Source organism: Quercus robur, chromosome 2, assembly GCF_932294415.1.
Source record: "Quercus robur chromosome 2, dhQueRobu3.1, whole genome shotgun sequence".
NCBI classification, from domain to species: domain Eukaryota; kingdom Viridiplantae; phylum Streptophyta; class Magnoliopsida; order Fagales; family Fagaceae; genus Quercus; species Quercus robur.
Window position 1 is genome coordinate 22447730 of NC_065535.1, and position 72089 is coordinate 22519818.

General features: G+C 34.6%; 5 protein-coding genes and 1 pseudogene across 5 annotated transcripts; 3 read left to right on the plus strand and 3 right to left on the minus strand.

Annotated features, from left to right (window-relative positions):
- Positions 1 to 2819: 2819 nt before the first annotated feature.
- On the minus strand, positions 2820 to 15690 carry LOC126696262 (uncharacterized; annotated as a pseudogene).
- Positions 15691 to 15838: 148 nt separating this feature from the next.
- On the plus strand, positions 15839 to 18874 carry LOC126696270 (uncharacterized). Its single transcript, XM_050393039.1, has 4 exons — positions 15839 to 16297; positions 16389 to 16938; positions 17016 to 17071; positions 17502 to 18874. The coding sequence occupies exons 1-4, from the start codon at positions 15839 to 15841 to the stop codon at positions 18771 to 18773; spliced, it is 2337 nt and encodes a 778-aa protein (XP_050248996.1). The 3' UTR covers positions 18774 to 18874.
- Positions 18875 to 23035: 4161 nt separating this feature from the next.
- LOC126696275 (probable glycosyltransferase At5g11130) lies at positions 23036 to 29330 on the plus strand. Its single transcript, XM_050393043.1, has 4 exons — positions 23036 to 23095; positions 23492 to 23649; positions 28011 to 28365; positions 28668 to 29330. The coding sequence occupies exons 1-4, from the start codon at positions 23036 to 23038 to the stop codon at positions 29328 to 29330; spliced, it is 1236 nt and encodes a 411-aa protein (XP_050249000.1).
- Positions 29331 to 33413: 4083 nt separating this feature from the next.
- LOC126712901 (probable glycosyltransferase At5g25310) lies at positions 33414 to 37776 on the plus strand. Its single transcript, XM_050412433.1, has 4 exons — positions 33414 to 33773; positions 33891 to 34075; positions 35946 to 36303; positions 36953 to 37776. Exons 1-4 carry the CDS (start codon positions 33513 to 33515, stop codon positions 37616 to 37618), a joined length of 1470 nt encoding a protein of 489 aa, XP_050268390.1. The 5' UTR covers positions 33414 to 33512; the 3' UTR covers positions 37619 to 37776.
- An 11693-nt stretch (positions 37777 to 49469) lies between these two features.
- Positions 49470 to 53341, minus strand: LOC126712903 (ACT domain-containing protein ACR2). The gene is given in 10 exon segments (XM_050412434.1): positions 49470 to 49720; positions 49723 to 50014; positions 50108 to 50212; positions 50620 to 51315; positions 51923 to 51990; positions 52131 to 52245; positions 52331 to 52382; positions 52502 to 52573; positions 52833 to 52997; positions 53233 to 53341. Coding segments are annotated over 8 exon segments (1431 nt in total). The 5' UTR covers position 52573; positions 52833 to 52997; positions 53233 to 53341; the 3' UTR covers positions 49470 to 49688.
- Positions 53342 to 55576: 2235 nt separating this feature from the next.
- Positions 55577 to 67577, minus strand: LOC126712904 (uncharacterized). The gene is made up of 10 exons (XM_050412435.1): positions 65989 to 67577; positions 64898 to 65371; positions 64484 to 64785; positions 61695 to 62417; positions 61336 to 61614; positions 60989 to 61150; positions 59942 to 60880; positions 59628 to 59843; positions 56804 to 57064; positions 55577 to 56231 (listed from the first exon to the last, which is right to left on the minus strand). Exons 1-10 carry the CDS (start codon positions 67436 to 67438, stop codon positions 55887 to 55889), a joined length of 5151 nt encoding a protein of 1716 aa, XP_050268392.1. The 5' UTR covers positions 67439 to 67577; the 3' UTR covers positions 55577 to 55886.
- Between the last annotated feature and the right edge of the window lie 4512 nt (positions 67578 to 72089).

The window sequence follows — 72089 nt, forward strand, 5'->3', positions numbered from 1 at the left end:
GCATTTTTGTTCCCTCTAATTACTCTTACATCATACATAGATCACTAAATCAAAGTGTATTTAATGTATGTCACATGTAATGCAATTATGTTTTTATTTATATTTAATTGACTTGTATATTTTTAGACATGTCTAGACTTACTCTTTATTTTTTGCAAAGATGTAAAAAGTTGATGTAAAGATTTTTGTTTTCGTAAACATTCTTCATGTAGGTTTGGTACACTATAATAATTATTACATGGAAATAGGAATAAATATTACAAGGAATACATTAAGTTGAAATGTAATAAGTATTACTATTCATTAGTTTGGTGACCATTTAGGAATATAATTCTGAACATGCATCCATAATTTAGTAGAGTATAAAAAGAAGGTGTAATTAAATCATTTTTAAATCAAATTTCCTAAAATAAACTTATTTTAGGATATTCAAAATAGAACTAATAATTAACACAAAGGAAAATTTATTTTCTTTCCTTTTAAAGATGTGGCAACTAATGGCTTTTTAAGAAAAAAATTTTAAAAGTTATTACATAAGGTGAATGAATAGATATTCAGTACTTTTGATAAAGAATAGTTATTCTTCATTTTGAAGAATAGCTATTCATAAGGAATAACTATTCATTGTAATAAAAACATAACCAAACAATCGAATAGTTATGCCATAAGAATATCTATCATATTACAGTATCTATTACAGTCTACCAAACGTGATATTCAAGCTCCACCACTCATTTCCATTCTATAATAAACATCAATATTTCCAAGAGTGCATAGGAAAGTTTAATTTCATAAATAAATTAATACCTAAAAAAAAGCACTTTCTCCAAACACCCTCAACAAGCTCTGCAAAGCATTTGGGATATGATTGGAATTAGGGGTACTAATTGGGTTGGGCTGGAGGGTTTTTCCAACCCAACCCGAGCACATATTGGGTTGAGAAATTCTCAACTCAATCCAACCTATCACATGTGTAGAGAGTAGAGACCAAATCAACCTAACCCACTTAACCCAACCCATATGAATAAAGTTGGGTTGGTGGTGAATTGTGCTTGCATATTTCATATCATATGATAATTGAACTTTTATCAATTATTTGATCCATTTTTTCAATAAATTATTACAGGAATAATCAATGCAGTCTTGCCTTTGGTGGACTCCTCATAGTGTACGTCATTGTTCTCAGTGATAGAACAAATACATCCTCGTTGTATAACTGGCATTGTTTTTCATTATATGCTGAGGGTCTCGGAGGCAAATTGAAAAAGGGTTTTGTATTGAAGAACAACACTTGTATGGAGACAAGAAGTTGAAGCATAGTTGATACACCTGGGAGCCAAAAATTATTGTATCTACCATCCCCCAATAGATGGCCTGTAGAGACTGCAGAATATATTGACCCATCATTGCTCATTTGAGGAATGAATTCAAGGCCACCAGAGTGGTAGTGGACTTTCTGGCATAAACAAGTTTTGCAGTTTTCAGACCAATGATGTAAAGCAGAAGATATAAAAATATCACCAGTACTCAAAAAGTTTTAATCACGTACCGGTGCTACATTAGGATAATTACTGTCGAAAAAAAAATCAAAGAAGAAGAGACCATCATGGTAGGGAGTGCCCTCTGTTCCAACTATGACAGCCCTCAAAAGATCCATCCTTGTTTCATAAACTCTAACGAATATTTTATCTATTGAAAAAAAAAAAAAAAAAAAAGAATAATGAAAATCTGAGGGAAAAATAAAAGTGGATCAGGGAGAGGCAGACACCAAACCCACTAATGTCGCACCCTACATTTCTACAGTAATGCTCTGCAAAGTCAGATTTAAAATTTAATAGCATTTTGTTTTGACAGGTAATGTAAAATATTATTAAAAATTATAGCCAACTCAAGTACATTGGAGATGAAGGGCAAAAATTTACTAGCAAATTTAGATTTCCGGACTACAATTATGACCAACAAATTTATTTCTGATGGCTTAATCGAAATGAAGGCTATGTATTGGAAAAATATGCAGCCATTACATAAAAAGAAAGCATTAAAACTCACCAGGCAGATCCTTTTCCAGAATCTTCCACTCCTCCCGAATTTTCTTTGCCCAAGTCTCTGATGGCTGTAATTGTAAGAAAGAGGGTAATAAAAACGATATTTAGATATGTTTCAAACTAGAGACTGAAAAAAGAAGGCACGCAAGGCATCATCAAAACCTAGTCACCTGCATCTTGGTAGAACCATAGCTAGCATGGTAATGGTCAGAATAGTCTTCCACGATATCAAATTGTTTAAAAAGTTTGAACCTCCTCAAAATTTCATATTTGTCCTTGCCAGAGATTGCCTTAATAGGTTCAGCAGCTGCATTATTTTGATTTCGGGCAGAAGGCTGAAGCCAGGGGAACTTCTTCACATCTTTAGGAGCATAAAACTCAAAAGCTGGAACATGAAAAGATGAAAGTCCAAAAGAGGAAGATGGCTGCCAGATCAAATTCTCCCAATAGAACCAAGGTACATATGCATCTACTGCATTTGTCATAGGATGCCTAGAAGTTGGTGCCTCTATTCCAGGAGGAAAATCCATGCTTTCAAACTGGGCTAGGAAAATAAGATACCCATTATACGGAGAAAAACCAACTTGCACCGTACTATGTACATCACGCATAATAGAAATATTACGATGAAGGTCAACAAAGTTAAGCATCTCCCCATTCACTAATCCAAACCTTTCCATACCAGCACCAAAAATATATCCCTGTTCAAGGAGGGGGAGAGCAAACAATCATAAACGGTACAGCTACCTTAGATGTTTACTGTTTTTATATAACTCACGAATCAGCAACTAGAACATATTTGATGTCACAAACCTTACGCTGATGATTCCTATAACCAGCTGACACATCTTGGACGGCCTTACGCTTTTTCACTTTCATTGCAGTTGCAGGTAACACAGGTAACAGGAATTTCTTACAGTCCTCAGCTCCAATTTCGGTAAAATACCTTGACAATAATATCAACGTGACAGCCACAGAATTCTTAAACCGTTGTGAGCAGCTCTTTTCATCCATATTGACATCCTTCACCCCACCTTTGACTACAGATCCTACTTGAGCACCATCCATATATGCTCTACATGCCACCAGAATATCACGGCCACGGTTGCAGAAATGGCCTACAACAAAGTCCTCAAAATGCTGCAACCACATGACTCAGAATTAGATGTTGAGCCCTCAAATGGTACAGAGAGCTTCAAATCCATTAATAACTATTCCAAGTGTGTACAATGGACGAAATCAGACCATAATTCAGATGTAAACTAAAGACAGAAAGACAGTTAATAGGAATTTTTGACTGCCAATGGTCATGGTGCAGTAAAACAATCAAGAAGATAATTGCAAACCCTGAGTGCTAACAAATTAATATCAATGTAACAAAACATTCTTAGACTTTTCTTTTTTAATAGGTAATTTCTTGAACTTATAACCTCACCCTTCATCCATTTGTTATGGAAGGATAAAGTTCCATTTGGGCTAGGGCTCATTGGCATTACAATCTAATTCTAGATTCAACACTCAAAATAATCAATTATGTACAACAAAAATGTGTTGAAAGACAAAAGAAATAGAGAACATAATTAGAAAACCATCAACAATCAAAGATCTAATTTTACGTATAGTAAAAATCAATTGGATCTTTGTACTAAACTGTCTTTAAAGCAGAAATGCTTGAATGATTTAGTGTCTTATAAAGCACAGACACGTTGATTTCTTTTTCTTTTTTTAAAACACATGACCATCTGCATTAAAAAAACTTCGCTGTTTCCACCAGGGGTTGAGGGAGGGGGGCCATGGCTTTTCAAAAATCCTCCATCTCTCTTGTATTCTTGGCAAAACAATATAATTTTGGACAAAAAAATTAAATAATGGCCCACTAGATTTTTGCTAAAAACATATAATGCATTTATGTGGTTGACTAATGGATTTTTGTTCCCTTTAAATATTACTCTTACATTATACGTAGCTCATTAGCTCAATGTGTATTTAGGAAAATTATTAGGTACTCCCAAAGTACAATAAATGCGTACTCCCCCCTCTCGCATGAATTGTGGGTCCCACCATGAATTTAATTAATAGGATCCACCATTCATGTGAGAGGAGGGAGTACGCATTTATGGTACTCCGGAAGTACACAATAATTTCCCGTATATTTAATGTATATCACATGTAATTCAATTATGTTTTTATTAAATTTAGAGAAGTCAAGACTTACTCTTTATTTTTTGCAAAGATGTAAAGACTAACTCAATGTAAATATTTTGGTTACGTAAACATTCTTCATGTAGAGAAGTAATAGATAAATATATATATATATATATATATGTGTGTGTGTGTGCGCGCGCGCGTGCACACGCGCTCTTGCCCCCTGAAAAAATATTTTTTTGGCTCCACCACTCATTTTCACTCTATAATAAGCATCAGTATTTCCAATACAAATTGTAATCAGGAAGTCAATAGGAAGAACTTATTCCATAAATAAATTAATACCAAAAAAAGCACTCTCTCCAAACTCCCACAACAACCCAACCCAACTTATCCCATGTGTAAATACCAACCCAACCCACGTGAATAAGGTTGGGTTGGTGGATAGTGCTTACATATTTCATGTCATATAATAATTGAACTTTTATCAACTATTTAATCCATTTTTTAATAAATTATTATAGTACACATAATATATATTGCAAATTTTCAAATATATCAAGACTAATTTCTCAAAATACTAAAATAAATCGAACTAAAAATAAAAAATAAGTGTAATAAAATAAATTTATATACGTGGTGAGTTGAGTTGGGTCACATGGATTGAAAAATCAATCAACCCAAACTCAACCCAACCCTAGGCTTAAAGTAAAAATCCAATCCAATCCAACCCAACCTAAGAACCTACAAAAACCACCTACCTTAATTGGAATTTTAGGTGAAATTCTTTGGAGAAAAGAACACGGCCCAATACATTAATGATTATTATAAAAATAAAAATAAAAAGAGCAAGCCTGCATTTTTTTAGAAATTACATGATATCATATTAAAAATGGTAAAGTCAACCATGACTCCATTATATCTCTTCTTCTCAAATTCCTTATGCACTAAATTATTACACATAACATGGTTGTTTGCTAGGATTTCAGGTATACCACCCATTGACGTTTAATTGTCTCAATTGAATACTAAAAAATCTCCTTAGGAATCTGCATGAACTGATGTACTAGACTGTGATAATGAAACTTTTAGTCAGCATGTTGGCCATTACAATTATATTTTTTTTCTTTAGACTCAAAATTTATATTTACAATTCAGGATGCAATTAATGATACCATATCCAAAATATGAATAGAACATACATGTAGGAATAAATAATCAATGCAATCTTACCTTTGGTGGACTCCTCATAGTGTACGTCATTGTTCTCAGTGATAGAACAAATACATCCTCGTCGTATAGCCGAGTTTGCGTTTCATTATTATCTGAGGGTATCGGCTGATGCCAATTGAAGGGTCTTGTGTCCAGGATCAACCCTTGTAAGGAGACAAGAAGTTGAAGCATGGTTGATACACCTGGGGACCAATAACTATTGTTGAAAGCAGGATTGAGTTTAAGGCCCCAAGAGTGGTTCACTGTGAATGGTTTATATAGACACAAGAATATTTACCTTGACCCATTTTTGTTAAAAGCAGGATTGAGTTTAAGGCCCCAAGAGTGGTAGTGGAATTTCTGGCATAAACAAGTTTTGCAGTTTTCAGACCAATGTAAAAACTAAAAATATCGCAGAAGATATAAAAATATCGCTAGTGCTCAAAAAGTTTGAATCACATACCGGTGGTACATTAGGATAATTAAAGTCGAAGAAAAAATCAAAGAAGAAGAGACCATCATGGTAGGGAGTGCCCTCTGTTCCGATGATGACAGCCCTCAAAAGATCCATCCTTCTTTCATAAACTCTAACGAATATATTATCTATTGATAATAATAATAATAAATAAATTAGCGAAAAATAAAAGTGCATCAGGGAGGGGCAGACACCAAACCCACTAATGTCACACACTACATTTCTGCAGTTATGCTCTGCAAACTCACATTTAAATTTACTAGCAATTTTATTTTTTTATTTTTTTGGATAGGTTATGTAAAATATTATTAAAAATTATAGCTAACCCAAAAAGTACATTGGGAATGAACTGTGGGTGCAAAAATTTACTAGCAAATTTAGATTTCAGGCCTACAATTATTGCCGACAGATTTAATTCTGACAGCTTAATCAAAATAAAGGCTATGTATTGGAAAAAGTTGCAGCCATTACATAAAAAGAAAGCATTAAAGCTCACCAGGTAGATCCTTTTCCAGGACCTTCCACTCCTCCTGGATTTTCTTTGCCCAAGTCTCTGATGTCTATAATTGTAAGAGGATAATGAAACGATATTTAGAATCTTAGAAATGTTTCAAACTAGAGACTGAAAAAAGAAGGCATCATCAAAACCTAGTCACCTGCATTGCGGTGAAACCATCGCTAGCATAGTAATGGTCAGAATAGTCTTCCACGACATCAAATTGTTTAAAAAGTTGGAACCTCCTCAAAATTTCATTTTTGTCATTGCCAGAGTTTGCCACAATAGGTTCAGCAGCTGCATTATTTTGATTTTTTTGGGAAGAAGGCCGAAGCCAGGGGAACTTCTTCACATCTTTAGGAGCATAAAACTCATATACTGGAACATAAAAAAATGGAAGATCAAAAAAAGGAGGATATGGCTGCCAGAGCATTCTTGGTGGCAAATTCTCCAAATAGGACCAAGGTGTATATGAATCTTTTTCTAAACTCGTAGAAGTTGGTGCCTTTATTCCAGGTGGAAAATCCATGCTTTCAAACTGGGCTAGGAAAATGGAATACTCACTACTAAACGAAGAATTACAAACTTTCCCCTTACTATGATAATAATGATGACAACCATGACGGTCGTAGGAGTCATGCATCTCAGAAGGCTCAACCCCACTCACTGATCCAAACCTTTCCACACCAGCACCAAATAGATATCCCTGATAAAGGAGGGGGAAGAGCAAACAATCATAAACGGTACAGCTACCTTAGATGTTTATCGTTTTTATATAACTCACAAATCAGCAACTAGAAAATATTTAAAATCACAAACCTTAGCCTGATGATCACCGTAACCGTCAGACACATCTTGTACTTTCTTCCTTTTTTTACTTTTGTGAACTTTTTCATCAATGAACATTACATCATCAGAATCTTCCTCTTTGTCCACATCGATCACTTCATGCAGAATGACCTAGAGAGCGAGATGTGGAAATTAAGCAAAAATAAAGTAATTTATAACAATCATAGAGCCCAACGAACTCTAACTAAAATGGCACATCCTCTTCCCACAATAATGGGATGGAAGGTTAGTTCTTGAGTTCAAACTTTGAAAGCCAGTGAGCAAATGTATATGTTATAAGTTTGTTTTATTCGATCATGTCCCAAAACTGTTCAACAAGAAGAAAAAAAATGAAAGTCATGCAAGGAACATAAAGAAAAAGGAAGAACCATACATTTGAGCAGGACAAAACAAATTCAAGAAGAAAATTTTAACATTAGATGCAATTTTTATTGAATGAACATCAATATGTCTGAGTTGGGCAGAAATGTTTTGAGCTTTCTCCAAGGTGTTCAAACATTTTTTGCAAAATATATGTCAACATATTAGAAATAAAATTCTCAAAAGATTCAATTCATGCTCTTATCATCTCAAATCTCCATTCTCCATCATTTTAATTTGTGAATTGGCAAAGAAATTTCCCTTAAATTGCCACCTGCAGTTAGAGTCATGGAGAGCAGGACTACCTCAATTGTCAATAAACTAAGAGTTAGTTTTGGCAAAGAAATTTCCCTTAAATTACCACCTGCAGTTAGAGTCATGGAGAGCAGGTCTGCCTCAATTGTCAATAAACTAAGAGTAAGTTTAGTGCTACAAATTTTTTCATAACTTTGCTATGTGATGATTCGTGAGTGGTGGAAATAAAATAGTGGATAAATGTGAGTCTATGATTTCACCACCTACGAATCGCTACATAACAAAGCTATGGCAAAGTTGTAGAAAAATTTATAACACTACACTTATGCTATGATGAAATCAAAGGAAGAATCTTTACCTAGGTGGGCCCACTTCTTTACTTCTTGTAGCTATATTTCTTTAGTTCATATAGAATATAGTTACAGTATTGAAGTGGACCCCAAATCTGGATGGGAGCCTACCTAGGGGGATTTGGTTTGCGGTAAGATTTTTTTTTTTTTTTCTTTTATTTCTTATTTTGGACTTTCTTTTGGTGGAGATGTCTCATCTTTTGTTATGTAACCTCACTGGTCTGGGTTGTAATATGCACTAGATTCAGCCTCCATGGCTTCAGGCTAGTTTGCTTTTATATATAAATCCCTATTACCAATAACCCAAAAAAAAAAAAAAAAAAAAAAGAGACTTATTTTTTAATCTATAGATTGAAATTAATCTTTTCCTACTTTTCATGTGAGTAATAAACGAATAGAAACATTGGATCAGAATCTTCTAAAGTTCTTAAGGTACTTAACCACATAAAATTTTTAAAATCCTGATCATTTATATTATAATAAATTATCTAGGTTATGACATATCGCCAAGAGGTGCCCAACAAGCTCAACTACAAGGCTCTTAGCACCACGCACATCTTCTTAATTCTTCATTTACCTGTAAAAACATCTAAGATTTAAATCTCCACTCTCACATTGACAATGTAAATATCGAATTATCAAAAAGGAAGATGGGGAGGATCGGTAGAATAGAAAAAGAAAAGAAAAGAAAGTAAGAAAGAAAAACATGTGTTTCATGTTTTTGGCAGTTTCATGGTTTGTTGAGACTAACGAGATGGAGGGGTAGGGATTATTATTTTTTTCAATCAATCTAGATTTTTTTAAGGAATTAAAAAAAAAAAATCATTATTTTAAGAGTTTTGCTAGTAGAAAGCCGACATGTAATAATATGGACCATTTATTATAAAATCAATTGTTAAAATTTAAAGAACTTTATATAGTAGAGTACTATAGGAACTTTAGATGATCTTAATATGATTGGTTTTAAATTCATATACAAGCTATGGTGTGTATTTAACTACTCAAATAAGAGTAATAAGTGATTACATACATCTCATAATAATATGTTTCTAATTTTGTGAAAGTAAAAAGTCCTTTTAAGTCACATATAACTTGAAGCAATTTTATCTTGTTATAGTAATATTTTGAAGCAAAGTAGCATGTCAACAAATCTTTTTTTTTTTTCTTTTATATAGTTCAATAATTGGAGGGTGGGGGGTTTAAACCCTAAATGTGTCCTTTAAAAACGCGCTAAGAGGTGCCAACTAGTTGAGCTATAAGAATTTTGGTTTTTTTTTCTTTGACTCAATTATCATTCAAACTTTTAATTGAACCAAAGTTTTGGTAACGAATCTACCAATAATTAATAAAATTAAATAAATAAAAGTTATCTTTTTTTAGTTCAAATCTGAAATTAATTAGAAGTAATTATCAAATATAAAAAGTGGGGAATGTGGAGTTAGTATGGTGTCTTAAATTTTGAATATAACTTAAAATTTAGGTGTTTAAAATATATCATCTTCCTTATTTGACTCTATTACTCGAAATATTTATAATAATTTTGTCCACATCAATCACTTCATGCAGAATGACCTAGAGAGAGAGAGAGAGAGATATGGAAATTAAGCAAAAATAAAATAATTTATAACAATCATAGAGGCCAATGAACTCTAACTAAATTGGCACATATCCTCTTCCCACAATAATGGGATGGAAGGTTAGTTCTTGAGTTCAAACTTCGAAAGCCAATGAGCAAATGTATATGTTATAATTTTGTTTTATTTGATCATATCCCAAAACTGTTCAACAAGGAAAAGAAAAATGAAAGTCAAGAAAGGAACATAAAGAAAGAGGAAGAACCATACATTTGAGCAGGACAAAACAAATTCAGGAAGAAAATTTTAACATTAGATGCAATTTTTATTGAATAAACATCAATAGGTATGAGTTGGGCAGAATGTTTTGAGCTTTCTCCAAGGTGTTCAAACATTTTATGCAAAATATATGTCAACATATTAGAAATAAAATTCTCAAAAGATTCAATTCATGCTCTTATCATCTCAAATCCCCATTCTCCATCATTTTAATTTGTGAATTGGCAACAAAATTTCCCTTAAATTTCCACCTGCAGTTAGAATCATGGAGAGCAGATACCTCTGCCTCAATTGTCAATAAACTAAGAGTAAGTCTAGTATCACAAATTTTTCTACAACTTTGTTATGTGGTGACTCGTGAGTGGTGAAAATAAAATAATGGATAAATGTGGGTTTATGATTACACCACTTACAAGTCACTGCATAACAAAGTTGGGAAAAGTTGATGACACTACACTTTTTTTTGATAGGTAATAAAATTTTTATTCAAAAAAACTGAGCATCATGTTCACAATGGTGAACATTTTGATCAAGAAAAATTACAACAAGTTCTAAGACTCAATTTAATAGAATGTAAGAAATCAGAAATGGAAATACAATTCGTAAAACCCCAAATACGCGCCCATTGAAACAAAGTACCGAAGAGAAGAGCTTTTAACCGATGACACTACACTTACTCGTAAACTAATCAAGCATGTATCACTGTATGCTATGATGAAATCAAAGGAAGAATCGTTACCTAGGGTGGCCCACTTCTTTACTTCTTGTAGATTCTATGAGCTATATTTCTTTAGTTCATATGGAATATGGTTACGGTATAGAGATGTCCACATGACTTATAAGGTATTGAAGTGGACCCCACATGATGGGAGCCTATTTAGGGGAATTGGGTTAGAGGTAAGATTTTTTTTTTTTTGGATTGGTGAATAAGATAGTAAGACTTATTTCTTATTTTGGACTTTCTACCTGTGGAGATATCTCATCTTTTGTTATATGACCTCACTGATCTGGGTTGTAATATGTGCTGGACACAGCCTCTATGGCTTCAGGCTACTTTGCTTTTATATATAAATCCCTATTACCAACAAAAAAAAGGACTTATTTTTTAATCTATAAATTGAAATTAATCTTTTCCTATTTTTCATGTGAGTAATAAATGAATAGAAACATTGGATGAAAATCTTCTAAAGTTCTTAGAGTACTTAACCACATAGAATTTTTTAAATCCTAATCATTTCTATTATAATAAATTATTTAGATTATGACATATCACCAAGAGGTGCCCAACAACCTCAACTACAAGGCTCTTGGCACCCCGCACATCTTCTTAATTTTTCATTTACCGGTAAAAACATCCAAAATTTAAATCTCCCCTCTCACACTGTAAATATCAAATTATCTAAAAGGAAGATGGGGAGGTTCGATAGAATAGAAAAGAAAGTAAGAAAGAAAAACATGATGAAGAGAGTTCTTGATGAGATAGAAAAGATGGCCCCATAAAGTCTAACTTTTTTAGTGTTCTTTTAAAAGAAAAAATAATTATTTTACTAAACATCACTGCTATGCAGCAATAAATGGAGGCTCTGAAGCGAGGTGGTATATGGTATTTCCAATGCATGTATCCTCTCTCTCATATGAGGGTGAGCCCCACAAGTGTGGGGTCCACCCTCATGTGAGAAGAAAGATACATGCATCAGAAACACCATGTATTTTCTCATCTAAAGCGGCAGTGACTGGGCCACTATATCTTGGTCCTATAGCTATGGATCTAAGAATCATGTGTTTCATGGATTTATTAGGGTAATTTTTTATGTAAGCTTGGCTGTGGGTGTTGATTGAAGGGTGTTATTGGCAATTTCATAGTTTGTTGAGACTAACGAGATGGAAGGGTGGGGATTTTTTTTTCTTCAATCAATCTGGATTTTTTTAAGGAATAAATAAAAAATCATTATTTTAAGAGTTTTGTTAGTGGAAAGCCGACATGTCATAATATGGACCATTTATTATAAAATCAATTGTTAAAATTTAAAGAACCTTATATAGTGGAGTACCATAGAAACTTTAGATGATCTTAATATAATTGGTTTTAAATTCATATATAATCTACGGTCTAAATTTGACTGCTCAAATAAGAGTAATAAGTAATTACATACATCTCATAATAATATGTTTCTAATTTTTTGAAAGTAAATAGTCTCTTAAAGTCACATATAATTTGAAGCAATTTTTATCTTGTTATAGTAATATTTTGAAGCAAAGTAGCATGTCAACAAATCTTTTTTTTTCTTTTATATAATTCAATAATTGGAGGGTGGAGGATTTGAATCCTAAATGTATCCTTTAAAAATGCACCAAAATATGCCAACTAATTGAGTTATAAGATTTTTTTTTTTTTTTTTTTTTTTTTTTTTTTTTTTTGCTTTGACTCAATTATCATTTGAACTTTTAATTGGACCAAAGTTTTGGTAACGGATCTCCCAATAATTAATAAAATAAAATAAATAAAAGTTGTCTTTTTTTAGCTCAAATCTAAAATTAATTAGAAGTAATTATCAAATATAAAAAGTGGGGAATGTACATTCCCCACATGTGGAGTTTGTACGGTGTCTTAAATTTTGAATATAACTTAAAATTTAGGTGTTTAAAATATATCATCTTCCTTATTTGACTCTATTACTCGAAATATTTATAATTTTTTTGATAGGTACTTGAAATATTTTTAATTTACTGTGTTTAACATTCGAGAGTATATTGCCAAATCTCCCTGATAAAGGGTGTAAAAAAAGAAGGCAGCAAAGAATCATAAACGGTATAGTTACCTTAGATGTTTATTGTTTTTATGTAAATAAATTACGAATCAGCAACTAAAACATATTTAAAATCACAAACCTTAGCCTGATGACCACCATAACCATCGGATACATCTTGTTTTTCCTTCCCTTTTTTACTTTTGTGAACTTTTTCATCAATGAACATTACATCATCAGAATCTTCCTCTTTGTCCACATCAATCACATCATGCAGAATGTCCTAGAGAGAGAGAGAAAGAGAGAAGTGCTTTAATTAAGCAGAAATGAAATAATATATATATATATATATATATAACAGTCAAAGAAGCCAATGAACTCTTAACTCAAATGTCACATCCTCTTCCCACGATATAATAGGATGGAGGGTCAAGTACTCTTGAGTTCAAACTTCGAAAGCCAATGAGCACATGTATATGTTATAATTTTGTTTTATTTAACCATATCCCAAAATTGTTCAACAAGAAAAAAAATAAAAATAAAAATAAATAAATAAATAAATAAATGAATGAAAGTCAAGCAAGGAACGACAGAAAGAAAAAGGAAGAACCATAAATTCAAGAAGAAAATAAATTCAAGAAGAAAATTTTAAGTTTTTAACATTAGATGCAATTTTATAGAATAAACATCAATATGTTTGAGTTGGCAAGAATGTTCTGAGCCTTCTCCAAGGTGTTCAAACACATTTTATGCAAAATCTATATATGCCAGCATGTTAGAAATAAAATTCTCAAAAGATTCAATTCATGCTCTTATCATCACAAATCTCCATTCTCGATCATTTTAATTCGTAAGACTTATTTCTTATTTTGGATCTCTGGAGATTGTTGCATGACCTCACCGGTCTGGGCTGTAATATGTACTGATACAGCCTCTATGGCTGCAAGCTAGTTTGCTTTTAACGACACAACGAATACAAAACACAGTAGAAATTATAGAATTCCATGGTTTTGGCATTAATTTAAAAAAAAAAAAAAAAAAAAAAAAAAAAAAGAAGCTACTAAGAGGTGGTGTTTCCATAGAAACATTGTGTAGGATTCAACAAAAGAATGGTGTGTAACAATTAAATGAATTTTCAGTGCCCACCCATTGCTACTCAAAATTGATTGACCAGTTCAATGTTTTAATATGATGTGTCATTTATAAATAACAATTAATCATAAAATTAATGCTGAATAATAGTAAAACACAAACAATGATCTCTTTAGCAGCAAAAAGAAAATCCATCTGCATCTCAAAATACTTTTTTATTTTATACAAAGATTTATTAGAGTATATTATGTATCTGTTTAGGAACAATTTATCTAGATTTTTGCTGAAAATATGCTAAGTATACTAACACTTTAAAAAAAAATTGAAAATGTAAAAAAAATGCATAAAAACTTGAAATTTTAAAATGATGTACGTAAAACTAAAAGGTAAAAACTGAAACTAGTGCAAACATGTTTTATATATCACCGAAACTTTTTTTGAGACTAAGAGCATTTGCAGCAGTGGAGCTAAAAAGCTATAAGAGCATTTGCAGCAGTGGAGCTAAAAAGCTATAATGCTATTTTAGCTCCACAAATATTGCAAAACAAGCTCACAGCAGTGGAGCCAAAGCCAAATATTTTGGCTGATTTGCTACAGTGCACATCTATATATAGATGTGCACTGTAGCGCTCATCTAAAAAAAAAAAATAATATTTTAACCAGCAACCGATTAAAATAATCGCTCATCCCATTTTTTTTTTCTTTCTTTTATTTCTCTATCTCATTCCGTTCAGTCACATTTTCACTTCTCCCTCAATCTCCTTCTCCCTCACTCTCATCTCCCAAATCACTCATCACCGTCGCCGCCACAGACCAGCCCAGCCCTCGCCGTCCCAGCCCAGCCCAGCCCACGCCGTCCCTCGCCGTCCCTCACTTATCTCCCTCACTCCTCTCTCTCACCCATCGCACTCCTCTCTCTCACCCATCGCCGTCCCAGACCAGTCCTTGCCAACGCCGTCCCTCGCCGTCCCTCACTTATCTCCCTCACTCCTCTCTCTCACCCATCGCACTCATCTCTCTCACCCATCGCCGTCCCAGACCAGTCTTCGCCAACGCCGTCCCTCGCCGTCCCTCAATTATCTCCCTCACTCCTCTCTCTCACCCATCGCACTCATCTCTCTCACCCATCGCCGTCCCAGACCAGCCCTCGCCAACGCCGTCGCCGTCCAAGCCCAGCCCACGCCGTCGCCGTCGCCGTCCCAGCCGATCCACTTCAGGTCAATGCTCTCTCTTTTCTTTTGTAGTGAATATTTTCATAGCTTAATTTTTCTGGGTTATTGTGATTTTGTGGAATTTTCCGTTATTTTGTGGTCTCTGTATTGAGAATTTTCCGTTTGCTCTCTGTATTATGTGATTTTCCGTTATTTTGTTGCGTAAATTCTGTGCTCTCTGTATTGGGAATTTTCTGTTTGCAGGAATTGGTTGTGTGGATTATGTGGTCTCTGTATTGGAAATTTTGTGTTTTGGAAATTTTCCGTTATTTTGTTGTGTGGATTCTGTGCACTCTGTATTGGGAATTTTCTGTTTGCAGGGAATTGGTTGTGTGGATTATGTGGGCTCTGAATTGAGAATTTTCTATTTGCAGAAATTTCTTGTCTGGATTATGTGATTTCTGTAATTTGTGCGGGAAAGTTTTTATGTTTTTTTGTTAGTGTAATTTGTTGTGTTGTGATTTCTGTAATTTGTTAGTGGAATTTTCTGTTTGTTAGTGTAATTTTTACGTATGGGTGGTCTCTGTATGGGTGGTCTCTGTAAACTGTTGTGTTGCACAAAACCTGATCTCTGTAAATTATTGTGTTGCACAAAACCATATTACTGTGTTGCATAAAACCATATGAATGTATTGGGTCACTGTAAGTTTGTTGTGTAATTTATCTCTGTAATTTGTTGTGTCGATATAAATGTTAGTTTGGAAATTTTCTGTGTGCAGGGAAGTTTATATATATTTTTTCTAATTTTATGGAGTCACGTAGGGACACAGAGTTACGTAGAGACCTAACATTTATCACGGGTATCATGAACGGGGATATAGAAATTGACTCTCAATTTTTGGGAACGTCTCAAAATACTCCTACATCAGTTTCTGATTCTCCACCTCCACCACCACCACAAGTTGAAAATACCTCTTCTACAAAAGGAAAACGGGGCTCTAACTTTACTGTAGAGGAAGATAAACTTTTAGTGGCGGCATGGCTCAATACTAGTGTTGATGCCATAAGCAGTAATGAACAAACACAAAATACCTTTCGTCAAAAAGTTTGGGAATATTTTATGAAGTACAATACATCCGGTACCACACGCACTGTTATCTCTTTACTAAGTCGTTGGGGTACGATTAGTGAAAAGACAAATAAGTTTGCTGGGTGTATGGCTCAAATTAACGCACTTCATCAAAGTGGTATAACCGAAGAAGATAAGGTATAAATTATATTACAATAGTGTTAAAATGTTCATTCACCAATAGTTTGAAGATATTAATCATGTTATATTTGTTTTAAATTTTTTTTAGATTATCAATGCGAAGGCTTTGTATTTAGAGAAGTACAAGAAACCCTTTCTTCTTGATCATTGTTGGCTCATGTTAAAGGACCAACCAAAGTTTGCCGATCCTAACAATGCTAGATCGAGATCATCTGTGCCTCCAACTTCAGAGGCAATATCTATTAGTGAAGGGGATTGTGGGTCCGGACTTGGTGACACTTCTAATTTGGAGAGACCAATTGGTAGGAAGGCCGAAAAGGCCATCCGAAAGAACAAAGCCACCGGAAAAGATGTGGGGGAATATTTGAACAAAAAATTGAAATTGATTGAGGATGTAACTCGGTTGGAAGAGGAAAAGATGTCTTTTGAGAGGGAAAAACTTGCAATTGAAAGGGAAAGTAGGGAAGAAAAACTTAGGATTGAGAAGGAAAGAATGATGATTGAGAAGAAAAAATGTGAGCGAGAAGAAAGGTTAGAGGAAGAGAGAATCATGATGATAGATACAAGTGGCTTAACCGGAACACAAAAAGCTTTTTATGAACAACTCCAAGAGGAAATCATGGCAAAACGAAGATCATGTAATTAATGGGTTTAATTGTATTTTGGATGTAGTTTAGACTTTTATGTATTTTGTAGTGACTTATGTATTTTGTAGTGGTTTATGTATTTTGTAGTGGCTTATGTCACTTGATGAATTATCTTAAACTATATGTATGTATTTGTGTTATGACTTGAAGTGCAATCTAGCAAAGACTTTGAAGTGCAATCTTTTTTATCTTTTGTTAAGTTCTATTTGATCTTGTGATAGGTATTGATATAATTTTTTGATTCAATGAAACTATTATTTGATCAACTATGAGTATTACAGCCACTATGAGTGCCTAGTATCATATGCTTGGTACAGCCACTATGAATGTCTTTCATCCAATTATTTCTATTCATTGAACATTCTTAGTATCATATGTTAGGTTTTGAGATGACAGGTCTTAGAATAAATCTATGAACAATGAGCATTTATAGTATCATATGTGTTTGTGTTGTGATTTGTGCGTGAATTAGTTATATTCATTTTAATGTGGTTTATGTCACTTAATTTTAATCTTGCATCTATAGTAATAATTGATTTTCAATTGTCTTGAAGGTTGCATCCATGAATCACTTTGTGATTCGCAAGTTCCTTCTTGATGACTCAGATGAAGATGAGATAATCGAAGAACTTGTTATGGAAGCATCACAACCTAAGCGTCGTCGTCGTTCTATTCAACGTAATCATTTGGTAGGGCATGAGAGGCTTTTTCTTGATTATTTTGCTCCCACACCAGTATATCCACCCGCTTTATTTCGTAGGAGATTTCGGATGAAGCGTTCTCTTTTTCTTCGTATTCAATCTCAAGTTGAAGCTCATGACTCTTATTTTGTCCAAAAAAGAAATAGTGCCAACAAACTTGGTTTATCTTCATTACAAAAGATAACTGCTGCACTTAGAATGCTTGCATATGGAGTATCGGGTGATTTGATAGATGAATATGTGCGGATTGGAGAAACTACTGCATTAGAAAGTTTGAAAAAATTTGTTACTGCGGTAATTGATGTTTTCTCTGAAGAATACTTGAGAAAGCCAAACAATGAAGACATTGCTAGACTGTTAGCTCACGGTGAACGTCGAGGTTTTCCAGGTATGTTAGGTTCAATTGATTGCATGCATTGGAAGTGGAAAAATTGTCCATCTGCATGGAAAGGTCAATATTGTGGTCATATTCGTGAGCCTACTATTATTTTGGAGGCAGTAGCATCATATGATCTTTGGATATGGCATGCATTTTTTGGATTACCTGGGTCAAATAATGATATTAATGTGTTAGAGCGATCTCATGTATTTAATGAATTTGCTAAAGGGCGTGCTCCTACAATACATTACTCAATTAATGGTCATGATTACACTATGGGATATTACCTTGCTGATGGTATATATCCAAAGTGGGCAACATTTGTGAAAACAATCCCAGCTCCACAAGGACATAAGTATAAATTATTTGCAGCAGCCCAAGAGGCGTATAGGAAGGATGTTGAACGTGCATTTGGAGTGCTTCAAGCACGTTTCGCAATTGTCCGTGGACCTGCACGATTTTTTCATCTTGAAACACTCAAAAAGATCATGAAAGCGTGCATAATTCTCCATAATATGATTGTTGAAGATGAGCGAGAAGATGAGCGGGATGATAATGAAGTGGTAGATTTGGATTATGAACAAAATGATGGAGTGGATAATCCTCCTCTGCAAATGTTACGTGAACAAAGTGATGAATTTTTGTCATACATTGAGAGGCATGGACGCATTAGAGACCGAGAAATTCATTTTCAACTCCAGTCGGACCTTATTGAACATTTATGGCAATTGCAAGGCGAGTCGTAGGAACTTTCTTTTTTGTATGTGGGTTTAGTATGAGTCGGTTGAACTTGTGTGAGTGTGTGAGTTTTATTGTAATTTGGTTTGAGTTATGTATGTGAGCAAATCTATGGACTACATTGTTCTTGCTATAATATGTATTTTATTTTATATGTTTTCTTATAAATCTATAGACTACATTATAAAGTTCCTTCATTTTATAGTTCACATTGTTCCAAGGTTGCTTCCGGATAATTGAGATGATAATACGTTATCATGATAATTGAAAATTTGTTTTAGTAAAAAAAAAATATTAGAGTATAATTTGGGGTTAAAAAAAAATATAACACTAGACGATTATTTGCTATCATGCGGCGGCGGCGGCGGAAAAAAAAGTCGTCGGTGGCGGTGGTGGTGGTGGCGGCGACGACGGCGGTGGAAAAAAAGTCGTCGGTGGCGGCGGCGGTGATGGTGGCGGTTGAAGGTGGTTGTGGTTGTTGTTTATTATATAAGATATATTATTTTATTGTAGTGGATATATTATTTTATTGTAATGGATATATTATTTTATTGTGATATTTATATTATTTTATTGTGTGGAAAGCTAAAATAGATCCACTGCTGCAGCATGTATGTAGGTAAAATAGATAAAGTAACTTTTGGTGGAGCTAAAAAGCTAAATTTTTAGCTCTACTGCTGTGGATGCTCTAACACCTGTGAGTTTGGCAAAAACCTAAAAGTCATTTCTTTTTACAAATAAAACCTAAAAGTATTTTACTTTTTGTTTCAGTTTTTTTTTTTTTTTTTTTAACAAATAAACTAGTATTAGCTTTTTTAAAATAAGCTAGCTTATAACTTTTTGTCAATCATAACAGTATGATCAATGGCAATCCTAAATTCCTAATAGTTAAAAATCCATTTATAAAAAAGCTAAAATCATTGATTGAGAGCAAGAATCTCACTCTTGTGAAAGGGAAAAAAAAAATTTGCATTGTTTTCGAACCTGTTTTTGTTTGTGCATGTTGGAGGACCGAGAAAACGGGGGCGGGATCTCGATGATTTCTGGTTGCATGAACTTGTAGCTTTTCCCGGAAAACAATGGCTTCCTGTTTGTAGAAGAGAAAGTGAGGGAAAAATAATGAGACAGATAAAATAAAGGTTTTCAAAAGGAGGAGAGAGAGAGACTTGGAGTTGGAACTGTTGGGTAAAGAATGCGGCGGCGGCTTCGGCTTCTTGGATCGGCTCAAGAGAGCGAAACGGCGGATTGGCTTGACTCAGCTGTTACTTTTTTTTTTTTTTTTTTTGTTGATGAGTACTTTATTTGTATTTGACAGAAGTCTGGGAGATAATCAACATAGAAGACTGCGATTCTTATATAAACAAAAACAAAAAACCTAGACACTAGTAAATGCACACCCTTGCCTGTTGCCTCATTCATTAGTTACCTTTTTTACCACTATTTTTTTTTTTTTACCGAGTTACCGCTATTGTTACTACTACAGTAAGGTTTTCCTAGTTTTAGGAAATTTTATTTTATTGATAAGTACTGTTATTCAAATTGATTCCTTTATTTTAAGAATTATAATTTGTTCATTTCAAAAAAAAAAAAAAAGAATTATAACTTGTTACAATGTTTGAGAATTTGTTGATAAAGTTATCTCGTCTTAGTATTGTTTATTTATGTAAGTTGAATACATAAGGAGAAGGAAATAGAGAATTAATCCCAATAAGTCTATTCTCTTCCACAAGTTCAAGGGTCTAATCACCTTGAATCGACTAAGTTATATATATATATATATATATATTAAATTGAGATAATTACAATATGCTACTAATTCCGCAATTTGAAAATTTTCTCCTTAGACCCCCAAGTATTGCATGGAGAAGTATTAATTAAGTTACAAGACTCTGAGTACATTTTTAATTATTTTGGTTTACATCACATTCCATACTATTACCAAAATTAATCAAACAAGTAGGAAAACTTATTTAAATATGGATTGATAATGGCTTACATAGTTACATGTTTTAGAATCATGAAACTAAAACCACTATTGTAGCTCAATTGGCTCATCTTAGTGTTTTTAACAAAGTTATTCAGAGTTTAAATTTCTCTTCCTCAACTATTTCATATATCTAAAAAAAAAAAAAAACAATGACCATATCATCTACGAAACACGTTTGCACTCAAAAAATGGGATTAGGATCAGCACCCGAGCAATTACCCCCCACCCTCCCTTATAATTTTTTTTTTTTTTTTACGCACTCAACCAAACATTGACCAGAAAACTGATTACTGCCCATCATTTTGAGGAAAACTACGGAAAATACTGCTTTTAGGGACTGGGGAGTGGTGTAATTCTTTGGTGATTTTTACCATTTGTGGCATTCTTCGTGCAAATCCAATAGCAGAATATTTTCCCAAAAGGGTGTGTCTATTTCACACACTGTTACACAGACGTTGTGTTTTAAATTTTATAATCACGTTTTTAGTTATAAAAACTCAAGTGTGTATACAAGAGTTTTTTCCTTTTCCGAAAATGATATATCGTCATTATTCTTCCAAAATAAATTAAATTTTTTCTTGCCTCGGAATTCAACTGTGTAGATTAGATCACTCTGGTTTGTCTTGTACTTATGTTATTAATTAGGAGCTATATATGAATCTTATGAGAAGGTGAGGGTAACGATGAAAATCCTAATGACCTGGACATTGACCTTATATATAGTGGTTCAATTCTTATAGATTAAGCAAGAATGGAATAATTCATAAGAATTAGAGAAGGTAATGAAAAATTATTTTGTTTAAAATTTTTTAAATTGCCAGGTTGTTTGTTTTGAGTAATATTAGTTGATTAGGCTTAATTTTTTTTTTTTTTTTGTTATTGGTAATTTTTGTTAATGGGCTAATTTTTTTGGCCTTGTATATTTTGTTTTAAATTTTAGATTTATAAATTTTTTATAACCTCTAAAAGGAGGAAAATATTAGAGTTACAAACATTTTTTATAAATTGCTTATGTGGTTAGTGATTATTGTTATGTTATGTAAAAAAGTGACGCGAGTGATGAGTTGAGATGTAAACCAATAAAAATATACTACCTTAATAGTTTATAAAAATATTGTAAAAAAGTTTTGTGGTTGTTACATTACTTTCAAAAGAATTAAAAATATTGTTAAGGGAAAAAAATGTATTTTTATACAATAAAATTGCTAAAATTAATACCTATATATATACTAATAATTTTTATAAAAAAAAATAAAAAAATTTGGGGGTGGGGGTGGGGGGGTAAGGGTGGCTCCGTCCCTGATGCTATGCTTTACTTTCAGTTGAATTTGTTGGAAAACTTTTCCTGATTTCCTCATAAGGTGGACTCAAATAGTCAAATCCTTTTCTGACTTGCTAAACAAATTAAAAATGTGTAACTACCTACCAGTTTATCAAGAACATAATGTGTATCCAAATTTATTGTGAAAAACCATCTATTTTTATCTGATGGGAATCCAATCACTGAAACAATGCCAATATAGTTAACACAAAAAGGGAGACAGAACATTCCATGGAAAGCATACAGTCAATCCAAAGTCTGGAGGAAAGCTTAGTAACATTCAAAATTTAATAAAATGGCTAAATTGTAAACCACGCCCCTAAAATATGGGGTCATTGAAATTTTACCCCTTAATATTATAAAAAGAAAAAAAAATTTATTTTAGTTATTGGAATTTTTAAATTTTTAAATATTTATTAGATTTTTTTAATTTATTTAATTACATGTAATAATAAAATTCACGTGTTATGATTTAATTGGGTTAATTAGCACATGTGGCAGGCTTAGCTATCACTTAATGAACACATGAGCAAAAAAAATGGACGAAGGGTGCTAATCAAAATGGATCATAACGTTAGAAGATAAAAATCAAAATTCTAATTAAACATTTTAGGGTAAAATCCAAAGACATTGAAATTAACTTTTTGTGCATTGTAGCCTAACTTTTTATTTTTTAATTGGTACTTCAGCCTAATTAATAAACAAAAAAAATTCCAAAATTCATAAAATGTGCTAAGCACATGTAACTAAAACAACTTTATCTTTATATTCCCACACAAACCTACTATCAGATAGAGTTCGTAAAGGATTGACACTTACTAGTCCTTTTACCACCATTGTTATCTCACAAACTCCTTATCACGTCAATAAAAGAAGGAGGAGAAGGAAAATATGAACCATATATTAAAAGAAACAAGAAGGCACTCTATGTACGTAGTACTGAAAATGCAACACTAACTGACATGGGTGACTGGAATTACACCACCCTATTCTTCATGTACCCTTCTCTCTTTCTCATCCTCTTCTTCATCTCTCCTTGTTTTTTCTTTGCACTTTCCCACGAAAACCCCCAAGTCTCAATCTCTTCGGTTCCAAGTCACACAAGAGATCATTTCTTCAATGAAAGCAAAAATGGCACTGGTTTAACTACCGTAAGTGATACAACTTTTGCAGTGAAAAAAAAAAAAAATAACATTGGGTTCTAATGGGAGAAACAAAGATCTCCTTCTGTTGTCATTCCCTCTTCAGTACTTAAATTACATCAGTTTTGTTTTTGGAGTGAAAATATTGATGGTCCCATTCTTTTCAGTTATTCTTACCTTTTGTCTTTCAAGTTACAAACAAAACAATAAATGAAGAAGATATTATTACTACCTTAGACTGGTTTCAATTATTTTGTTTTTGTTTATAATTTACAGTTGCATGAAATGAATTATTCTTGGAGAATAGAAAAAGGACTGGCAAGAGCTAGAAGGGCGATAAAGGAGGCAGCTCGATCACGAAGCTATAGATCGAACACTGAGGATGAGTTTGTTCCAAGAGGATCCACCTACATAAATCCTTATGCCTTTCATCAGTTAAGATTTTCTCCCTATTTTATTCATCTTATGATACCTTTATGTCATTGGTTAGTTAGTGTGACATGAAATTCCCTGCCATCCCTTATCACTTGACTTTTGAGTTGTTGCGAAATGTACAAGAATTATCAAATTTCACTTTTTTTTTTTAATTTTTCATTGGTTAGTTAGTGTGACATGAAATTCCCTGCCACCCCTTATCACTTGACTTTTGAGTTGTTGCGAAATGTACAAGAATTATCAAATTTCACTTTTTTTTTAAAAAAAAATTCACAATAATTAAAATGTCACATTGTTATAAAAAGTAATATCACTTTCACATTAAAGTTCTCTCTCTCTCTCTCTCTCTCTCTCTCTCTCTCTCTCTCTCTCTCTCTCTCTCTCTCTCTCTCTCTCTCTCTCTCTCTCTCTCTCTCTCTCTCTCTCTCTCTGTGATATGCCATGAATTCTTGTTATTGAGTAGGAATATAATCACCCATTAGTATTTCAAAAAAAAAAAAAAAAGTAATATTATGATTACAAATTATTTTATAATATTTTTAAAAATTATTAATATGGCAAATTCTTACTTGTTCTTATCTAGATACACTATTAACATTATTTTTTTTTAATTATTAATTATCACATACCACATTAATAATTTGTAAAATAACTTGTAATTTTAGTTTTTTTTTTTTATATAAAAAAATCACCTTGAGTATTTAAGAACCTTAACTAGAAGGAGTGCAGCATTATTAATCATAGGTAGTGGGGCAGCATGACCCTAGCTCAATTAACTTGGGATTGATGTTTTTTTTGGTACTTACTTAGCTGTGAGCTCTAGGCCTATTTTTCTTAGCCTACAATTTTTTGGCGGTGTATGTACTTGTAACTGACTGGGATGATTTAATTCATGAATTATATTCTCACTTTGTGGAGAAGTTATTTAAAGCATTCCTATCAAGGATTTTAAAAATTTTAGCATTTAACACTTCAAAAATTGTATTTAAAAAAAAAAAAAAAAAAACACTTCAAAAATCTACTGTATCTATTATACTATCCCATTTTAAAATTTATCAAACATCAAAGTTTCTATATTTTTTATCATTTCATTTAAATAATATAAACTACTCATTAAAATAATAATAATAAAACAACTACACAAAAAACTATAGCAACCACCTCCTCCACCACCCCTACCACCACTCTACTTGCCATAACCACCATTGTAGCAACCACAACCCACCATAGCCACCACCACCACAAGTCATAGCACCACCGTGGCAACCACAACCACCTGTAAGAAGAAAAGAAAAAGAAAAAACCCAAAGTATAACCACAACCACAACCACCTGTAAGAAGAAAAGAAAAAGAAAAAACCCAAAGTATAACCACAACCATCCACCAAAATTACAACCAACCATCACCCAACCACCACAAAAACAACCAGCCACTGCAAAAACAAAATCTCAGCCAAGCACTCACCAATGGTTGATAACCCACTGCAAGGAAAAAAAAAACAAAAAACAAAAAACAAAATGCAAAACCACAACCATCTAGCAAAAACAACCAACCATCAAAACAAAATTGTAACCCAAAGATTCAACCCACGCACTCACCGATCGATCTCACCACCGTGCCTCCAAATCAAACCCATTGAAAAAAATTGGAAGGGAAGTAGCTTCATTGGTTCTAATCCAAGTTGTGAGATAGCTTCAAGCAGGGAGTCAGAGGGAGAGTGAGAGAAGAAGAAAAAAAAAAAGAGAGGAAAAGAGGAATGGCAGGTCTGAACAGAGAAGAATGAAAGAATAAAAAGAGGGAGAAATAAAATACTTTTTTAAAGAGGAGAAGAGAGAGAAAGCTTTAAATTTTTTTTTTTTTTTTAAGATATAGCTACAGTGCACTCTCAAAATGAGAGTGCACTGTAGCAAGATTGTAAATTTTATAGCATATATAAGTTTTGATGGAGTGAATTTTTTGAGTTTTAGATGCTAAAAAATAGCATTTAGCATTCTTGATGAGAATGCTCTTATGCCCCTAGACGTGTCACAACCATTATGATTGTTTTATACGTAGATGTGTTTTAATTGACTTTAAGATCGACGATCTCCTGTCAGATCTTTAATGATTAACCCTTGATGATGGTCAGTTAGCTTTTAGAACATTCAAGCAATCCTGATTTTCGGTTAGAGTTCTACAAACTCTGAAATTTTCCTGAAAATGATACACAAGTAATTGTTATTGCATGTGTCTCTCTATAGCTTGTGAAATCGTAAGATTACATCTTGAAGTTCTCGAACAATGGACCATTTAGATATAGAAAATTTCCTAAATTTATTTTACAAAATGGAAAATATTAAAAAATGTATCAATTTTATAATAAGAAATTTACAATTACAGTCTTAGCACAAAAAACAGCAACACTGTACCATTTAATGTTTAGTTCTAAAAAATAAGGAAATGATATATCTACAACATTTTTACAACAAATCCTAAGTGGAAGGTTGTTACTAGTTATTATTGTTGGGGCAAAAAAATAATCTTAGTGTTAGTTTCAAATTTGAACCAATAACAACTAACCACCTGTGATTTATTGTAAAATTGTTGTAGGCGTAGCATCTCTCAAAAAATAATATTACAGACATAACAAATTTTACAATGTTTTTCTTAACATTTAAAGCAATAGATTATAATTAATGCAATACTTTTTTTTTACATTGGACTATTATTAATAACGACTGTATTGTACCTTAATAATTATGAAAGTTGTGTATCTAGATCTATTGATTTATTAAGTTAATATGCATTGCACTATATCAACGATATTAATAATTGATCTCTAATTACCATCGGGGGTATGGTTTGATGGTATGAGTTTTCAAATTATTTCTATTATTAAGTAGTTCAAGAAATAGTCTTAACACGACCCTGGTAGTACACGTAATCTATATATATATATATATATAAAACCGAAGCCTTTGCTGACACCACAATTTTCCACGTCAGCACAATATTTAAAAAATAAATAAAAATATAAAACCGAAGCCTTTGCTGACACCACAATTTTCCACGTCAGCACAATATTTAAAAAATAAAAAATGGCACCACAATTTTCCACGTCAACACAATATTTAAAAAATAAATAAAAACTATAACCCCTCAAAACCCTAGCAACCTTACCCCTCTCTCAAGTTAAGAAACATAAAGCCACGGTTTCTGCAAACTTTCTCTCTCTCCAGACGTAGGAAGCCCTAAAGCATTCAAGATCTACAAAACCCTAGCAACCTTACCCCCCCTCAAGTTAAGAAATATAAAGCCACAGTTTCTGCAAACTCTCTCTCTCTCCAGACGTAGAAAACCCTAAAGCATTCAAGATCTACAATGCACGGTATAGATTTTAGCTTATAAAGTTCAGTTTTTGTAAGATTAGTTTTGTTTATATATTAATTAATACATAGTACTTTGTTCACCATTGAATACTCACATAATCAATTTCCAATTCAGTGTTCAAGAATTAAACCAAAATTATAACTGCTCTATCATAAAATATTATTATTAGTATGAATTTTATGGAGTTGCGGTGTTCAAGAATTAAACCAAAATTCTTTTAAATTATCTATAATATTTTGTCCTTTGAAAATTTTATCTCTTTGATTTTAGTATATTGTGTTTCTTAAACTATAGAGAGATTTTCTTTGGTTTCAGCAAACTCTCTCTCTCTCTCCAGATGTAGGAAGCCCTAAACGCACGGTATAGCATTCAAGATCTACAACTCACGGTATAGATTTTAGCTTATAAAATTCTGCTTTTGTAAGGTTAGTTTGTTTATATATTTAGTCCTTACGTTTAGGTTTAGTTTAGGTTTAGGTTTTAAGAGATTTATATATTACTACTATGTGGTTGAATTTCCCGTGACATCAGTTTTATGTTTTTAACCAAATACATCAGGAAAGCATGAGAAGGCGCATAAATATTTAGTCCTTAAGTTTAAGTTTAGGTTTAGGTTTAGGTTTTAAGAGATTTATATATTACTACTATGTGGCTGAATTTCCCGTGACATCAGTTTTATGTTTTTTTTTTTTTTTTTTTTTTTTAAATTTGTTTTATGTAAGGTTAGTTTGTTTACATCAGTTCTTTGTCTCAAAGATAAGGCTTTTAATATATCCCTTGCAAGCACACATGAACTTAAATTGTCTTTTAATATATGCATACTTTATTATTTTCTAATAGTTTTCCCGTGCATCGCACGGGTTAGCGACTAGTATTATTTATTACCGTTACGTGACATAAAGTCAATGAGTCCACACTGGAGACTCTCTTTTTTCATTCACAAAAAAGAAAAATAACAATTGATCTCTAATTGTTTGATGCATATGATCAGGAGCCATGCAGAGATGTTGAAACGGTTCAAAGTATGGCCATACAAGGAAGGAGAGTTGCCCATTTTTCACAGGGGGCCAATGACCAACATATACTCAACTGAAGGGCAATTCATGGATGAATTGGAAAGTGGGGAGAGTCCTTTTTTAGCTAAGGACCCGAATGAGGCCGCTGCATTTTATATTCCCGTTAGTATTACCAATATCATTGAATTCGTGTACAAGCCTCGCATCATATATACTAGTAAACCTCTACAAAAGGTTGTCAAGGACTACATGGAAGTCATATCAAAGAAACACCCGTATTGGAACAGAAGCGATGGAGCTGACCATTTTATGGTTTCTTGTCATGACTGGGTATGGCATTCATTTTCTGCTTTACATTGGAGGGAGTCATATTAGCCATGCATTCATTGGATTTCTTTAAGAAGTTTGAATAGGAGAAAGATATCATTAAAAATTACACAATTCTTAAAGAGTAAAGTGCATCATGTATTGTCTATGTTTCCATGCTACACAAACTTGTGCAATTACTTTGTTAACTTTATTTTTCACTCTACCATTTAGAGTTACTTTAGGAATGCTGCTGCTTAAGGTGTTAATTATAATAATTGGTTGAAGATATAACACTAACTATATTCCTCCTTGTGATATCTCAGGGACCAAAAATTTCATTTGATGACCGTAAGTTTTACAAACACTTCATTAGAGTTCTATGCAATGCCAACACTACTGAAGGCTTCGATCCGGCGAGAGATGCCTCCTTACCTGAAGTTAAAATTGCATCTGAAAACCTGAATCCTCCAAGCTTCAGCCAGCCCCTAAACAATCGTTCAATTTTAGCCTTTTTCGCCGGTCGCGAGCACGGGTTTGTAAGGAAAATACTACTTAGGTACTGGAAAGACAATGACCCAGATATCCAAGTGCATGAGTATCTCCCTAAAAACTTAAATTATTTCGAGTTAATGGGTCAAAGCAAGTTTTGCCTGTGCCCTAGTGGGTATGAAGTTGCAAGCCCTAGAGTTGTTGAGTCTATTTTTGCAGAATGTGTCCCCGTGCTAATATCCGATGGTTATGTGCCACCATTTAGTGATGTTCTTGATTGGAGCCAATTTTCTATTCAAATTCCAGTTGCAAAGATACCAGAAATCAAGAAAATTTTGCAAGGAATTTCGGAGGATGAGTTTTTAGAGAAGCGAAAGCGGATTATCCAGGTGCATCGACATTTTGTGATCAATAGGCCTGCTAAACCATATGATTTATTGCACATGGTGATGCATTCAGTGTGGCTCAGGAGGCTAAACATAAGGCTGCCACTGTAAAATGCTTCAATTAATTAAGGTTGTACACTTTAATGAAATCATATCCTCCATTGAAATGGTCTCAAGATTTCTTTTCATCAACTAGAATAAAAACTCTTCCAAAGCATAAGCATCAAGTATATTTCATTCCACATCTTATATAATGCCATGTATTTTTAATACACACCATGCCGGATTCTCTTATTCTGATTAAACAGCATGTAAAAGCAAATTTTTATGACACTATATAAAGGCAGGCAACGGAAACATGCTGCATTATTCAAGGTGTGATGGGATCCATATATAGTTATGTGTTTTAACATAATTAGGGTCTGATTGGTAGGAGGATTTTTGTTTTTATTTTCAAAACAATATAAAAACAATTTTCAAAAAATTGAACTTGAAACTAGTTTTCAGATAATAATTTTTATATTTTACGTGTTTGGCTCCCACTTTTACGAACAATTTTCAAAATACTAAAAACAAAAATAATTGTTTGGGAGACCATTTCTATTTTTGAGATTTAAAAAAATATATATATTTACAAAAAGTAACGTGTAGCATCTGTAAATTTTTTTTTTTTTTTTTTTTCTGTGGATAATGATAAAGGAATAGAGCTCATCATTTTTTTTTAATGATAAGTTTCAAATCTGAAGTGTGAGAATTCTTTTTGTGATAAAGATAAACTCCTAAATTTAAGAAATAAAAAAGTTTGGACAAATATGTAGGGTCCACTGTTTTCAATTTATTTACAACTATGTCATTAAAAATATTTTCTGTATCTTGAAAACACCCTTTAAGCCGTTTTCAAAATCCTGTTTTAAATCAGGAAAATAGGATATAGTTTTTTGAAAACTGTATTTAGAAAATATTAGCCAAACAATAAATTCAAGTGTGAGACCCACCAATTTTGGATTGCAAAACAAAAAACTATATTTAAATAATCTTACCAAACAGCCCCTTAGCTTTTGCTAATCTACTTTTTAAAGACCATTCTCATCCAACAGAATCTAAATACTTAGAAAGTCTTAATATAACAACATCCTCAGCTGAGCAAGAATAAGAAATTGATAAATGATAAAGCATAGTTTGAAGCTTGAATACTTTAACGGTCCATTTGGTTAGAGGAGTGGAAAAGTAAGAAGATAGAAAATAGTGGGAGGATAGAAAATATTTTAATTTGCCCCCTCTTTGTTTGGTTGGGAGTGGAAAAGAGAAGGAATGGAAAAAGTGAGTTTGTATAAATTTATACATATACCCTTGTTAAAAAATGATGCCCAATTAAAACCAAAAAGTGATAAACAACTAAAAAAAATCAATCATCTAAATTTATTAAAAAAATAAAAAGCAATTCCAAAAAAAAAAAAAAAAAAAACGCACACACACAAAAGAAAGCAAAAGAAATAAAAATAATAATAAAAAAAGGAATATGAGCACTGGACAAGCCTGCCCAATTAAAAAAAGAAAGAAGCTGAAGAAAACACAAAAGAAAGCAAAAGAAAGAAAAGAAAAGAAAAGAATATGAGCACTGGACAAGCCTGTCCAATAAAAAAATAAAAAAAAATAAAAAAAAAGTAGAAGAAGCAACGTCCGGAGGAAGAAAAAAAAGTGCGAAGAAGATGGTATTTTTGTCTAAATTTGATGTCCATTTCTCCCTTCAGTTTTCTATCCATTTTGGGGAGAAAACTTTTTGATGGACCTGAAAAGAAAACACATGAGTCCCACCATTTATTTTCCTTTCTCTCCACCCAACCAAACACACTACAAATTAAAAAAGTTTTCTTTCTTATTTTTTTTTTTTTTCCAAAGTTTTTCATCTACCATATTTCACCTCCAAACAAACACACCCTAAGAGAGGGAAGAAGAAGAAAAAAAAAATGCAGCTATGGTGGCTGTCAAAACATAACTAGTAAAATAACACCAATTTTTTTAATACGAAGGATACGTACAAACAAATTAATCTAAGCCAACTGCTAAAATCAGACTACTATAATCAATAGTTCAAATACTCTGCATACCCTGATACCCATTCAAATTTTTGGTTATCCAGTTCAATCTTACATAAGCTATAATTATATTGCATATTGGAAAATATATTTTGCAGTCATTTTAACACTAAAGTATTGACATAAATCATGTCATTTGTAAATTGAATTCAGCTTTTGATCCTTAAACGCCAAGAGCCTTTAAATATTTCCTACAAAGACGTCCAGAATCTCTTTCCTCATTGTAAGTAACTATTGAATTTATCAAAAAAAAAAAAAACCTTTAGATCTTCAAACAATTAATACCAGCAAAAGACACTTGTATGTCTAACCGTAGCTCTTCCCAACAATTATCAGTATTTTAGGCATAATTTGTTAATAATGGTATATTATTCAATTGTGTCACAAGTTTGTGTAAAAAGAATTTTTATAGTCACAACTCACACTCAAAAGTAATTATGAGTAATATGTAAGTAAGATGAGTATTAATTGTACAAGTAATGAGCTTGAGCCTATTTATAGGCTATTCTAACTTGCACTTTAACAACCCCCTTGAACTAGATCAAGATGGGTTACAAGAAGCCAACTTAAATTTGGATATAAAATCATTCACAATCTGCCATCTTAACTCTACTAAACAACAAGTTATCATCTACAAGAAGTTAACTCTACTCCTCTAATAAGACTATCCATTTTAGCCATTTGGATCAAAGAGGTGAGCACTTCAAAACAAGGTAGAAACAAATATGAGGACAATGTATCTCCTTGTCGAAGTCCTGGTGTCGGAATGATAGAGTTCTTCGACACTCCATTGATCAATAAGGAATATGATAAGTTACACAAAATATAGCTCAATCAACTTAGATATGTTAAAAACCCAACTTCTTTATGATTATTTTAAGGAAAACCTATTTCACCCTATTATACGTCTCACTCATAATCAGTATAATGGCCATAGATCCTCCACTTCCATCTCACATGTATGCATGGAGTGTAATGACTGCAGCCTGCACAAAAAGCATAGTGCTTGGATTCAATTGAGGTGAACTTTTAATTTGAAATCACAACATTTGCATATAGTTAATGTTGATCTTAAACTATTTTCACTTCTAAGAAAAGTATTATCCCAGTAATATTTTGTAAACACCACTAACTTAATTCAACCAATTTCACTTTTAAGGACTACCATATAACATTTATTTGAGATGAATTTTTTTTTTTAAAGAGATAATTTCAACATATGGCCGCTCCTAATAATTGTTTTTTTATCATTAAACCAAGATATCAATTGGTTTTTCTAGTGTAGGCGAGAATTGAATCTCAAATCTCTTATTCGACAACAAAATGTTTTACCAGTTGAGTTAACTGAAACTTAAATTTAAAATAAAGACTTGATGTGCCTCAAAGAGTTTACTAAAACTTAGATTAAAAAATGATTGACTTAAATTTTAGGTAAGTAATTTTAAAAATAAAGGGACAAATGCATAATAATTCTTGGATTTCATTAATATCCACCTCTTTAAATTTAAGATTATTATAATATAGACCCTCTACGAGTTTCTATGGATTAAAATTAATTAAAATCTACCTGCATAAGTTACATTTGAGACCTATTTGAGCAGTAAAAGAAACCTTCACGTTAATACTAAGCAGTAGTGTATAAAACTTGGAAATGATTGTATATCATTTATCATGTTTATTTATTATGGCCTGTACACAGTACACATGATAAGTCTTTTTATAATCATTTTATTCTTTGATACCAAAAGAGCACCTATGGTGGATATGAAGGGATATTTGGTAATTGGTACCTAAATAGATCTTTAGAAGAGCCAAATCTCTCTCTCTCTCTCTCCTGAATTTTGCTTTTCTTTAATACACTTATTTTGTTGTCTCTTTTTATAGAACTTGCCCAAAAAAAAAAAAAAAAAGTTATTGCTATCTGGCGGGAAAAGAAGTTAGGGGAAAGCCCAAACAAACACAGCTTCTAGCCACTACGCGTTTAGTTGCTTCTCACATGAGGGTCAAATCCGTAATTTCATACTCAGTAGCTTCTCACTTTTCGTCTTTAAGTAGTGAGCTGTGATCGTTGCACTTTTCCAAACCGTTTTATCTCGTTTTCTATCTCTCTCTCTCTCTCCATTTCCATTTTTTTTTTCTCGGGAAAACAAAGTCAGAGCAACCAAACAGTAACACTACACTTTGAGAAGTGTGAGAAATGAGAATAATAAGTTGCCATGGATATTCACTTCGTTTACTATCGTCGCTGTGCGTGGCTTCAATCTTCGTCGTTATGATTCTCTCAAGCCATTTCTGTGAGCTCATGAGAACGTTCTACGCTAACTCCAAGTCCTCCGAGTACTCAGTTCCATTGCTTGAGTTACAGCAAAAGCTCACCACCACTCACGATCATGTCACACCTCTCCGTTCCGATTCTACCACTACTACTACTGCTTTCAACCCCAACCGAACCGTACCAGTACGTTACAATCTCTCTCTCTCTCTCTCACATTGATTCTGTGTTTGAATTTGTTAAACCAAAAGGCCAAAACCGTTAAAATCGGTTTTGATCCTGATGTTATGTAAATTAATACAGAGAATAATTAGAAGGAAAGCGAAACTGAGCAGAGAGAAAGAGCTTGAACTAGGATTAGCGCGAGCACGAGCTTCGATTCGAAGAGCCACCGCAGCTTCAAAGCGCAACAGCTCTGCAACGTCCCTCAACGCCACCGGTTTCGTCCCCTCCGATCGTGTTTATCGTAACCCCGCCGCTTTTTACCAGTAAGCCTTTCTTTCTTTTCTTTTTTCTTTTTTAATTTAATTTTCAAACATAGATTTTAAATAATATACTAGTATCTAATGAAAAGGTAGAATTTAAAGCGTCGAAAGTTTTGAAAAACTGCTTTGCTTGTAAGTCACTGTTAATTTATTTTGATAACTGGTTGGGTATGGGTTTTTATTAATTATGAGAGAATTTCTTGTGATAAACGCTAGCTAGCTAATTAAGGTGTGTGAAGTGCGCACTCACACTCACTCAATCAATTCCTTTCACCGTTTCACAGATCACAGTTATTAGTCAATCCACAAACAATACACATTCTCTCTGATCAGTCTCTGTCTCTGTCTCTAGTGTGTGGTCCGGGCGATCATAGCTATTGGAAAAGCGGGGCTTTGCTACTTATTGTAATGTAATGGATACTTCATGTATTTTGTGTGCCCACTCCTTTTCCTTTACTTTTTTTTTATCCATGCTCCAAAGACAAATTAATATCCCACTTCTCTTACGGTTACTGTGTTGGTATTGGACCAATCATGCAAGCACGCCCCAAAAATTTTTTTAACATAATTAATAAATAAATATAAAACGGTTAATTAATGAAATAAAATCTGAGTCATTGGTATTGGAAATTTGGATAAAATATAGGGATGAGACATTATTTGAATTCAAATAAAATACAATAGTTGTAACCAAATCCTTAGTTTGCAAGTTTATCTGAAAGTTGTAGAAGCATTTGAATTGAAATTTTGATTTGCAACTGCTTGTAGAGGGAAAGCTAGCATTGTTTTTAATTGTGTCTAAATCTAATTATGGCATTATTTTATTTTAATAGTATCTGATGCTTTCACACTTGTACAGTTGATTAATTTGCATAGATGGGCTGGAACCATCAAAGATATATGTGAAACTGAAATAAAAAATTAATCCATCTGTTAATTACCCTGGCTAGCTAGTGTGCTAAATAAGATGAATTAAGTGAAGTACAATAGTCAATAGTGTACTTTTTACTCAATTAGATCCATCTGATACTTTCTCACTTGAAAATTAAGTGCTCAACCTCACTTTGTTCGGGACCAACAAAGTTTTTGTCAATTAATTCCCTATAATAAAATTAAGTTTCAGCCCATAATTTCTCTCTGTAAAATTATTCAGTGCACTCGTATACGTCACTGCTCCACACATAAATCTGCACAAGAAATTCATATTTTATGCAAGAGCAAGGTATAATGCACCTTATGCACCGCATGATTTTCTTATTCTGTAAATGTTGTCTAACTCTTGATTATTAATACTCGAAGAGGTTTGAATATTTTGTTTATTGAAAAAAATCATTTTAAACCATCACAATTCTTAACAGTTTTTTACTTGTCGTAGCCATTATTATCGTTATCATAAAACCATTATTTATTATTATCATGCATGCAGTTGATTAACAAGTTTTAGACGCTGAACTATGATTTTTTTTCTTTGATAGGAATAGAACAGAACAGAACTATGATTTAATATACAATGACTATTCTTTCTCAAAAAAAAAAAAAAATATATATATATATATATATATATACACACACAATGACTATTGATTACACTTTTTCTTTTATGAGAGACTATTGATTACATTGATGTAACATATAATGATTAACCCTGAAACACAAGCTAGCTAGAAGGTTATTATATGACTTTCGGGGTTTTTCACAACCTTCAATTCTAGCTACTAGAGTAGTGTTGCAGTAATTCAGCAAAAAAAGAGAGTAGTGTCGCAGTAGCCAAATGCCAAATCACTCAAACGCCCATCATGCATGATCATCATGTAGAAAATAGAAAGATACGTAGATTGACATGTTTACCCTTGATGAATTTCAAAAATGACAGGAGCTACATGGAGATGGAGAGAAGATTCAAAGTTCACGTGTACACAGAAGGCGAGCCACCGATAGCCCACGATGGACCATGCAAAGACATCTATAGCATGGAAGGGAGGTTCATCCATGAGATGGAGCAAGGAGCCGTGGCTAAGAGGTTCAAGACCAAGGATCCACAAAGGGCCCATGTTCACTTCATGCCCTTCAGTGTGACTTGGATGGTCAGATACCTTTACACACCTCTCTCTCACGACATAGCCCCACTAAGGTGGTTTGTCTCTGATTATGTCAGACTCGTTTCTACCAAGTACCCGTTTTGGAATAGAACCCGTGGTGCTGACCACTTCATGCTTGCTTGTCATGATTGGGTAAAGTTCCTTTCTACCTTGCCTTTCTCTCCTTTTCGTTTTCTTGGTCCTTCAATTTTGTCCCTAGGAATTAGGATTCTGCTGTGTCTGACACCACTAATAGTGTTTGCCGCTTTGTGTGTATGTCACTGTCTGTCCCTTATGTCTTCATGATTTTCACAAGTGGAATGCCAAGCTTAATCAACTTTTTAGATATAGTTTGGCTTTTGTTAATGGTGTCTTTTTTGCCTTTTAAGGAAGCTTTAAAATTAAAAGGATGCCATATTGAGTAAAAAATAGAAGAAAGAGAACTAATAAAAATAGACTTTTAAAGATGTCATAATGAGTAAGAAATAGAGAGGAAAAAAAAAACTAATAAAAATATAACTTTAAGTTGAAAGTTGTTTGACTTCATGCAAAAAAGTAAATAAAAACACCCACTAATAGGATCCTAAATTTAGTTACTATTCATTGTACTATTTCACAATTGAAACACATGGCTTGATTGAATTTAATCATCTTTAAGAAAGATAATTCTATTGTATTGGTTAATACAAGCATGTACAGTATTTGAATTCAAGTAGAAAGCTAAAATACTTCTTGGAAGATTATATCTTCTTGGTTTACAAAGAAATTAGATGAAGCAACTAACCATTTCCAAAAATTGCAGGGTCCCCATGCATCAAAGGGTAACCCTTTCCTCTACAACACATCCATCCGAATCCTTTGCAATGCCAACACCTCCGAAGGTTTCAACCCCCAAAAAGACGTTAGCCTCCCAGAAATACACCTCTATGGTGGCAATGTATCCCCCAAACTACTCACTCCCCCACCAGACAATGCCTCACGTCCCTATCTTGCTTTCTTTGCCGGCGGAATCCACGGCCCGATCCGACCCATATTACTAAACCATTGGAAAAACCGTGACAATGTTCTGCGTGTCTATGAGTACCTGTCCAAAGACTTGGACTACGACTCCTTTATGCTTCAGTCTAAGTTCTGTCTATGTCCTAGTGGGCATGAAGTGGCCAGCCCAAGAATTGTGGAAGCCATTTATGCCGAATGTGTGCCTGTGATTTTGTCACAGAATTATGTGTTGCCCTTCAGTGATGTATTGAAGTGGGAGGAATTTTCGATTCAGGTTGATGTGTCGGATATCCCAAGACTGAAGAATGTGTTGAGGGCAGTTCCGGAAGAGAAGTATAGGAGGCTTAAGGAGGGATTAAGGGTTGTGAGGAGGCATTTTGTGTTGAACCAGCCACCTAAAAGATTTGATGTTTTTCATATGATTTTACACTCTGTATGGCTTAGGAGATTAAATGTAAAACTTGACTAGATTTTTTTTTTTTTTTTTTTTTTGGTTCTTTTTTCTCTCCACCCTCTCTCTCTCAAACCCTGTGACTCGTATAGCTGGAAAATGCCATAGTGGATACGTACTTCTAAATAAAATATTAATGAATGGGAAAGAAAAATGTCATTTTCTGGTGCTCATATGATGAAGTATTCGTTAGATTGTTGTTTAGGGTTTGGTATGTACTCTCCATTTAATTGTCCAAAATTAAATTTTATAAATCTGAACATTATTTTAAATTATAAAAATGTGATACTATATACGTTATTAGAAATGTTTTTTTTTTTTTAATCTTAACCGAAATATATATTCTTCATGTCACTTGAAATCTAAAGAGACTTATGGGGTGTAAAACAGTAGACGAAATTTATGGCAAAAATGGCCCATTACCATCAATTTTCAAAATAATTTGCCCAGAAACACTGTTTCCAAACTATATAGCAATATACCACTTTTTTAGGTGCTCGAGCTTGCCAAGCTCGAGTACCATGTTTTTTTAATCCATTATCGCCCCATATTCAAGGAGCCTTATAATGGCCTTTTTAAGCCCTATAGTGACGTTTTCGGGCCAAAAAACGCCACTATAGGGCCCCTTAACCTGTTATGGGGACTTATAAAAAAATTTTGCAGGAAAACGCCGCTATAGGGCCAAAAAACGTCACTATAGGGATTAAAAACGCCACTATAGGGCCCCTTGAACCTGTTATGGGGACTTATAAAAAAATTTTGCAGGAAAACGCCGCTATAGGGCCCAAAAACGTCACTATAGGGCTTAAAAACGCCACTATAGGGCCCTTTGAACTTGTTATGGGGACTCATAAAAAAATTTTGCAAGAAAACGCCGCTATAGGGCCCAAAAACGTCACTATAGGGCTTAAAAACGCCACTATAGGGCCCCTTGAACCTGTTATGGGGACTTACAAAAAAAATTTTGCAGGAAAACGCCGCTATAGGGCCCGAAAACGTCACTATAGGGCCCCTTAACCTAGTATGGGGGCTTAAAAACGCCGCTATAGGGCCCGAAAACGTCATTATAGGGCTTAAAAACGCCACTATAGGGCTCCTTGAATATGGGGCGATAGTGGATTAAAAAAACATGGTACTTGAGCTTGGCAAGCTCGAGCACCTAAAAAAGTGGTATATTGCTATATAGTTTGGAAACAGTGTTTCTGGGCAAATTATTTTGAAAATTGATGGTAATGGGCCATTTTTGCCGAAATTTACCCCAGACACACACACCAAAAAAAAAACAGTAGACGAAGCCCAGGCCCGATCGGCTGAATTGGAAATAGTGCACAGACATGATCCTATCAATTCTACCATGCCTCTATCTATTTTATCGAATCCAAAAAATAATGGACTTAAAAAAATAAAAATAAAAAAATGGGCCTCATAAGCCAGTTAAGCCTAAAAATTGCGAGGTCCTTCAGTAGGATTTGATTAATGGTTAAAACTTATAACAAATAGAAGCTTTCTCGTGGCGGCACTGGCCCATTACTATTGTAAATTTGTATATTTCACCCTTATCGGCCATTCAACTGAGTACTTTCCAGTTTCTTTGTGTGCTCTGAAGTTTCTCCTACTCTCTTGTCTAAAATATTGGATCTCTGTCAAATTCTCTCCTAAATAGAAAAATCTAGGGGTGTCAATGTTCAACCCAACTCGCGAACACGACACGAACCCAACACGGGTTTTTCCAGGTTAGGGTTGGGCCTTAATGGGTTTGGGTCATAAATGGGTCGACCCAAAAGTGACACGATAAGAAACGTGTCATAAGCGGATCAACCCGCATAACCCGCAATAGACACGTTTGACACGTCAATTTATTTGTGTCAACCCGAAATGACCCACTTAACACAACCTGTTTAACTCGTATAACAAATAAATATTTATTTTATTTTAGATTTGTCAAATACCTTTTATATCCAACATATATTTTAAATTTGAAAAGAAAAGTGAGTAATTACAAAAATTTAAAAGGGATATAATTGAAAATTAAAACCTTACAGACCCTAGAACTACTAATACTTTTTTTTTTTTTTTTGGCATAGAACTTGCACAAATGAAATTGGATAAACTTGTGGAAGATGTTATGAATTTGGACATCAACAAAAAATTTATGGATGATAATCATGATCATAGTCAGGATTAGTCTACTGTTTACTTAAATTCTTTCAATATTGATACTTAGCATTTAGCGAGTTCTAAGGATATTATATTTTTGTTGAACTATGTTATTTTATTTTTGTTAAACTTTGTTATTTTGAATTTGGGCTGAAGTGTATGCACTTCTTTTGGAGTGTAAAGAACTTATTTCTAGATGAATGTTATATTTTTGTCGAACTATATTATTTTAAATGTGGGTTGAAGACTTGAAGTGTATGCACTGTTTTTTGGGATGTAAAAAAAAAAATTCTAGATGAATGTTATATTTAATGTTATGTAGTTTGAAATAGGTTGTGTTACATTTGTGTCAACCTAACATGACTCGTTTATTAAGCGTGTCAAATGGATTGGGTCAGGTCAACCCGACTTATTAACAAGTTGGGTTAGGGTTGAAAGATCATGACACGATTATTAAATGGGTCGGGTTAGGGTTGAGCCATTTAGTTGAATATCTCTATCTCGACACGACACAAATCCAACACGCTAACCCGAATTGACACCCCTAGAAAAATCCCAACACTATCAAATGTCTACATAACCCCTTTTCGAAAGCGCAATCCGTGGCACTCCACAAAATAGCCTCAGTCTTTCGTTGTTCCAATGTAACGATACAATGTACTGACCCTATTTTAGGATTCTTTTTTCTATTTTCCAAAATTTTATAATTCTCTTATAAAAAAGAGAGATATTATGTCCACAAAAAATCCTATGTAACAAATTATTACAGTTGTTATTGGTAGCGTAGGTAGAGAGGTAATTTCAATGATAGGTTCAAATTAAAATCAATAACTAATATAATGCACAGAAAAAACCACCTATCTCATTTTTTGCGTTCTAGCATATTTGACTTATAAATATTAATAAATTAAAAAAATTGAAAAAAAAAATTTTAAACCATAACTAAGGTTTGGGGTAGCTTGAATTTTGAACCATTTATAAAAAAAATAAAAACAGTATTTTGGTAGTTGAGCCTCGATCTGGGTTTTCTGCTCAAGCTGCAAATTCATTGTCTAGACAGATTTTTTCCAATTCCCCATAGTAGCTCTTGGTTGGTTAACTTATTTCACTGCTCTTCTACGAGGGCTTCCTTTGGACAGTCTCCATTAAGGGAGGCCAAGTAGCATTCTTTGGCATGATCACCTCGCACCTTTCCTACTCCTTGCTCAATCGGAATATGCATCAACAACTGGCAGGTGACTCTAAGATGATTGAGAGTAGGTCGTTCAATAATCACTAATGGCTACTCAATGACCAAGAAGTCCACCATTTTTGTGATCTGCCAAGGTAAGTCTTGATTGTGATCAAGAGAGTCACCAACTCTTAAGGATGAATTTTATTTCCTAGTGAAAACTACAAAGGATAAGGTTAGGGTTGCATCTTATCCTTATCGATATGTAACTTTCAAAAAGTTGGCCAACAAAGAATATCAATTAAGCTTCTATTGTCACTAGGACCCGGCAAGTCTTGTATTTAGAGATTGGAAGTGACAACTAAAGCATCAATTTTAGGATGCACATACCTGTATGAATATGGGTACAATTATAACACGCAACACAAGTAATTTTTGAAAAATTATAATATAAAACGGCAAGTACGACACTAGAATGACACAGACATGACAAGCATACGGCATCCTAAATAAAGTATCCATGCATCCTAAGCATCATCATGTGGATGTTGCAATTCCAACGCATCAACTTCAAGTTCTCATCAAGACGCATCTTCAATCTTCACTGGTTTGTGTTCCACCCCAGTCTGAATCTTGCTTTGACCGACCTTCTTGCCTTTGACCAACAAACTTCTAGATTTGTTCTTGCCTAATCAGAGCTTCCATATTCTCTTTTAGGTCAAAACAATCTTCGATGTTATGACCATGATCACTGTACAGTGGAAGCGATAATAGTTCTTTGATCTCTTATCCAGATGCGTTTTGAGTTTTCCCAACCATTTAAGTCTGTGGGTTTGTCCTTGATTTACATGAGAACTTGAACAAAAAGGTGTGTTGAAAGGAGTCTAGTTCAAGAATTAGCTATCAGGGGCCCCAAATTTCTCCCCTTCATGTGAAGGTTTTTCTGATGCTCTGGGGGCTTTTGATTTAGATTGAGATTCAAATCTTTGATCATCTCCTTTTTCCTTCCTCATTTTTTCCTCCATTGCTACCAACCTCTCTAGAATTTAAAGGATCCTTCCCATTGATATATTTCTGAGCTTTGGTTATTAACTACATCATGCTGGATAATGTTGTGTGTTAGAGCAAGAAAAGGAACTTATTAGCTAGGTTGTAGCCCATAAATGCTACTAGAGTCTAGAACAACCTTCTCATATGCTTTGTCAACTCTTGTAGGAGTTCCTTATTGAAATTGGTCAAATAGCTAGGACTTCAAAGATTTTCCTTCTCTCTGTTTGATGTTCAATAGGGAGGTAGACGATATGTTGTCCATGGCTTTGGTCACCTATGAATTATTGACAAACAACTTGTAGAAAGGAGCAGAGCTAGAAATTTTGGTCAAGAAGGTCAATTTGTATTACTAATTTATTAGCCTATACAAAATTTCATACATATACACAAACACATGCATCTACACACACACAGACTTTAATATCTTTCAACATGAAATCCTTAAAATTAAATATTTCATAGAATTAAAGTAATCTTTCACCATCTTCTATAGTGAAATCCTTACAATTTTCATTTTCAATATAAGTTACCAAATTGCCTACAATTGTGGGTAAAAAAATTTCAATTGAATTAATGAAGTATTCAAAGACATGAACGATTCAAAACTTTAAGAGATAGAAAAACACATTTTACCATAAAAAATGAATTTGAAAAACAATAGAAAAACACATTTTACCATAAAAAATGAATTTGAAAAACAATACATTCTCTATAACTACTAGACAAATTGGACAATTTTTTTAAGAACATTATTAGACCAACACAAATATTTGGGAGGGCCAAGTCCCATTTTTGGGGGCTAATTATTAAAATATTAATCTTTCTATACAGTAAAAAGAAGTTTTGAATTTTGGGGGGGGGCCTGCTTGTTGGGTTGGCTGAAAGAGCCTACCAATCCTTTCGTAATCTTGCTAAACCAAATTCGGGTCCGGTCAAAACCTCTAAGGTGGTAGAAAAACCTAACACATATGGATGTTCTAAATTTTTATATATATCCAAAAGATGAAGTCTATATATAGCCTTTATTATTGTTATGCTCTCACCTCATCATCTACGTCATTACCACATCATTATTTTTCGTATTTATTTTTTACATTTAATTTTTTTTTGACAATATTAAATATATAAATACATTGATTTTACAAATTTAACTTAAGCGGTTTTAACTTTACATATTCATCTACCTTAATTTAATATTATAATTAAGTATTGTCTATACATATTCCTCTTATACGGTTTTAACTTTACGTATAACTTTGCCCCTTTATTTTCTTTTATTTTTGTTCTTCTTATTCTCATCCTCTTACTATAAATTTGTCAGTCTCTCCCATTTTATGCATATTTTATTTTCCTACACAACAAGGTTATCTCTCTCTCTCTCTCTCTCAAATTTTTTTTTTTTTCATTTTTTGTTGGATTTTTTATGAAGTTTGTATTCTCAGTGTCTTATTATTGACTAACCTATATGTGTTCCTTGATGCAAGTATTTGATTTTCATATTATTTACAACACTAAACACTTTTAATGTTGTTGACCAAATTTGGGGAAAAATCTTATTATAATATGTTCATATTTTGTATTGTTGTCAGGTTTTAGTTTATTTGGAAAACATCAGGATAGTTTGGACAATATGATAAAGAACAATTAGTACAGTTGAAGAAGATGGTCTTTGTGCAGTTTCCTTTCACTGTTTGTAAATATTTTGTTTAAAAAATTAGTACCAAATTGTTGTGTCTTTATTATATGATGTATTTAATTAGGTGCTTGAGTAATTGTTTTTAAGCTGTAAGGACTCAATTTGTAACGACCCCAAAATGATGTTGGATTCGCATGTTAAGGGCTCAAACAATATAATTTGTAGAGCGTGGACTTAAAAGGCTAGGCCTTGGTCATCGGACGATGATTAGTCATGGTGTTCATACAGAACTAAACCATGTTCGCTCGAGAAGTTTTTCTCCTCGATACGGCCTGGGAGGCTCTAGTTCTTGGCCTTTTTTCCTAGCCCCTTTTTCTGGACTGCTTACTTCTCCTTTTATATTAGCCTTTACCCCTCTTCCAACGTCCACATATAGGTTCAACTTTCCAGGGCTGATACTTGTCCCATCAGCCCAAAGTGGTTGGGGGTGGTTGTAAAAGCTAAAAAGTATTGCTCTGTCTAGCGCAGAGTATTTAATTGCAGTAATGGCAGCCTTTCCTTTGTCCTTTGTCGCCATATTGTCCAGGGCTCCTTTATCTATCAACCCGGATGTGTTCGGCTCTTCCCAAAACTGTTCCTATGCCGTTCTTACCCTTTCTTTTAGGAGTGCCTTGGGGATGCCGAGGATAGAGTCATCCTCGGCCATGTCTCAAGGTTATTTGGACTTTCACTGTAGGTCCCCGGCTATATCCCTCCTCGGCTCAGGCCTTGAGCCCTAATGTAAAGTGGGCCAGAGTCACAAATCCTCTGGCTCCACAATAGCCCCTCAAAATCCTGCTGCCCGACCTCTTGGTCGGGGAGGAGGGTTTTGGTGATGTCGGGCCTATATCATGGCTTGCCCAGCTTCGTCCTTCATTAATATCGATGTCTTTTAATTTGTCTGGGAAACGCTCCTAGTCATGAGACATTCCTTTAATTTCACTCACGTCGCGTCTCTGCCTTTTCTGTGTACGAGACGCGTTTTTAATAAGTTCCTTTTACGAGGCGACGCCCATCCAACGGTTGTAGATGGCGTTGGGAGTTGAGTGGGAATTATCTCGTTTGTAGCTTTTCTTGGAAATCTGTACAGATTCAATGCCACCAGACTTGCCTTTCGTATAAGAAGCAAGGCAGGAGGTCACTTCCTCTACGTACAGACCCTTCAGTCTTTTCAAATTCTTAAACCTCCAGTTGCCTTCAAAGTTTTCATTACCAGTGCAATTCAAGCCTTAGTGAGTGATATGTTTGAGGCAAAAGTGGGGGTGAAGGGACCACACCCTCTCTAGAAGCACTGGGTCTCTCCGAGACTTAAGATGGCACAGTCAGGGCAAGGGAGACGGAGACTCAAGACAGCTCTCCCCTTTCGCAAGGCGGGGGAGAAGTCTCCTCTTCCTTCAGCCAAAATCCGAAGCAAATACTGGTCGCACCAGATTTTCGGTGCGACAGCAATGGGGCTTCTCATCGTCGGTACCATCCGCTCTCTCTCAAGCGCTGCTAATTTGGCACCCGTGTGTTAGGAGTCAGAGCTGATGCGGGGATTGGGCATCCTCGCTTCCTCCTCTCCTCCTTTTCTGGTGCCTTCTTTTACCTCCGCTTCTTCTTCTCTTCCATCACTAGGGACATCCTGGTATTTCTACTTCTTCTTCTTCTGCCTCTTCCCCCCTTCCGTCGATAGGGGTCATCCCAACACGCCTAGTCACCACAAGAGCAGAATTTTGAAGGATTTACCGTTCCCTTGTATCTTTTTCATTTTTTGCTTTCTCTTTCTGCCTTTGTAATTAGCTTCTGGTATAGGCTTACTTAAGCCCTTCATTGTATGTTGTACTATCTCTTGATATTAATAAAAGATGACTTTATATTAGTCTAAACATTCTTTCTTTTCTGCAATAACTATATTGTGAATGGATGTGCTATATATATTTTTTCTAAACGATACTTAGGGCCGAACCCCTTGTTAACAAAAAACTATTATTTTGAACTTAATGAGACTAACAGGCACAATAATGTCAACCTGAAAAAGGTTATACATATAAGACTAACCGAGATAACAGCTGAACGTTCTGTATTGCGTATAAGGCAATCATCCGAGGATGGGTAACTCAAAATGAACTATCCGAGATGATCGCTATGTACTAGGGTGCTTTACCACATTCCTAACAACATTCATGGCCTTGATCATTTTTGGCATCCAGTCCAAGGACCGAGGCATGACTATATTGGGCCTAAATACTCATTTACGTTAGTTTCCTTAGAGCTGGGGATCCGAGAACAGGACGGGATTCCTATTCCTTCTAAGACTTAATCCATTTTCTAATGACTAATTTTCTCATAGGTTTGAGTCCGAGGACCATACAATACCTTGGTTCTGTCCAAAACTTAGATATTTTCATTAAGTAGTTGGTTTCCCCATAGGTTTGAGTCCGAGAACCATACAATACCTTGATTCTGTCCAAAACTTAGATATTTTCACTAAGTAGTTGGTTTCCCCATAGGTTTGAGTCCGAGGACCATACAATATCTTGGTTCTGTCCAAAACTTAGATATTTTCATTAAGTTTGGGGGGACCAGCCTCTCGGCCAAGGTGTGGGACGTTGATCTGACGTTGGAAGCCCCAAGAACTGCCCGTGCCACTAGTGCTTTGAAGCGTAGCCCCTAGTGGAACTTTATGTTAGGGCACAACAACGAGCCGTTGGAAGTGGTGGAGGGACTTTCTCAACCCACCGCCTGTGCCAACGCACAAGCCTCCCCACAGACAGCGCCAATTGTAAGGACTCAATTTGTAACGACCCCAAAATGATGTTGGGTTCACACGTTAAGGGTCCAAACAATATAATTTGTAGAGCGTGAGCTTGAAAGGCTAGGTCTTGGTCATCAGACAATGGTTAGTCATGGTGTTCATACAGAACTAAACCATATTCGTTCGAGAAGTTTTTCTCCTCGATACGGCCTGGGAGGCTCTAGTTCTTGGCCTTTTTTCCCAACCCCTTTTTCTAGACTGCTTACTTCTGCTTTTATATTAGCCTTTACCCCTCTTCCAACGTCCACGTGTAGGTTCAACTTTCCAGGATTGATACTTGTCCCATCAGCCTATACCCAAAGTGGTTGGGGATAGTTGTAAAAGCTGAAAAGCATTACTCTGTCTGGCGTAGAGTATTTAATTGCAGTAATGGCAGTCTTTCCTTTGTCCTTTGTCGCCATATTATCCAGGGCTCCTTTATCTATCAACGCGGATGTGTTCGACTCTTCCCAAAACTGTTCCTATGCCGTTCTTGCCCTTTTTTTTAGGAGTGCCTTGGGGATGCCGAGGATAGAGTCATCCTCGGCCATGTCTCAAGGCTATTTGGACTTTCACTGTAGGTCCCCGACTATATCCCTCCTCGGCTCGGGTTTTGGGCCCAAATGTAAAGTGGGCCAGGGTCACAAATCCTCTGGCCCCACATAAGCATTTACAAATATTTTGTATCGCTCAACTTCCTAATCTCATTAGTGTATTCTTTGAGATTTTTAAGAAAATAAATTCAATTTTGAGTTTAAAATTATTTATTTATCTATTCATTTTTCACATGTTGGATTAGATGTTAGATTAGATTACGACAATATTAAGACAATACTTCTTTTTTCAAAAATTTCTCTACTCTTTTCCCCTTTTGTACTCTTGGTTTTTTTTTTTTTTTAATTATGAAAAATGAGTTACAATCATTATGTATAAAGCAATAACCAACACTTTTTTCCTGGGAATAGTGACATATTTCTGTAGCATTACTTCAAAACCTTATAAAAAATTTTGAATTTGATTATGTCTTGGATATTTGGCTTGATTACATTATGTTTGAAATATTTTACATATTTGGGAGAATGAGTTTGACTTTGATATGAGTTTTATTTTTTTTCTTTATTTTTTATTTTAATTGTAGTTTGATTGAATTTTAATAATTTTTTTGATACATTTCTCGGTGTTTTTTTATTGTACAGTAGAAAAAAATTAGGTTTGAAAAAGTTTGTTTAAAACTAAAAAAATAATTTCCAAATTTTATATACTTTTTAATGATACACAAAATGTTATAAATAATTTTTATTAAAAAATTAATATATTTTTTCTATCTTTTGAATTCCAGAGAAAAATTGCACTATTTTCATTTTGGTATAAAAAAATTATATATATTACATTTGTAATTGTCCTTATAAAAAATGAAAATATGATTATGAAATACATTATTATTTATTAAATTAGTCCAAACTGCAAAAAAATAAATTTAATGAAACCATCCTAATAATATTATCACACACAACACATGGAATCTGCAACTAGTTTTTTTAATGCATAAATCAGTATCACCTTTAGAATACATGTGTTTTATGTGTAATCATTCATTGTTGCCATAAATGGAGGATTATATATATATATATATATATATATATATATATATATAGTTAGCTGTAATTTTTCTGATCTTCTAGGCTCAAGTTCAACATTATTTGCAAGATTAGCTTTGGTGTAGAGAATATGGGCGTCATCTGAGGAGATCACAAATATGTCGATGCTCGTAACTGTAGTGATAGACTGTGGTTTTCGGAGTTATCGCCTATTGGTGATGAGAGCTGCTTTACAGGTAAGCCAAGGTGTTAAAAAATAAAATTTACATACATAGTTATTTTAAAAACTAATATGATTTGTATACCCTAAAAATATATATATTGAAAACTTTAACCTACAAATCTCAAAAATTTTGGTTCAACAAAATTAACCTTAACCCCCCAAACATAATCTTTAACCCCTTAAACAAATAATATATAATAATAATCAAAATAGAAGCCCAAATGAAAATATTAAAAATTAGAGAAATTTTATAAACACAACAAAATCTTACAATATTTTCACATCATCATTGTGTTTGACTGTAGTGGGCCCTAGTCTATAATTTTATTTTGACCCATGAGGGACTAACATCCCAACTATTGTAACAATTTGTTGTGTCCTTGGCACAATTTTAAAAATTAGGCTAAACAAAAACAAATAAACAAATATTTAATAAATAAACCCATTCAAAAATAAAAATTTGTAACCATTCAAATTTGTAACTCGTTCTACACATTCCATAAAAATAATCTATTATTTCATTTTTTTTCTAAAAAAAAGCACCAAAAGAGATATTGTGACTGTGAGCTATCCTTGATGGCACCAGCAGCTCTACTCTTCTTAATGACTCAGCTTATGGTCGTAGTAGGTATCATCTCTCTCTCTCTCTCTCTCTCCACTTTTCTATTGCCTATCATCATTTTAGACTCTTTTTCACTGTATTATTCTCATCTCAGCATTCTTAATTCTCACTTTATCTCTCATTAGTCTTCTTTTATTTTTATTTTTTTTCATTATGTTAGTAGAAGAAAATTATAAAATTTCATGTATTTTTATGGTTTTTCTGTAATGTCAATATAATCTAGTTCTCTTTTTATTAAATTTGTATAATTTAAACTTCTTAATGATTGCCCTAGAAAAAATTTCTAAAACTATCATTATTGTGATCATTTATTTACTAAACAATTCTTCTAGTTGAAGTAGATGGATGATCTACTAACCTATCACAATGAAATTTTGACTTTAGAATAGTCCACTTAGCATCCATAGATGCATGCATATTCTCGCAATTTGACATATTTAAAATTGAATGGCCATGATCTACACATTCAAAATTGTATAGCTATGATCGTAATTCCTTTTATTTACAACTTGAAATAATTTCGTCAAGTGTTCCTCCATCCTTTCACATAATTGTAAATCCTAATAATTAGACTCATAGTGAGATATATTATTGATGTGAAATGAGAAAGTATAATGTAGTTATATTCCAAAAATATCTAATAATTTTTGTACAATATATGTTTATTAATATACAGTCCATTCCACATAATTCTTAGTCTAACGACTGGCATCTGCACAACTGCATTTTTTTAATTAAATCATAGCTATTTACAACCCTAAAAGCAAATTCCATATGTAGAATGGCCTTGCTAGGAATTAGCTATATTTACATGGATTACTTGATAGTAATAAAGTTATTAGAGAACTACTCGCTTTTAACATGTGTGAAAAAGAGAAACGAGATCTTTCAGGCGAGCTTGGTCTTATTGTGTCATTCTTGACTTGAAGGGCTATTGGACCCATCTCTTTCTTCATCGACTCTATGAACTCCATGTCTACCTTATTCCCTGACATGTCCCTCACATAGAAAGCATTTATGGCCTTCTCTCCCTGCGTTTCTACATCTGCTCGGACAACGGTTAGACCATTCTCTCGAAGAACCCGAGTTATATCAGAGAGCAAGCCTACCCTATTGTCTGCACACAATTCTAACCGAACTCCCTGTGCAAATTAACCAAAAAGCTAATTATGATTATGGCAACAAGGATAGAATTTGAGTACTGGTTTAATTTAATGGTTTAAGGCAGTGCTCACCTCACAAACCCGGCGCTCTATGGCGGCTTCTAAGCATTTTATTACTCGTTCTTTCTCGCACTCTGTACTCATGGCACACCCATCTAAGTGTCGGATAAAATACTCCTGCAATCAACAGTATCAGTCTCCATAAACATTGTAGTGCTAATTTAGACAAAACATGAATTTTATCTAAATTATGTTTTAGAAACATTGCATGCTAACTCACAACAATGAGTCAAAAGACTCTCAACTTGGGTAACAAGTGAGATTAATATTCAATAAAGACGATATCAATAGTAAGTACAGTGAAAGTAATATTACAATAATTATAATTTATTATCTCAATAATTTGTGAGAAAGTTACGGAATTTATTGTGTTTGTAGCATCTTGCAACTAGCAATTGCCTACTTCACATGTAACATATAATCTTGAATCCAAAATCCTAGTATTCCTGGAACCTTTTGCAGTAATAAACATGATAGCTTTTACATGTATGAAATTAGCTTAGCTTATGTATAACCATACATACCTGGAAGGCATAACCTCCATCTGAATTTATTGAAGCATGGAAAATCACGTACTGCATGTCAGTAAGCGTGCACACTGTATCAAACATGAGTCTTGGTCGATCCTTGCAATTTATGTTCACAATGGAGTAACCCTTTTCGTCACAACTCTCAATCTTCACCGTTGTCCTCATCCCGGCCTCCTCATCACTTTCCGAATCTGATGGTGTCGTTGGCAAGCTCGCGGTCCTAGATGGCGGCCCCTCGAAGTCCCTAACCGAGTGCATGAGCTGATGCAAGCGGCGTTCGACATTCGTCACGGCGCCTTCTCCTCCAAGAAAATCTGCAGTCTTAGCTTCTTGTTGGTTGGGCTGGTTCGTAGTAGGGGTTGGGGTTATTGTGGCTCGAAGGACTGTAGTGAGGTGATCTTCAATACTTGCAAGGCGATTGGGATCTTCAATTGGGGTGTGAGTGGATTGATCTGAAATGTAGGCAACACAAGCCAAGCGATCATTATGACTCCATGCATGAGCTTCCACGACGTTGCAATGGAGGTCTGCTAAGGCAGCTGATAGCTCGGAAAATAAACCAGGCCTATCTGTTCCGCTCATTTCGATGACTGTGTGCTCATTATTGTTATTGGGTTCAGGACTGAATACCATATTTGCATAGGTCTTTGCCTTGGCCGAATTATGGGTTTCCCTTGTTGTACCTATGGCCTGCAAAGTTTCCTACATATGTTAGTGCTTTCATGAATACAAAAATTCCCATCCGAGAAAGTGGATATCATCAACTGCGTGGTAACATTTACCTCTGGTATTGTATGCTAACAGTTCTTGGATTGGGGGTATATATGCATTGAGTTGTGTTTATTACAATATACTTGCAAATTGTTAAATACAGTTTTACACACACCTATTTTTGAATTGAAATTACAATTTTGAACTTTAAAACCTTGACTTGATCAATTCAAAAATAGGATGTATGTAACAATTTATGTGTAACAAGTATCATCTATATGTATTTCAGAGTTGGACGGTGATTGTTACACACTATGTTTTTATAATTGAAAATATGATTGAGTTTATTTTAAACTTTAATTTCCTAGAACCTCCTAAAATTATGTGTATTCCTCTTTAAAAAAATAAAATAAAAATAAAAAATTGTTTTTAAAATCTGTTATGACCAATTCAAAACTACATGATGACAACCACGAGTTCTCACTGTCTCCATAATTTTCAATTTCATTTCTATAAAAAAATAAAAAATAAAAAATAAAATGTAAATGATAATGACAATATCACAAGAAGGAACCAATTAAATTACCTGCTTGATATAGTTAATGACTTTCTGGTCCGTGAGTTTGTTGCCATGCTCATCTTTAACATGAAAAACTGCAAATTTGCATACATTAATTAGATCATCAAGAAATTGAATTACAAATCGTTGTGATGGGTTTTATTGTGAGCCATTAGAAGGTAATAACATTGATTATAAGAAGATAATCAGAACTAATAAAAATGGCCATATATACCATCCATGAACCACACTGCATCAGAAGAAATGTAGCTCTTTGAGATTATAAGATTGAGGTCTGTCAACACCTGCACCACTTCTAGGAGGAGTCCCTGCTTGTTCACGCTATCAACCTACACCACATCACACAAGCGACCTTGTTAATTAGCGTCGTGCATCGTAGAGAGAGTCCCTTCTTTTTCTTTTAAACTCACGTACCTTTACTACTGTGCAATCATCCATGCTTTCATTGTCAATGCAAACTCTGCAACTGCAAGGCAAAACATGATAATTGGGTAAATCAATGGCTGGGAATTTCTATCTAGTGATCATTAGGATGTGCAATGGTGGATTTCAGAATTAGGATTAAAGGCTTAAATTGTTGCTTACGTGGGGCCATTTATCCTCTCCGGGAGCTTATCAAAGTCAGGATCAAAGTAAGGAAAATAAACTTCATTCATACTGCACAAAGAGAGAGAGAGAGGTTGTCAAAACTCAAAAAAGTTCTAACCAAATTAAAAGTGTAACTATTCATCAAAAGCTTTAGGACTCGAGGACTATAACAAGCTTAATTTGAATACTATTATAGCTCATCACAAAATTAGGAAAACCAACTCATCACATATTAAAAGAGAGCGGTAAAAATTAGAAAACGTTAAGTGGCGATAGGTTTATTTGAACGTTGAACCTAAAATGTAGGAGCATGATTAGACTAGCCTACCTTGCGTTATACCAAGAATTCTCTGTTCCACCTTTCTAAATTTATTTTTCTTCACCGTGCAACAATAACATGTATGTTGTGCGCAAAAGGATGGTAATTACGTATCAGTTTTCACCATGCAACAATATTGTGTGCTTTCTTAAACTTGGAATATATCAAATACACCTGCAATGTACATACACACATATTGATATGAAGGCCTTGATAAAATTATATGTACATGGTAATACAAAGAAGAAAAAGCTAGAGATGTAAATCAAGAGTGGCTTGCTCTGAAAAAGAAGAAGTGGGGCAAGCCAAGCTCATTTTTAGAACCAACCCAGCAATGCCCAAAAGAGAGAGAGAAGAATCAAGGTGATCTCAGTTCTCTCTCCTGAAAGAGATAAAATAGGTTAATTACCTTCTTGAGAACAGCTTTTCTCTCCAGATAAATATATGTACCAGTTGGGATTCTTGAATATTAGAGAGGAGTATGAATGGCTTAAATAGAATAGGAGTAATTGTATGGAAGGGATTGAATTGAGAAAAATCAGAGAAGGATGTGTGAGAGAGACACGTACAAACTAAAAGTCAAAATGAGATATATCAGGCCACGTCTTGTAGTGAAATATTCTGCTCTTTCTTAGTCACATACAAACTCTCCTTCCCACAATTGTCCCTATGTTCTTGGTCTCCCTTGATGGTTGGAAATCCATATTCCATGCAAAATAAGTGATGACTAAGCTCTCTCTCTCTCTCTGTCTCTCTCTCTCTCTCTCTCTCTCTCTCTACAGCTTCATAGTAATGCCATGTGTAGCAGACATGTCCGAAAATTACGATAAAGCAGTGCCACAAATATAACAATTTTTACAACAAATTTCACACATATTAAGTTGACTGGTTATCATTTGTTTTTATGTGATCTCATCGACACTAACAGTTTGTCTTCTCACATGATTGTAAAATTTGTTGTCAGGCCATGGACTTATCGATAATGATTGCAGACCGAGAATTTAGTTCTCTTACGTCACCGACCTGCCAATTTCCACTAGAAAAATCGAAAAAGTGCTATTTCTCCAAGTTACCATTTTGTGGGCTAAGTTCATGCTATACCTTGTATAGCAAAAATGTGGGGTGATTGTATTAATTTTGTTTTAAAACACTTTAGTCAATGTCACCGAATAATTAATTTTGGACAAGCAAATCTCAATTGGCATTTAGATAAAAATTTGGCTGATGATACTTATCCATAAATAATATATATATCAAAAAATTTCAAAGACCTGTAAAATAGAGCTTAGCTAACTAGGTTCAGCTTACTTCAACATGTGACGTGCGTCAGTTTGCGTGCGAGAGGATTTGCATCAAAGGAAATATGGGATATGAAGACTTTTTTGCCATCAGCTTTATAATTTTACCGACATTCCTTAATGTTTGCAATGGAAACGTTGAATTTCAATCCTTCTTTCTCTAATTATCAAATTATAATAAATAAAAAACCTAAGAAAGATTTTGGCATTTGCTGCGAATTAATTTCATGCAGAACCCCATAACTAATAAGATCATAGGGTATTTTCCTGATCATATCAGAATTTTCAGCTTATTATATAATGGCAGCATTGTACACTTGGCAACTAACTAAAAACTAGTTTTTTTCTTAAATTATCTACTGTGTTCGAGTTTCACACTACTTTTTATTTCAGCTTTATTTCAAATAATTTAACTTTTAATTTTTTGTCTCACATTATGTAAATAAATTATCAAAAATAAGTAATTCATAAACGGACACGAATATAAGTGCAAGAGCTGCATTTGCATTTGATATTTGCTAAAGGCGTGTATAGATTGTATACTCACAGTCCACTGCCATCTTACCCTGGAATGGATAGAGCCTCAAGCCCTCCCATGCTTTGAAATTTCGGAACACTGGATGGTTTACATTACGTGACCCAGTGAGGCATTGAACTTTCTTGATTTTTGTCTCTATCTTTGGCTTTAATACTTTCTTGGATTTAAATGACAAGTTGTGCTAGGCCTACCGCCTACGCTTCTACAAAACAAACAAGAATGATCAACGCAGACATGCACCTGCTTAGAAATTTCAATGGTCTATTCATCCAAAACCTGCTTAGAAATTGCATTTTAATTGTAATTCTAAGTACCTTTCAGTTACTATAACTGGTACTATTGCACAATCATTTTCACATTTAAGGTTTTGTTTTGTTTTGTTTTTTAGCTATTAAAACACGTTATTTCATTATTATAATTAAAACGTGTTAGTTTTGTTGTATATCCTGTTACGATACGATAGCAAAAGAGTCAGAGATAAGGTGATTCGATTTGATAAATCCAACTGTTATTTTATTAGATGGTAATCGTTATCTGGTTGAGTCATAAGCCATAATCTATACGAAAGTTTTGATTCCAGGGCATGGGATTGGGACTAATTTTCCAACACTATCAATATCATGATCGTCTTTATAAAAAATCGATTGCAAATTCCGGTTTTTATTTATTTATTATTTATTTGGGCTCATGTATCAATATTTTGGTGAACATTAAAAGCCCAATCTTGTGTAAGGATTGGGCTGATTACACTTCGGATATGCTAGCTAGGTGGCCCCAAATGCACTACTTTGTAGACAATGACGAGGATACCACCTGAAAAACCCAGTCAATGGCACCCATGTGAAACGAAGATTAGCCTTTACCCCCCATTAGGCAAAGAAGGATGTAACTCGAAAATAGATATAAACGGAACACAATGAACAAAACTTTGCAGAAGGCCTATGATTAACCTTTAAGAAAGATGCAAATGAGTAATGGCATTTGCAAACTGTTAGTTCCATTGGACTCGCCCCTCACTTTCAATTCTAAAACCAATCCTCCCCATCCACCCTTGATCGGTTATTCCTTCTTTTTTCCCCACGTGTTCCAACAGTTCTACCAGTCAAAATGCCAAAAAATAACTCTGAAAAGAAAAATAAAAATCCCTTCATATTGATGTCACCCAGCTCTATTGAGTGAACAAAATGCCTAGATTTGGCAAAAAGGACACTTCCTGACCCCCAGAATTTAATTGTGGTTGAACCAGGGACCAACGGCACCATTCACATGCCCATTGCTGTGGATCCCAACCCCATTCGGTATAAGTGAAGAAGGCAATCCGACGGCCATCTGAGGTGGTGTAGCAGGGTATAACCCATGATTGTGTGGAAGGGCGTGGGGGCTCACATGAGGAGTGCTGGCTGGACTCCCTTTCCGCTGTTGAAGGGCGTGGATCTGCCTGAGCCCTTCCTCATGTATACGTGACAATGTATCCAATTCATTCATTGAAAGAGCTTCCAAGCCAGCACCATAAAGAGGGGCATGTCGTGACATTTCTTCCTGGAGTGAACCCTCCAAGGTGTGAATATATTGCTGCAAAAGAAAGGGAGAGTTATTAATCCAATCACATTCTAATATTTTTCAAGTCATAAATAACATGTGAGAGAGAGATTAGTACACACAATTTTGTAAGAATACTACTAAAAATAACTACTATACTAACTAAAAGCTGAATCACAGTCAAATTGAACATTCTATGCTAAAGAGCTTCAAACAGAGACTTAATTAGGAAGTCTCCCACTCATTGATAACACTCCTGTTCTACTCCACACAATTATTATTACAAGTAGGTTCATCCAAACATATTTTGAATTCATCTACTTAAATCTTATTTTGTATTATTTGTGTTGCCCAACGGGTCTTATCAATTCAATATTGAGTTCATCTAGCAGAATTATGGCAGGTTAGCTAGTTGATCAAATTCAAGGTACACTGCTATTGTTTTCATGTTACAAGGCATCAATGCAGTAGTTAGCTTGATTGAGGACATACCATTACCAAGCAGCGCAAAATCTAACCAAAGTGATAGAAGAACAAAATGATAATACCCATGATAAATATGTAAGGGAGGGTGTAAAAAGCATGAGCAATTTTAGAGCAAAAACCTGGCACGCCTGCAATTTTGATTCCATCCCATCAATATATGCTTCACACCGAGCAACCTGCTCTTCCTTCTCCCGCTTCTCTCCTTCAGTTTGGCCCACTGTTTGTGTCAATCGCCGAACTTCATCCTCAAGTGACTGGCGGATTTCCTCTCGAGTCACATTCTCCGTGGCATACCGTTTCAGTTCTTCATCAAATCTTTTCCGTGCAGCTTCAGCACTCTTCAGCCTTTCAGCAAGAGCATTTTTCTCCTTCATAACTTTCTGTCACATTCATTGAAGTCAGCAAAAGGAAATGGCAGACAAAACCCATATTAAAGCATGAAAAAAACAATCCCTCCATCCTCATTCACTGTAGCAGGCAGAGGCCAGACCAAAAAAACCAATATTCCAACTCACCAATTGTGAGATTATGTACCATTACAAACCTTTAGTTATAAAATGGCAATTTCATTGGAATTAATTCAAACCATTCCAATATCAACTACATATTTCATAAGAATTATTATCCCATAAACTTGTTATAAACAGAATGCTCCAGAAGGAAAGAAATCCTTTATTGTGAGATAAAAAACGTAATATCATTCAAAGTTCTCAACAGCCTCGAATTAGGAAGCATACTGACAAAAATAGTTGGAGGAACTAACAAGTCCTCAAATCACACTTAATAGTAGTATTTTTGATGCTATATTCATACAGGAAGTTTTGCAAATGCTAAGAAAGAGAATATGGCCTTATGAGCTGAAAGCTACTTAAAGCTTTTCTGGATAGGTCTACTTAACACTTTCATCTTCAGAAGAATTTAAGAAAAATATATACTTCCCAAAAAACAAAGCTCACAGCCGGTCACAAGCCTGGAAGAATTTAAGATAACTATATAGGTTGAAGGCCAACGTACAGTCACTCTAGTATTATGATATGTTGGAAAAAAGGAAAAAAGAAGGGGAGGGGGGGAGTTTGAGTTCATCAGTGTTAGCGAAGTGAAAACAAAGAGAATGTACAACACTTTCAGAGCTGAAAACAGACTGGCTCAAAAATGATTTTCAACAGTTATATCTCATCAAAGACACCATACTGTCCATCATCTGGAGGAAAAAATACAAGTACACAAATAACTCAAAGAATGGATTTACAAGAACGCCAAGGCTTCACCCTATTTAATGACGATTGATCCCTGCTAATATCATGAAAATTACGTTTAACATAAAATATCAAATCCTGTGAAGAGAACAACCAGCAGAAAGGAAAATTGAAATATAACCACTTCAAGATATAACTCTATCGTTTCATTAGCTTCTATGCAAGATTGTATATGTAGGCATATGGGCTACATTGAACATTGCCCAATCAGTACGTCCTAGAGACCAATAATAGACAGGATATGGATATTCCACAGAACCCCCCACCCCCCAAATAAAAAGGCTGAAAACATTAGAGATGAAAAGGCAAGAGGTGGGATGATTGATATAATGTATATATGCAAGCAATAGTTCACAACATAATATTTTAGCTATAAGACTTTAAGCGGTTAATGTTTTCTACTCAATTTTGATAGTAGAGTAATTAGTTGAAAGCCAGACTGAAGGAATCTGGCAATAACTTAGAACTACACATCTACCTGTTTCTGATTTCCTCCAAAAAAATGCTGAGATCCAGGAGGATCAGAGAAAATTTTGGGGAAACGGGCTGATTATAAAGGCTTACAAAGAAAATCATTAAACCTTCACTGACAAAATACTTTTACAGCTAAAACTGGGAAAATCATTTCCAAGATCCTAATTCTAGTAGGATAAAATTAAGCAGGATTTTGTTAACAGATGCCCTAAAGGCATTCGTTTAAGAAATGCATTTTTTTTTTTTTTTAAATAATGGGAATGGAATAAAACAACTGATTTTTTTTTACAGTTTTTTATATTTCCCATAAAAGTCAGAAAAGTGATATCAAACTTTCTTAAAATGGTTCATTAACAAATGCCCTAAGGGCAACCTTTAACAAGACCCAATTAAGAAAGATCTAGCAATCTAAGAAATAAGATCCTTTGCGATGTCAATAATAATGGCATTAACGCTCCGTTTGTTTCGATGAAAAACCTTATGTAAAGATAGTTTTCCGTGTTTTCCAGTGTTTGGTAGCATAAAAAAAGTTAAGTCAAAGGAAAACTATCTTTAATCAACATAAAAGTATGACTTATTTTTAGAGATTGTTTTCCACTAAATTTTTTTTGGAAAACAACTCTCTCACAACAAGCTAAATAAGAGAAGTTGGGAGATTGTTTTTTAACTCATTTAAAGTTACTACCAAACATTGAAATGAGATAGTTTTATAGAAAATGATTCTTGGAAAAAGACTCATTTTCACAAAGCGTAATTTGGAAAATTAGGTAACATAAGCAATAACATATATGCTACCAGAATCAAAACACCAAGATCTTTCAAATATTACTTATTTTTTTGGGGATAAGTAGGATCTTTCAAGTATTACATTCACTACAAGTCTAAAACAAATCAATATATGCTGGTCACAGTAGAAATTTACAGATACATGTTAACTAAGAAAAATAATCTCCCAATGCAACCATGTTGAAGGTGTTGACAATGCAGCTGATGGAAAAACAAGATGCTCACATTAATTTTGTTATATAATATTTTTAGGAGTATTTATCCAAAAATAACTAATATTTATGATGACACGTACCATAAAGATCACAGGGCAGCTAAATATCTTTTTTTTTTCTTTTTCTTTTTCTTTTTTTTTTTTTCCCTTTTGCTATATGTAACTGAAGCAGAATAAAAGGTAGGGAGTTGGGGGACCAAAGGAAACTGATACCTTCAATTCATCACGTTTACGGGACTTCAATTGGGAGAGTTGTGTCTCTGCATCATGAAGACGATCCTGAAGAGCTTTCTTCTCTGAAGTGAGCTTTGTAATTTCATCATCCCGCTCTGAGCGAAGCCACTCAAGCTGACTCTCAACTTCTTGTATTTGTTCAGAGAACCCCTTCTTTTCCCGAGCAAACCGATCCATCTCGGCCCTCATTTCAGACTGCCATTTCATGGAAGGAATCAATTCTCATATTCTCCATAAATACTAGCAAGATGTGAAAGCCCTAATCATATCATTTTAATTAAGACATCAAATACCTTGAGACGATTGTTGTTGGCCTCGGCTTCACTCAGTTTTTGAGATATGGTTGCTTTTTCTCTAACCATATTGGAAAGTTCCGCTTTTCGTTCTTCTCGCATACGAATAATTTCATCTTCACTAGCACATAGCTGGTGCCAAAGAGCAGCTCGATCAACATTTGCAAGTTCAGCGACCTCCCGCATCATGCTTAAAATTGGTCTAATAATATCTTGTTCCTCAAAAACCAAGGTAACCAATATATCCAAATCTAAGTCTACTTCACGACTATTATCTGTGGTGCTGGTGGCTCGGTCAACAAGTCTCTTCAGCATCCTTCCTCTGTAAGACTCATCAGCATACCATTTAAACAATATTGTGTACAGGATTTTCACAAATTCCTTCACACAAGGGTCTCTTGAGAGGGCCAATGTCTCAGCGAGACCAAGAACTGAAGTAAAATCATCCGGTTGTATTCTCAGCTGCTCATTGACCTCTCCCTCTACTGCATCATCTGTGTGCTGAAAATTGTCAGCAACAAAACTGGCAGTAAGATTCAATCTTTGAGCAAGGCGCCTTTCCAAGACCATGGCTACTGATTGAGCTACAATGGCACCTCGAGCTACAGCTCTCTCAAATGTTTGAGAAGCTTCAACAGCAAGGCAGGGTATAGATAACATCTCAATCAGGATAAAAATATCAGAAAAATGACGACCAGCACGGATACCCTGCTCATCCACCAGATGCAGCCTTTCAGATGTAGGTCCATATTCACCAAATAAGAAAAGCCCACAAGGCAACTGTGAGCAATTTTCACCAAAATCATCATCACAGTCAATATCTCTAAGTATGGTTTCAGCAACATCTCCCCAACTATTTACAGTTTTACTTAAAAAACTGAGGACAGAAGGAGACACCTCAACACCCAAATTTTTTAGCCTAACACGAACAGATCTGACCTACAATTAAGAAGAAAGAAGGTTACTATGTTTAAAGAAAAGCACGTCAAAAATTAGAAAAACACAAGAAAGGAACCTAATCAAACTTCAGAATGCATTTAAGCTTACTGCTTCAGGAAGATGTTGGCACTGGGATGCAGCTTTAAATATAAAATCTATGGTTGCAACAAGAGGTTCATCATTTGAGTCTGCCAAAAGGTCAAAAGATTGAAATAGAACACGTTCCCACAATTCACTGCCACACTCCAGTTGACTAAGAGCACCAAAAACCTAGGAAACATAAATATATCATAATTAGGAGAAGAATGATATAGCAATAGACTACATTCAGATAATGAGAATATATGCTCCAAAGATGCTTATGTTTTCCCAAAGTATGACCCTGAAAGCACATGAAAACAAGCCTAGTAGGTCTTAAGAAAAAGAAATATTGGCCTTAGTGGATATTATCTTACAGGTATCCTCAATGAGGGTTCTGCATCTGGCTTTTGAAGTCGCTCAAGAAGCGCACAAGCAGCTAGTGAATGTTCAGACTGCTCAACCAATTTGGGTACCAGGGAAACTAGGTCTGCTTGCAAATGCTTAGGAGCTTTATCCAATACAAGGGCAATCTTTTGAGCAGACTGAGGCCGTCGCCTTGGCTCCGGACAGCCCTGGGGAACAGCTCCATCTAGGGCTCTCAGTGAGTTTACAATCAATCCTAAGAGCTCCTCAGATTGTTCTGGCCACTTTGTCTGAAAATTCAATGTGTTCTAGTAGTCAATATCAAAATATTAAACAAAGCAGTTTGCCACTTGTAAATAAAATATAGTACCTTCGAGCGAAGGGGCACGTTTTCTGAAGTCCCAGCAGATGTTTCAGGTGGACAAATGGGTTGTCCAGGAAGGGCTTTTTCTGGTATACCTAGCCCATTCATGTCAGAGCTCTGTACAGCAGATGCACTGCCACCTTCATCAATGCCTGAATCTAATCTCTCACATACAGGAAATTGCACAGATTCTGTTGCTCCATTCTCCCTATCAGATTCCAGTGGAGTTGCAGCTCCACTGCCACCTGGAGAAGGTTTTGAGTTTGTATCAGAAGAATCACCATTAGAACTCGCTTCCGAAGGTTGGCAACACTCAACCATGATATCCAAAAGTAAATCAATGATTGCCTGCTGCAAAACTTTGACTCCCATCAGCAAGTTCATCAAACTGGGAGAAGAATCATCGGACTTTGTGGCCTTCTTTCCATCATTACTACCAGAGAGTTTGGTTGGAAGAAGCAAGCGCTTCACTTTAGCAGGGTCATCAAGGTAAACACGGAGTCCAGTCAGAAAACCAGCAATTGCACCAGCATCCATTAGAAGCTTTTCTCGTAATGTGACCTGTGGCTGTGAAGGATTATCTCCATATGTGAGGTGAAAACCAGCCCTAGACAGAAGGTTTCTGAATATATCTTCTTCATCTCCACTAATTCCTTCACTGTCTTCAGAATCAATGAGTTCATCAGGATCAGTTGTCAAAGCATCCTGATCATCCTCTGAAGCCAAAACCTATGAAGAGGTAGGCCAAACATAGACACAGTTACAACCACCAAAAAAAGTATAGAACAAATCAGTTGGTCAATAAATTTGTACAAAGAAATAGTATAGCAAATATACATTCCAATAACAGTGAGCTAAACAATCTTTGGAGAATATAAATCAATCAAAAGAATTTTAAACAAAGTTATGAGAGTCAAATGCTTGTCTGAGACGTAAACAGGATTCAAGATTTCAATTGTAGCTTATCCTACACAAATTTTCATGGAAATTCAAGTAAAGCCATGGACACATAAAGATTGAACATGAAGCAGATGCATTGAACCAAATCACATATCATCTGTAAGAGAACCAGGATAAAAAAGAGTTTTGTTCAACATTTGACCACATTAATAATTCTTCCATAAAACCATCTTGCATTTACAATTTTGAATCCTCTAATAATGATACGTAGATCATTGCATTTGATTTTTAAGTCAACAACTAGAAATTCATAAAGAGAGTTTGATTCAACCGTACAAGTGTTAAAGCTAGAAACTAATTTGGTTAATAAGATAACAGGTATGTTGATACTTATCAAAAAAAAAAATAACAGATATGTTGATGCAGACCAAGAGAAGCCCACAAGCAAAAAGCTCAAAAACCAAAAGAATTTAAAAACCTGATTTTTTGTTGAGTTTTTGGTGCATGGTTGTCTTAGAGTCCCATTTTGTCTTTTATTTAGTTAAATGCTGCTTTCTGTTTACAAAAAGTTAAGAATGTTTCTGATTTTCAAGAGTAGCTCGGCAAGGGCAGTCAGATCGTTCCAGTGTACCTATATGAAGACTTACCAACCTGTCTATTACTCATAGTAGAATGCAAAAATTCCCAGATTTTTTCCTTTAATTTTTGAGTCCCAAATGAAGACATGATCTTCAGCCTGTAGGAAACCAAATCTGGAACTTGTGGGATAAAACCTATAAAAACACATTCCTAACTGACTAAAGGCCAAAGCATTCCTGAACCTCTTTCACATTAAACCGAAATCAAATAATCCTAAATTCCTGATATAGTGCGGGTTCCAAAGACCCTCATTGGAGAAGGAATTGAGCAATCAGTCTTGAATCAGGTGTTTAAAGAAAGAACAAAAGCTATCAGATAGTATTCACCAATTGGAGAAATAATGCAATAGGCTTCCAAAAACAATTAAGGTATCAGGTGGGAGGAGGAAGGAGTTAAAAACTTATAAGCTATTAAATTAAGGTTTTTAAGGATAGTGAGGAAAAAAAAAAAGTTATTTTACCTCTTAAAAGGACTAACACCAACTGTAATTCCATGTAACTAAAAACTATTTGTTTAAGTTTCATGCAATTAAAAACTATTTTACCTCTTAAAAGGAAAGAAGTAACTAAAAACTACTACAACCATTCTTGGAACTAACACCAACTGTAAATTCCACGTAAAAAAGTTAACATTGAGCATGTCAAGCAACCTGGTTGAAACAAGTTTTCATCTGCAACCTATTTGTTAAAAATAATAATGCTACTCTACCTCTTAAAAGGACTTACTCAGATATGTAACAAAATTAATTTAAAGTTCAAGTTCATGACACTAACATGCTATAAGTCAAATCTATGCTTCATGTGATTAGTTTATAGCCTAAAGATATTGTAAAACTTTACCAAGATATTCAAGACTATTAATGTCAATTAATCAAGAGTGATCAACCATTTCCAGTCCAATCTCATACTTCACCCTCTCTCATATATCTTCTGCACTGTCAAGTGAGGTATCCATTCCATAAAAGCATCATCATTAAACCCCTTAAGTTCTTTTTTCAGTATATATACCCAAAGCCAGGTTAGAAATAGAACAGAAACTAAAAGGGTCACATATAACATTCCACAAATATCGGTCTTATGTCTATAGTCAAGATTTCTTTTTTCAGTATTTACAATGGAGACATTACATAACTATCCAAAAGAGAACCAATAAACATATAGTAATAGGCTCTAACTCACTTGAAGCACATGAACATAATTTCTTTGTAAATGACTTGCATATAACATATAGATGGAATAGACCCAAAAAATACTAACCTCTAGGTCTGAAAACTCAAACCAGGGGCAGCAATCTAATATCTCACAAACAAAAACAACAGTGTCACGCACAAGAAACCCTGCATCCGCTTCCAACATATCCGAAACCTTCATGAATTGTAAAACAGAATTATTCCATGTCTTTGTACAAATAGAAGACTCCTTCCACACAGTCTTGGCCTGATTCTTTTGATTTACCACAGCCATCCTGTATCTAACCCAAAAGTTTTTATCCGGATCACTATTAACTGACTGATCACTCTCCAAATATATACAAATGGTTTCAAAGGACTCATACACACCTGTGTAGGGGAGGGGGAAAAAAAATCAACTGCCAATCAAATAAAGAAATACAAACAACTGAAACTACCTTTACAGTGGGGAGAAAAAAATAGGAAAGAGACAGATACCTACCAATCCGAAGCTCACATCCCCCAGCTTGAAAAAACTTGCTAAAAATTTTACGAGTCTCCATTATTTCCTTAAAGGAAAGGAAGTTCTCCACCTTCCAGGTAAATGAACTTCTCTTCCCAACTTTGTCCATCTGGGAACCAGCATTGGAATACTCAGTTTCCTGGTCAGTAAAGTCATGCATTAATGATGTCTCTTTTAATATAAGAACCTCTGCTGAGAATACAACTGTGTCCTTATCAAGAAACCCCGAGTCTTGATCAAAGAGACTAGTGAGTGTCACAAATTCACGCCAACCCCAGTCCTTTGCAGCTTTGGAGTAGCGGTTCTGAGATTCCTTTGTGACAGATTTGTCTTCCGCCCTCTGGTTCACAACGGACAATCGGTGACTAACAAAACAACTCCAATCACTGGAAGTATTTCGTGAATCCGTAACTTCAAGAAACACTGAAAGATGGCATGGTGGCTGAGACTGCCCTGAAAGCATCAAGTACACATGAAATTTTCATCAGTTCACTTCTTAAGCACAATCCAATCAATTGTCAGTCAAGCTCGAATAATGTCATGTGCAAGGACCAGAAAACACATGATAAGCCACAATGCATGGTGGCTAAAACTTGCCTGATATCGTTAAGTACAAAAAGGCAAATAAAATAAAACATCAGAAGTCCACTTCCTACAGACAAACTGAAACAACAAGTTCAAATGAATTCAGGTTTTGAGTATGAATGTGCCACAATGCATGGTGACTTACACTGCATTGAGCTTCAGCCATAAGGGACATTGCTGCGAGACCACCATGCTAAGCAGCTATCAGGATAACTCAAATAAGCTCAAAGTAAAGTATTGTAGTAAAAGATAAGGTAACATCCCTACTCAATTAGAAACATAAAAGTACTAGCAGTCCTGATTCCCCCAATTATCCATATAAGAGAGACATATCGCATGGTTTTGAAGAGTACCTATAAAGACTAACAATTGAATTCATGGAAACAAACGCTACCCAATAGTTAAAACACAAACTGGCATGTAAACCAATTGAGTATTACATGATAGACAAAAATGGGATTCTTCAAAGCAAGAATGTAGCATACCTCGTGGATAAACAATGAGACGACAATCCCTATTCCCAATCTGAAACCTCCTGCTCTTGATGCAAAGACCCGTAATCTTTCTCTTCTTCAAAAGATCCTTCAACCGCGTGAAATTCTCAATCTTCCAAGTGAATTTCCCCAAATGGCCATCCAACTTCCTCGCCCCACTCCCACTCCTCCCTCCAATCAACCCTCCATTCTTCGAAAAGCTACTGAACTCCTTAATCACATGAAACGAAGTACTAAACACCGCAGTATCATCAACCAAAAACCCCGAATCCTGCCCAATAAAATCCGACATTTTCATATAATCATTCCAACCCAAGCTAGTATTATCCCCACTCTTATTATCCGCCGCAAACCTGCCATAAGAATCCCTATGCATATGATTGGAGCCGGGCTTTTGATTCAACACTGACATTCGGAACAAACACCAACAACTCCTATCGGCCAAAATAACAGTCTTCTCAGTGTCCTTACTCTCCAAACACATGGACAAATAATCCACCCCATTGACAGAACTCTGGTAGACACTAATCCTCAAATTACACTCTCCGGCTGGAAAAACCGGGCTCATTATCTTCTGAGTCTTTATCATCTCCTTAAAAAGACTAAAGTTATGCACTTTCCAAGTGAACTTCCCACTCAACACGTCCGACACGGGCGCGACCACCACGGAGGACGCCGCCGAGGAGGACGACGAAGCCGCCGATTGTTGCAAGTCATTGGAATTACTACTACTATTGGCATTGCTATTGTTATTATTACTATTAGCATTACTACTATTATTATTATTAGAATTATAATCGCGGGTAAAACTAACGGATTCATGGAGGATTAAGATATCGGCGGTGATCAAAACGGAGTCGTTTTGAGACAAGAAACCCAATTTAGAATCGAAAACTGTAGAAGAAGGTGTGAAATCGCACCAACCGTGAGATTTCTTCTTGGTTGAGAATCTGTGCCAGGAATCACGGTGAATAGTCTTCGAATCGTCGTGAACATTCGCGATTGCGAGGCGATAGCTGGCGAAGCAGTCCCATTTCGACGAAGAAGTGCCTCTCGGGTCCATGATTTGGAGGTAGATTGAGATGTACCCTGGCAAAGCTTGCGAGTCGCCTTTCGGATACACGAGGAGCCTGCAATCGTAGCCGCCGACCTCGAAGTACTTGCTCCACAGAGCCCTAGCTTTTATTCTCGGGAAATTTTGGACCGTCCATTTGCATATCGCCGAGTACTCCCCTCTTCGGTCTATAACTACCATCTCTTGCGCTCCGCCGCCTCCGCCTCCGCCGCTTCCTCCTCCGCCTCCGTCCCTCATCGCTACTGCTAGGTCCTCCGCCGCCGCGGCCGTTGATGTCGATGACGACGACGATGGTTGTGATGGCTCTGATGATTGGACGGGTGCAGAGGATGACGATGAGACCGCCTCAGGTGAACTCTGCTTCATTTTTTTCCTCTTTCTCTTGCTCTGGTTTTTTTTCTTTTTTTTTTCTTTTTTTTTTTTCCTTCTGATCAATTCTTATTTAAAGAGAGAGAGAGAGAGAGGGGTTGATATGTGGTGAGGCTTGAGAGGGTAAGGAGATGGAGGCTTTGGACATTGAAGGGCCTCCGCCCTCAACAAAAAATAATAAAAAAAATAATAGTACACGTTAACTATCATGCACCCCTCACTTTTTTTTTTTAATTTTAAAATTAAAATTACAAATCACAGTCTTTAATTTTTTATCAAAATTTAATCAATCTTATAAGTTCTTATTAATCATTTCAATCTTATAGCTTTTAATTTTATTTAATATTATTTTTTTTTTGTTATTTTTTAGTAAAAAACTATTTTAGTCTCTAAATTTTACCGAACAAAATTTTTTTCCCTAAACTTTAAAAAATTCTTTTTTCGTCATTAAACTATAAAAAGAGTTTTTTTTTTTTTTTAAATAGCTTAGAGACAAAAATATGGATGATTTTTTTTTCTTAAGGCACAAAAAACAAACTTTTGATAAAATTTAATGATACAAAGTAAAACATTTTTAATAGTTTAGAAATGAAAACAATTTTTTTTTTTTAATTTAAGGATGTAACAAAAAAAAATTGGTAAAGTTTAGGAACTAAAATAGTAAGCATGAACATAATTACAACGTGTCAGTTTAAAGGACTTGCTTAATGCACTTGGAATCTCTTATGACCACACTACTTCTTAATCTAAGTATTGTGCGTGCTGTACTAAGGTGTGAGCCATTTAATTTGATTCTCGTCTACTATAATTTTTGCATCTTCAATAAATGGTTCAACTAACGAAAGGTTCTCTGATTAGACTTTTAGTGCCTAGTTAACCATTAGCGAATCCTCCTCAAAAGTACTCCAAAAAAAACCAACCTCTATGGCAAATTGTACCTCATGCTTCATTGCCATAACCTCAATCACTTTTGTATATGTAATTCTAACAGTCTTTACATAAAAAGTTGCCATGACTTCACCTTGATTCTTGCAAACAATGATTCTCACGCTTGCATTTTTTGATGTAGTCCTTTCATATAATTCCTTCACATTGTGTCATTAGATACTCAAAAAACAATGTCAATTTGGAAATTAAAAAAAAAATACCAAAACTATGTTGTTTTGTGAAACTTAACGAAGTCTCTAAAGGAAATAGAACTAAGGCTGCGTTTGTTTTGGTTGAAAATGATTTCAAGAAATCCTTTTACACCACGCTCCATGTTTGGTACGTACTGAAAATTGGGTCAAACGGAATTGGTTTTCTGCGTTGACTGTAAAATAAGGCCTCTTTAGTGTAAAACCATTTCAGGTTTCATTTTACCTTCAAACCATTTCTAGTAAAAAAAAAAAAAAAAACTAAACCAAGAGAGAGAGAGAGAGAGAGGCCGATCACCGTCAGAGAGTGAGAGAGAGCCGCCCACCATTAGAGAGAGAGAGGGGTCGGTCGCCTGAACTTTAGATCGATGGCACCACCATCTAGGCCGTGCCTCTCATCACCGATCAAGCAAAGATCGACTCCACCCCTCCCTCATCACCAATCCACAAACACCCAAGACCCACCTCTCTGATCACTAGCCATGCACTGACGAGTACAGATTGAGCTCCAATCTTGACAACCGACCGCAGGCTGTGCTCCACCAGGCTCTCCAATGCACTGGCCGATCTGGCCGCCACCACCAATCGCCGATCTAGCCTCCACCGACCACCAGCCCACTCCACTCCACCCCCAACCCACCCAATTTGGCCGCCGTCGCCTCCATCCACTCTGATCCTCTCTTTCCCTCAATCTCTCACTCTTTCTTCCTCCTCTCATCAAGTTTGTGAATAAAAGATATTTTTATTTTGATTTTTGGTTGTGTTAAGTGTATATTTTAAAATTTTCTGTTATAAAATTTGTTTGGGAGTTGAGAAAATGGCTAAGAAAATGTGTAAAATTTGTAGGAAAATAGCATTTTTAAAATGTTAACGAACATTGGAAATTGTTTTTTGGACTATTTTCCATTGCAAAACCAAACACTCGGATTTCATTTTCCTTACGGGAATTCACTTTCTCCTGCATTCATTTTACATTCGAAATTCGATTTACATTGAACCAAACGCACCCTAAATTGAGAGCAAATAGAAGTTGGCCAAAATGGCCCATTAGCATGTTTTTTAGAACTATTTAGCAACAGAGCACTGTTTCGGAACTATATAGGAATATACCACTTTTTCTGGTACTCGAGCTTGGTGAGCTCGAGTACCATGTTTTTTACTGGTCAAACATCTTCTCAAAAAAAAACGCCGCTATAGGGACCGAAAACGTCACTATAGGGCTTAAAAACGCCACTATAGGGCCATTTGAACCTGTTATGGGGACTTATAAAAAAATTTTGCAGTAAAACGCCGCTATAGGGCCCAAAAACGTCACTATAGGGCTTAAAAACGCCACTATAGGGCCCCTTGAACCTGTTATGGGGACTAATAAAAAAAATTTTGCAGTAAAACGCCGCTATAGGGCCCAAAAACGTCACTATAGGGCCCCTTGAACCTGTTATGGGGACTTATAAAAAAAATGTTGCAGGAAAACGCCGCTATAGGGCCCGAAAAACGTCACTATAGGGCCCCTTAACCTGGTATGGGGGCTTAAAAACGCCGCTATAGGGCCCGAAAACGTCACTATAGGGCTTAAAAACGCCACTATAGGGCTTCTTGAATATGGGGCGACAGTGGATTAAAAAAACATGGTACTCGAGCTCACCAAGCTCGAGTACCAGAAAAAGTGGTATATTGCTATATAGTTCCGAAACAGTGCTCTGTTGCTAAATAGTTCAAAAAAACATGCTAATGGGCCATTTTGGCCAATAGAAGTTATTATATGATTGAAAATTTGAAATAAATAAATCAGAACTTAAAAGGATTAAATTGAATTATTTACTAGATTAGAGGGTATAATTATTAATTTAGCAATTTTTTTTTATTGGTGCGTTTTGTTAGGATCGGTGAGGATAGGGTACAAGTGGGTGTGGATTTAGTTACGTAAGAAGGTAAGATAGGTTTGTGTTCGCCGTTGGTTTGTTGGATTTGATGTGATGAAGATGATGTAAAGTTTGATTACGTGGATGAGATGGGCCCCCACTGCTACTGCCTACTGCTACTGGGCATTGCTGGAGGAAGATCCTCTACTTCTTCTTTTGTTCTGGTTTCCCCACTCCAATAGGGCCTCGTCAGCCTTTCAAAATACTTTTTGGTACTCTAATTTGACGGATCGCATGGTCCTAATGATGGTGCCCCTTTGATTATTACCAGATTTTTGTGGAAAAAGAAAAAAAAAGACTATGCCAAGAATTTCCACCGTTTTTGGTACGGTTATGTTATGTTTGTTTGCATGTATTATTAATTTATTATTACTTCCATAAAAAAAAAATTATTATTACCTTTTTTTTTTTTGGGCACATTTTGCATGTATTATTCAGTAGGCAAGTAATTAAGTATTTAGTCAAACAAAATTTGTATTTTTTGTTTTATTATATCACCATGTCTAATAATAAAAAGTTATCATTAGAAGCGAACGTCATAAGTTGAAACTTTCTAAACCAAAAAGTGTTATCCAATTATATAATACTCATCAACATTGTACTCTTTGGTATTAATTTTTCAAATTGAACCTGCCATGTTTGTTTTGAACCTACTCCTAACTATTTTGGTTTCTAATTTCCACCAATAAGTTCCCCAATTAATGGTGCAAGTCCCATACAAGAAATGAAGACCAAAATAAGTAAAAAATAAAACAATATTTAGAAAATTAAAACTTATTTCGTAACTATTTTTTTTCTTTTCTGGTTATAAAACCCGTTTTTTCCCCCATAAGGTAGTAGAGTCTCTTTTTTGTTGTTGCTATTTTTAGTTAGAAAAAGAAAATTCAATTACTAAAACCCCATCCCCCTCCCCAAAATAAAACTTGGATTGGACACAAAAACAAATAAGAACCAAATTTAGGTCAAAAGGTCAATTGAATGCACCAACCATAGTCAATTGCCCTGACTTATAGAAAATTGGATAAATTAGGTCAAATTTAAAAGTTTTTACTGAAAAATGTGAGGTTTTGTCAACTTTGATAGTGTTTGATCATAAGACAGCCATAAGAGTGAATGTTGCACTTGCACTACTTGTAGACATTTTTTGAAATAAGAACAGTGGTAGCTCTAGGAATATTTTCTAGGAAGGTCATTTAAATTTGTATTGAAGAGGTTGACAAGGATCTCTTTGTAAATAATATATTTTTATTTCATCTTGATTATTAAGATGATAAGATGAGATCTTTCACAACCTATGATTTGAAGGAAGATTTTTTAAGTCAACACAAGTTCTTTTAGATAATAAATTTTAGGTAGGAGATGAATCTTGTAGTGTACGTGATTTATTTATAAAAAAATTTATCCATAATATAATAAGAAAACAAACTATAAGTTTATTGAGCATATTGTTTCTTAGTATATTGAACATTAGTGTTGCTAAAATTAAATCTTGGAAATCATCTATTGGCTCTTATTATAATAAAGTTATTGATTATTATTGTTAAATGAACTTTAATTATTATCGCTTAGAATATTTTAATTTATTATTTA

Coding starts and splice junctions, on each gene's coding strand:
- LOC126696270 (XM_050393039.1), top strand. CDS start 15,839: ATGGAGTCACGTAGGGACACAGAGTTACGTAGAGACCTAACATTTATC. Junction 16,298..16,388: donor GTATAACCGAAGAAGATAAG/GTATAAATTATA, acceptor AATTTTTTTTAG/ATTATCAATGCGAAGGCTTT. Junction 16,939..17,015: donor CATGGCAAAACGAAGATCAT/GTAATTAATGGG, acceptor TGTATTTTGTAG/TGGTTTATGTATTTTGTAGT.
- LOC126696275 (XM_050393043.1), top strand. CDS start 23,036: ATGGGTGACTGGAATTACACCACCCTATTCTTCATGTACCCTTCTCTC. Junction 23,096..23,491: donor CTTCTCTCTTTCTCATCCTC/TTCTTCATCTCT, acceptor TATAATTTACAG/TTGCATGAAATGAATTATTC. Junction 23,650..28,010: donor AATCCTTATGCCTTTCATCA/GTTAAGATTTTC, acceptor GCATATGATCAG/GAGCCATGCAGAGATGTTGA.
- LOC126712901 (XM_050412433.1), top strand. CDS start 33,513: ATGAGAATAATAAGTTGCCATGGATATTCACTTCGTTTACTATCGTCG. Junction 33,774..33,890: donor ACCCCAACCGAACCGTACCA/GTACGTTACAAT, acceptor AAATTAATACAG/AGAATAATTAGAAGGAAAGC. Junction 34,076..35,945: donor AACCCCGCCGCTTTTTACCA/GTAAGCCTTTCT, acceptor CAAAAATGACAG/GAGCTACATGGAGATGGAGA.
- LOC126712904 (XM_050412435.1), bottom strand. CDS start 67,438: ATGAAGCAGAGTTCACCTGAGGCGGTCTCATCGTCATCCTCTGCACCC. Junction 64,786..64,897: donor GGGATGTGAGCTTCGGATTG/GTAGGTATCTGT, acceptor TCCCCTACACAG/GTGTGTATGAGTCCTTTGAA. Junction 57,065..59,627: donor GTAAACGTGATGAATTGAAG/GTATCAGTTTCC, acceptor TGAATGTGACAG/AAAGTTATGAAGGAGAAAAA.